Source organism: Festucalex cinctus, chromosome 2 (genome assembly GCF_051991245.1).
Source record: "Festucalex cinctus isolate MCC-2025b chromosome 2, RoL_Fcin_1.0, whole genome shotgun sequence".
NCBI lineage: Eukaryota > Metazoa > Chordata > Actinopteri > Syngnathiformes > Syngnathidae > Festucalex > Festucalex cinctus.
The window spans coordinates 13,727,591-13,788,538 of NC_135412.1; the positions used below are offsets into that span (position 1 = coordinate 13,727,591).

Genomic DNA, 60,948 nt, shown 5'->3' on the forward strand with positions numbered 1-60,948 from the left:
TCAGGTAGATGAATGTGAAGTGACGAGCGTCTCGATCACAACACCAAAATGCAAACCACTGCAGTCTCTACACAGTCAGTGTCTTCTTGTGTCTTTTTACATGGTCCCCATCTGAGAGGCCAGCAGATGAGAGGAAGTGAAGGAGTCAAAGGCCACATCGAGGGGCAGCTCATAACGGGATGCCTGAAAGAGCGGGTGACCCTGATGGCCCCCAGGTAGGCCAGAAGTTGCGGACGTGGAGTAATGGTGGGATGCCAGGTAATGGTGGCTCGTGTAGCTCCTGTCGGATTCTTGGGGCGAAAGCTCCTGCTTGAGGGCAAAGTTGATGCTGAGGGGGGGCGTGAGGGGCCCGTCGTACGGCGGCGTGCCGCCGCTGCGCTCGTTAGGGGAGTTGTCGAACGCCTGCCCCTTGAATCCCTTCATGTGGAGGAGGTGGGACGCCTCCAGGGAGCCATAAGGGGGGCTGGGGAGCCCCGGGGATGGGTAGCTGAGGGGATGGCCGGCCTGACCTCCCGCACTGGCGCCGCATTTCTCCTCCAGCTTGTTGATGAGCAGCGGCGTGGGTCCCAGCTGCAGGCAGCCGGCCACGAGGTTGCTGGTGGGCTGCGACAGGCCTTTGCACAGCATCTCCATGAAGCCGTGGCTCTCCGGCGACTGCCCGTTCTCCAACACCTCAGACAGCGCCCAGATGTAGTTTCGGGCCAGCCGTAACGTTTCGATCTTTGAGAGCTTCTGTGTTTTGGAGTAGCAGGGCATCACTCTGCGCAAATTGTCCAGCGCGTCGTTCAGTCCGTGCATGCGTGAGCGCTCCCTGGCGTTGGCCTTCATGCGGCGGGCGCGGAACCTCTCCTGGCGAGCTTTGGTCATCTTCTTCTTCTTGGGGCCCCTCCTTTTGGGAGCCGTTTCTCCATTCGGTCCGGTCACCACCTCCTCATCATCCTCCTCTTCCTCTTCCATGTCCTCACTGCCCAGCTCAGAGCCGGAGTGCCTGCCTCCTTCGATCAGGACGTGGTGACCCCTCATCTCGGGGCTTTCCTCGCTGTCCTGAGAGCTGCCGTCTTCATCCAGCCAGGCGAGGGAGCCCACTAGATCACTCACGTCGCCGCTCTTTCTAAATGGCTTGGTCATCATTTTTGGTCTGAGGGAACACAGGACAGTACAGAGAATCAATCCATAAATCCTAAACAACTGCAGAGACCCAATTTCAGCACCGCAATGTGAACAGCTCACTCATCCCAATCAGGTGGTGTCTGAGAATCAGTCCTATTTTGGGTGTTTTGCATTGTAATGTGGTGAGTTGTGCTTTAAAATAATAAGTTGATGGATTGTCCCCTTCTGTTGTGCTGTAGTCGGCGTAGGGACGCTGTCAATCTAGGACACGACAGGATTTACCCAGCAAATAAAGCCCAAAGATTAAACGGGACAACATGAAAATCAACAAACATATAAACATCAACCACTCTCTGAAAAAAGCTTTCATATAAAAGTACATTTTTGTTTTGTTAGCAATCTAGATTATATATGGCAATTATTTTTTTTAATTATTATTAAATGAGAATCTTACAGAAATATTTAGGTGTGAAGTAATTGTACACCAAATTATACAAAAGGGACAGAATAATGGCATTTATGAATTTAATAAATACTGCAGATATTTTAAAATGGCCTTTTGCATTTACTGATGTCCTATTTTTTAATTGTGTGCAAAATTTATTTGCACCAGCGTACAGTCTAGCTGTCTTTAAAATCAAACTTGGAGGTAAAGCAAATCGAGTGGAACTCACCTGTTCACGCTTGTTCAAGTAAAAACAAAAAGAATATGGATAACTAAAAAAGAAAGTCCAGAATCTGGGCGTTTGTCTCGTATATGCCACTGTCCCAAACTCAGTTGGCCGTTGGAGCGCATGGAGACTTCATCCCAAAATGACTCGAGCGGGCTGGGATTTTTTGCCTTAAAGCCCGTAAGCCCCTCCCCCCCACGCCACACCCTCAGCCCATTCAAACACGCGTGGCAGTCTCGTGGCCAGAAGTTTTACAACATTCGTGAGGGATGAGGGAGAGCACGCCCCGGTGCATGCGTAATGACTGTTTTATATGGGGGCTCCACAAAGCCAGACACTTGAGAGAGAGAGAGAGAATGGCGCTTTGAGATGGAGAATTATGCACGGGACAGCGACTCACAAAATGCCGAACGTGACCATTGGAAAAATATAAACTTGTATCACGTATGGAAAGTCAGTATAGTTCGAATGTTTCAACCTGTTATAAATAATACAACTGAAATGCACATTTTACATTACGTTCAAGGTTTTTTTGGACGTATACGTTCTCCATTATTTGCATATGAAATTAATTATTTAAAAAAAAAAAAGAAAAGAAAAAGTCATTCACATACACGCTTATACATTGTTTGAGGTAAACTATTAATTAAAGACTTGGACTCTCTGTTTTAATCCTAATTTGTGATATAGTACACATATGCGGACGTTTTAATGCCGTGGTACTTGCGTTAACCATTTTAATCGATTGTGTCTATGTCATCATTAGTCGGTTGGATTAGGAATTTTCCACTTAATTAGGCACACAGTGTACGGCTGCTTGTGGCTGACCGAGGAGACGCTCCTCCATGCGCGCGTAATTTAAGTGCTTCTGACAGCTTGGTTCGCAGAGAGCAGGTGTGTGCGCAATGTGCTCGGTCGTTTGATTGTTTTCTTCCACGTTAGTTGGCGTCATATTCCGCTTCTCATTAGAGATTCGGTTGGCGCGACACTGAACAGTCGCGGTATAAATAGACAAACAAGAGCTGTGTGTATGAACTTTTCCTTTTTTTTAAATTTGACGAATGCACTTTTCGAGTTTGCGCTTGAGAAACATTTTGCCCCAATAAAAACCACTATAAGGCTATGCATGACAGTAAAAGCCCATGTTTTTTTTACACTCTCCATATTGAAGAGTTTTCACAGTTTGTGGTGGCATAATAAAGGCCCAGCGGCCCCGTGCGTGGCGAGCCTCAGCCCAGTGGGGGTTCACATTGTCCTCTCGGGGGTCTCGCGCCTCGCACGTGCCCCCACATTGATCCCTTTGTGCACGAGACCAAAGGGGGGTGGAGGGTCTCAACTTTGCCAAGTGCACGCATGCGAGAAGTTTGCATGCATGCACAACTTGTGGAAGGATCACGTGACACGTTCGCAACGTCGCGCGGGAGCGGGTCACCCAACGATTTATAGGAACAGAGGCTGACAGATGGCTGCATTTCGGAGGCGTCGGGGTGTGTTGGGCTGGGGCTGGGGGCTGGGGGCATCTGTTGCTTGGATGCTCACGCGTCACTCGCTTGTCCGTGGATCATGTCTCGTGCTGAAACAGCATTTTATACATCCACTAACGGCCCTAATCACTCTGGCAATGAAGGCAAGTGGACAAAGGAGGACACCATTTGTGTGTGTGTGCGTGTACAGGCAATTTAGATATAGTCTTTGAAATATGAGTTAAATTTGATCCGCCATCATGCACATAACTCAAAACATGCATTTAATCACGTTTCAAATCATATTCTCCCATTGAAATGAATGGGAATGACCATAAACTGGTCCTTCCCTTACAAAACAATAATTGTGCAGGCGAACGTGTATTTCAATTAGGAAAAATAGCACTCCGTAATATTGTACTTTATATGTGATTATAACCTTGCTCTCGCAAGATGAATTCTTGCGGTTTTTGTGAGTTCACAAACTCCAGAGAATGGGGTATATGCCACGGAAGAGGCGGGACGTGATTTTGCACATCAGTTTATTTCCGGTCCGGGTTGCGAACGCGCAACCCAGGGGCACAAAGTCAGAAGCACAAGTATTTTTGACGCAGCCCACACGTCGCAAACCGAACCGGAAACAAACTGTTGTGCAAAAAACAGTCTCGCCTCTTCCGTGGCTTATATCCCATACCATCTTGTGCCGCTCCCGCTGATACCCGCCGTTCCCGAACCACTGGTGGTTCTGACCAATCACAGAGCGACATTGTGTTTGGGGGCGGGATATGCAACTGTGACGAAACCATTAAGCCAGCGCCGACGCCAGAGCTAACAAACAAACCTAACATGGACGAATGGACGCTGCAATTAATCCTGTTCTCGCAGAATTACTCACCGTTTCCTTGTTGATGTTGAACAGCGAGGGGCGCTTCGTGCATTTCTAGCTGGTAAGATGTTCGTGCTTTTCCCCCCTTCGACATAAACGGAGATGACATTTTGAAATTTTCACCAATGGCCATGATTGGTTAAAACAAACGTGTAGAATGTCGCATCGTCCAATCAGCTCGAATTATTGTACAGATTGTCCTTTTCCTGACGAAATTACTGTGGAGCGGTACATTGGTCACAGAGTATGAAAATACCCAGATTGTGAATTGCATTTTTCTTGAAATCAGAAAAACATATAGTTAGATTTCTTAAATCTCTTTGGAGTTTAAGAAGCGTTGGTTTTAACCATAAGTGCTCCAGAGGCCAATATGAAGAACTGACATAGATATATGCCAGTGCTAAAAACTCAGCTGGCAAAAGCCCATGAATACTGACAGGAATAGGAAGTCATACAGGCACACTTGAAGCAACTACTCCAAAAACACCATAAGCAATCACTGCTTTGTACACAGCAAATTCTGTGGAGTAAATTTGACTCTATTTAGATTGGGCGCAAATAAACTCCGTTTTAGAGTAGGCTAATATTTACACTTGGAAGAGAGTAAAATAAAGAATTGGAAAAAAAAAAAAAAGTCACTTGAGGAACAAACTTACGACTTTCAGCTTGGGAGACTGCCACACTACCGCCTGAGCTCCCCACCTACTGTTTGCTTATCCCCAAGAGGAGACAAAAAACAATGTTTTTTGAAGTTTTTTTTTTTCTTTCTTGAAGTTAGGAAGATTCCAGATGGCATGAGCGATATACTAACACACAGCAGGAGCTGTGTGACTCATGGGGTAGATCGGATGTCTCCCAAGCTGAAGGTTGTGAGTTTATTCTTCAACCCTTGAGTGACTTTTATTTTATTTTTTCAATTCTTTATTTTATTCTCTTCCAAGTGTAAATATTACTCCAAAACTGATTCTATTTGATCCCACTCTAAATAGAGTCAAATTTACTCTACAGAATTTACTTTTTATGAAATATCATTCTTATATTACAAAAAAAGAAAGGAAATGCTCACAATCAGATAGGACGTTGCCCCTCTTGCCCCCAGTACAGAGCGAGATTGCATGTGAGGACTGTATGCAATGTGTGCAACCACTCCCCAGGTACATGCGCCCCTCTTTCCCTATATAGTACAGTACCCTCCCATATGTCCCATGGGTGAGCATTGCCTCCATCACACCTGCAGCCTACACAGGGAATTGGAATCTCGTCATCTCCCACAATCCCCACTGTTCTCCCAAGTGAATGTCAGTCTAACGGAAAGGGAATTGCATACTGCTCCCATTTGCACTAACACAGAAAGCCAACCTTCTGGAAGAGGTCACGCCGGGTGCAAGCATCTGATCTGAAAAAGAAAAAAAAGTCAATTATCTTATCTTTAAATATTTTTAATCATTTGCAGAGCATTTTAATACAATACAGGCACTTATCTGCATCAAAGCCCTTTCGCAAATCACCTTTCAACATTGAAATGGATGGAAATGCCATGAATTCGTTCCATCTACCAAAAAAATGTAGAATGCACAGCACAATATTGTACATGATAGAAAATTGTGTCAATAACAATTAAGTTTGTGCATTATGATTTATTCATTGTGATTGTTGGGGCCTTTTTGTTGTGCATGCCAGCTGTGGGCAGTATAATACAGATAACGCAATGGAGAAGATGGTCACAACAACTAAGTAATCTGCAATAAAATTAGTCGTTCTTCTCAGAGGATAAAGAATATATTATTTTGTCTGTCCACATGTGGTATCCAAATATCTGTTGCTTAAAGGGATACTTGACTCATTGAGCCGTTTTCATCTGTAAAAAGTTAACATTTTGTCTATAATGAATGTGGTAACTTAATTATTTTTCATGTACATTAATTCCTTTAAAAGTAATTTTTTTCTACTTGCTGTCGCCTCATGATGACATCACCTGTGCTGAAGAAGTCAGTAACAACCAATCATGGCTCAGTTTGCTGACCAACCCCAGAAAACAGGTGAGCCATGATTGGTCGTTACCTACTTTCTCAGTACAGGTGACGTCATCATCAGTCGACAGCAAGAGGAAAAAAATAGTTTTTAAAGGTATTAATTGTACATGAAAAATTATGACATTATCAAATGATTTCTGGACAATATATGACTTTTCACTGCTGAAAAATGTTCAATGTGTCAAATATCCCTTTAAAGGGTTATAATAACACCACAACACTAATGCTATTTGTTAGCCCGTCTATGGAGTTCAGTAAGCTAAGCAAACTTGCCAAAGGTAAAGCTATGTGGTTGTTTGGAATGCTCAACTTGTAATTGCTTTTGTTTTACATTTAGTTTGACAGTAAAATTCAACTGCAAGTGTCAACAATTTTAAAGCCTCTTTTTGGAATAACAGTCGACTCTCGGCCAAGCCGCTGTTTGTTGTGCAGTGGGTTGATTTCACTGCCACCATACTGAGCTCTTATCTTCTTTTTTTTTTTTTTTTTTCTTTATTGAACATATAAACAGATGAACAGCAGAGATAAGAAAAAAAACAATCAAAAGAAAAGAAAATCCCAATAAAATAATCATTCAATCAATCATGACTTACATGTTCAAAAGGGAGTAGGAAGAGGTTAGAAACTTATCTAGTCCTACCCCTTTTACTAAATATATTTAAACTTATTTCATTATTAATACAATTCTAATTTACTATTATTAAAATGAAATATATAAACCAAGTTATATATATACACAAGTGCACTTAAACATATTCACATTTGCCAAAAACATATATACATAAATTTCCTAAACATATACCATAATAACTATCTAAATCATTTACACATACTCACATGTACAATTTTCATATTCTGGTCTGACATAGGTAATTTTTTTTAACTTTACTTTTAAACATTTTTTTAAACTCCAGCAGTGAGTCACAATTTTTCAGTTCAATTCCCAAATGATTCCACAAATTAACACCTTTTACAGATACACACCTTTGCTTAATATTTGTTCTTGTTTTGGGTTTTTTGTACACACTTGTACCCCTTATATCATAAGGACTGTGTCTAATTTCAAATAACTTCTGAGTAGTGGCAGAGTAAATTGTTATAAACTTTATACATTATTTGTGCTATTTTAAAATCCACCAAGTCACAAAATTTCATTGCATTTAATTTAATAAATATCTCAAATTTTTCCTCTCATGACATAAAATAAAATAACCCAAATAACAAGTCATATCTTGTAACATTTCTCAGTCGGTAAGTGGTTTTCAGAAATTCTATCTATTTTTATTATCATTCTACTCTTGATTTGTTGTTTTTAAAGATAGTCAAAACAGGGGGAGTCTTGTACCAGCTATTTAGGTTCTGGTGTTGCTAATAATGAGGATAACCCCCTTCCTTACAAAAAAAAAAAAAAAGAATCACTGCCACAAGTGAGTTGTCTCTCACTCATGTCCCGGGGGCTCGGAGTGAAATGGGAGGGATCCTTACTCTGTACTGACAGATGGGTCCTTGTTCCTGTCTTTTTCTTCATCTCCCTCTTTTGCTAAAACACAGTCACACTCGCACACACCAAGACTGCACGAATACAATGGGAATTAAAGCTCTCCACACACATGCACCCTGCACTACTGCTGAAAGCTGAACCCCTTGTAGACATCATAAAAGATGGAGTGAGCGGGGTGGGCCCTGCTAAGGGGTGGGCTGCGTGGCGCAGTGTGAGGAAGTCTGAGCGATGCAAGTGCACTGTTTTGCAGTGAGTATGAAAGATTTGTAAACAGTGATGGAAAAAAAAAGTTGCACATTGTAATTTGGGAATAGTAGTCACTGGGTACAGTTTTCTCAATTTGCTGTTTAGTGAGGCTGAATATGGCGATATATACGCTTAAAAAAAGAATTGTTGAACCAACTAAAAACAAATCGCTTGAAGTAGTAACACACGATTGAATTAAGTTAGTCCAAAGTGAATATATTAAGGTTAAGTGATTATGAGTTGCCCTGCGATTGGCTGGCAACCAATTCAGGGTGTGCCACGCCTACTGCCCGAAGCCAGCTGGGATAGGCTCCAGCACCCCCGCGAGCTTTGTGAGGAGTCAGCGGTTAAGAAGATGGATGGATGGATGATTAGGAATTCATTGATTGGAGTCACTTTGGATTAACTTAATTCAGGTGAATATATTACGTTTAATGAATGCATCCATCCATCCATCCATCCATCCATCCATCCATCCATTTTCTTGACCGCTTATTCCTCACGAGGTTCGTGGGGGGTGCTGGAGCCTATCTCAGCTGGCTTTGGGCAGTAGGCGGGGTACACCCTGAACTGGTTGCCAGCCAAATGCAGTTAATGAACTCATAATCACTTAAAAATAATATATTCACTTTGGAGTTGGACTAACTTAATTCAATCGTGTGTTACCACTTAAAGCGATTTTTTTTTAAGTTGGTCAACAATTCAATTTATAATCTTAAATTGGTTCAACAATTGAAGTTGAAGTTTATTGAACATATGCATATATTCATATATAATTATAAACACATAAACAAATAAAGAAAGTTAAAAGTAAAAGAAACATCCCCCACCCCTCTTTAATGTTCAACAATTCTCTTTTTAGAGTGTAGACTTCCCTGAAGTTGAGGTTGGTGGATACAGACACATTCACACAACCACCAAGTTTAAAAACACACTAGCCCAAAACTTTTTTTTCTTTTCTTTTTTTTTTTGCATGAATGCCACCAAAGAAAGTTACACCAAAACACAGTCTGCAGTCTGTCAATTGATCTACCGGCAGCAAAGTTTATCTCCCGAAGATATCAATTGTATATACAACATATGTGGTATGCAACTCTAGCACTTTAATAAGATCCTTCAAAGTGTGTTTTGGTAAGATCCTGCATGATTCAGAGCAATATGAGCAGATTGTTTGCAGCTTATTCCATCTTTCTTTGAGCTAATGGATTTGGAAAACATTCCAGTCGCGCAGATAGCAACAGAATGGGAATCTAGCTTGAGGGCAATTCTCACTAAGTGGGGAGAGAGCCATTAAACAAAGGTGCCTGTGGTTTCATATTCAGGATACTTTACAACCTCCGTCCCAGGACATCAACAGTGTTTTTGGGTGTGCTGTTGGCGGGGGCAAAAGAGGGGGAGGAGGATCCATCTGCCACGCTACCGGTCCTGAGGGAGACGGGCATATCCCAGGGGTGTTTTGGAGAGAGAGGGGCTGAAAGGATTACACCCAACCACTAATCAACGGCGATAATCTGCGGGCCCCCATACAAAATCCCATCCAAACAACAATTTGGGACAAAACATAATAGCTGGGTGAATGTGTGCTGTACGATCGAACAAATATATAGGTATACATACTGTATATAAAGGTGATATTAAATTTGGAGACTCGGCCCACTGTGGAGGTGTGGCTGGCAAAGAGCCATAGTGCGTCTGTGATCAGGTGCGAGTATCCCACAAGTGGCCTCGCCTGATTCCCAGTGTGACCATTATGCAAATACAACACAACAAGCCTGCAACATAAATTAGACTAACTGACAAAAGCACTTGACTAATCAATCCACATTGTCTTGCAGTATACTTTAAAGTTGCCGTGCCAATATCCAAAAATGCTTAATAAACATTCTGATGAGCAATTTAAGTCGTCCTGTTCAGCAGTAGATTTCATGCTAAGGGACTAGCAAAACCTTTTTAACGGACTTTGTCACAGCAGGAGGCCACTAAGGTGCATATGCTTCGCTTTTGTCTTGGCACAAAGCGGGATATCACTTTGCAACTTGTTTCATGCTCCCTTGGCAGGATGGTTTTGATGTCTGGGCCTCGTGGATGGGGTCCGAGACTGTTTGCGGTGGCTTTAAAGCTCTACTGGCCTATCCAAGAAGATGCTTAATAAGGATGCCAGTCCTCCGGGGCATAGGGAACTGGAGCGCCCTGGCTTGCAACTCCTCTACCTCCTGCAGTATGCCCATTGGCTAGCCTGCCACTAAGCTCCCGATCCTATTGCCTCATTGTTTAGCAGGCCCCGCACTGCCAATATTAAGCCCGGCTAATGTGATCTAGAGGCAGCTGGAGCAGCCCCGATTATTACCATGACACAGCCAACTGAGGGGTGTAATATCATTAAAAATAAATCAGGTGGTTTGGAGATTTGCTTGAGCGGGGGAGGGGGAGGGGGGCTTTGAATGGCATTAGATGGGAGAACTGCCATAATTTCATTAGCCACTGGGAATATCTCAGAGGATCTGTTGAAACGTTTCCTTCAAGTTACAGTAATTTAATTTCTCCTTGCACTCAACACGGAATGAATAAAGAGGAATTTGTGATGGTGCCTTTGAAAATGAACTGTAAAAGTATATGTCCATCTAATGCTGACATTTATGTAGACAGGCACCTAAATATCATAACGGGATTAAAATTCAATTTGACAATTAAAACCGGGTGGCAATCTATCTAAAAGCATGCATACTGTAGCGTTATTGATGGTGATATTAGCTTCTTGTGCTGGATTATTGAGATGATAGAAAAACCGTGAGGCTGCTCTGTTAATCTTCTTTAAGTGCTTGACACTGAGCTGTCTGCTCGGCAGAGTCGTCACAATCAGATGGCCAATGAATAGACATTAACTCATTCACTCCCAACCATTTTCACTTGTGGTTTCCTGGATTTTGACTGATTTTTCAAGGCCCGCGAAATATTATGTTCTATTGCTATAAAAATATGGAACATACCAAAAGAGAGATTAAAGTCTCTTCTTTTATCAGGGAAAAAAAAAAGTATATTCCTGTTTCCGCTGTGCAGCAATTAGCAATAGAACAAGGCTAAGTTTGAATGTTTTTCACAATTCTGCTTAGAACTGTGGGGAAATCAGCTTGTTTTAACATGGCCTGGTTGATCTCTTATACTCTGCTGCCACTCAACCATTTTCTGCAGTAGAGAGACTGCATCAAAGACTTCTCTATGCTCTGGCATTAAAAACAAAACAAAAACAACAACAACGTATAAGTACGTCTTTGGGACACTTAAAACATTTAAAATGACGTATTTATACGTTTTTGGGAGCTAATGAGTTAATACAGCTGATCTACACCCTGATCAACTTGTCGATAATTTTGTTATTTTAAATTGGGGTGATCCATGCTGGTTTTCTCTGTGTGAACTTTTTTTTTTTTTACTATTGCTGTTATTTATTTTGCACAGTCCACTATTATAAGGTCACAAGTGACATTAATCTCACAGAAAATGTCACTTGTGACCTTATAATAGTGGACTGTGCAAAATAAATAACAGCAATAGTAAATAAATAAGGTGATTTCAAGGCCTTTTGAGTGTGCGATGGATTGTGCCCCAAAGTGACACATTAGATAGATAGATAGATAGATAGTTAGATAGATAGATGAGCGAATGCTCAGCTGGAAGTTTGTACCCGCAACAAAACAGTGAACTCTAGTGGTAACTTCTCAAATTGCAATGTTTGCTTGTATAGCTTGTATTGCTTGTACAACAGTATTCTCCTTCCTTTATTTTGTCAAGGCACACATTTTATGTTCGAAAAAGTCACAGGCACATCACCAAACAGAAACGTATTAAATAACATACCTTCTGCCATCAAGTGGAATGCCATAAAATTGTTCTAACTGTCACTATATGTCACTGGCATGACTAGTTGAACAAAGATGTCCAAAATAAATATTGTTTCAACCAAATAAGTGAAACAGGATAATGTCCTACTGGATGCCTGCTGATTTCTAACCAGAGATGTACTGGTCCCGTAATTCGGCCTGAGAATTTGAGATGGAGAGGTTGTTTCTAAAGTGCTCTATAAATGAAGTTGCGGTGAGTTAATTGAAAAGTGTTAGCAAAATATTTGCATAAGAAATGCATGGCCTGCTAAGTCTTAATATTTCGTAATTTTTTCACTGTGATGAACTGTTGTGTTGCTGGATCCTACCTAAGCAGCATCTTAGACCTTGCACCATCTCCCTCCACTGAAAAGCTCTGTCTGCTCTGCGCCATTAATTTATTCTCACCTGTCTAGCTTAAAAGTGATTTTAATTGCCTATATTAAATGGTAAATGGAGTGCACTTAGTACTTTATCTACACCATCACAGCGTCCAAAGGCACGTTCCCCCACCCATTCACACACATTCATAAACCAATCAGCAGCTGCTGCCATGCAAGGCGCTGCCAGGCCCACTGGGAGCATATCAGGGTTCAAAGTATTGCCTAAGGTCTCGTCGATAGTGGCCAGTCAGAGCCAGGATTCAACAGTAATAGCTTAAACTACTTGAATCCAAAAACAATTAAAGAGCACTAAACACTTATCTTGAAATATTACTGTAACATTAAAAATCAAGTAGGCCCTACTGTACATTAAAAATATTACAGTTACATCGGGAACCAGCGAGGCAGGTGTACTCAAGTACATGAAAGAATCAAACAACAAAAAATGAACAAAATCCTAACGAGACAGATATAGAAAGCTTCCATTGCTATCTAAACCTACGCTTTACCTCACTCCCTCTCTCACTTTCACATGTGCCAATGTATCCACCCCTGCAGTCCCTGAGCATCATATGCATCATCATCCGTTCTTTCCCTCAACCCTTTTCTCCATTGCACTGACACACTTTAGTCAGTCGCTGCCATCATACAGTCCAGAACCGATAAAGAATGGCTCCCAAAAGAGAACCCACCGTTAAGAACTCAACTTTGCCAGTGGCCCAGCCTCAGCCTCTACTGGGTCCCCCTTTTCCTTGCTTGTCTGCAGCTCCTGCAGCACCAAAAGTAATACCAGAGCAGAAACCTAGGATGCTGCAGCCGTCAGATTCACCATTTGACCCCAGTATTTTGGAGGTGAGTGACCTTAATCATATGCCTATCCTCTATGTCATGATTCTGTATAGTAGGCGCTGCACAGCAAGAATTAGCATTTTGTTGTCAGATGATGCTGAAACATACTAAGGTGGTTATTTGCAATGTAGCACATGATGGATAAAAATGGCAGCTAAGCTAAAAATAAGAAATAGGCCACCAAGAGTGATGCCATCAGTTTCTTATGAGGCTGTTTCTGTCACAGCACATGCATTATCACTTTTACCAGACAAGCAAGTGTACTATTATTTCTTTATTTTACCATTACATACAATAATGTAAGAGTTAACATTCACCATTACTGCCTTAGAAATATTAATTTGATTATTCCAAACGTGCAGCATACTCCATTCTATACAATGTTCCCTCTGAATGGGCCTATAAAGAGATTTTTATTTTTTTTTTTTTTTTATTTTTTATCAAATTAGATTAAATGTCTAAATATCAAAATATCATGTTGGCGCCATATAGTGCAATTTTTGTGCCAAGGGTAAGTGTGGGGAGAATAAAGCCATAGAGTTGGTAATAGCTTTGCTGCCACCTTCTGGAATCTATAGGTAATTATTAATTAAGTTTACTATCCTGTAGCAGTGCCAGCAGGGGAAACACTGCACTTTCGTTCTTATTCTGTCTGCTGTCTAAGTGGCAAAGGCACAATAGTTTTGTGTCAAGATAATATACTTAAAATTAAATACAACTGAACTGTACTTGGGCAGTGATTCTGTGTATGTGTACCATGCGTAATGTTATGTCCTCAAAATTGCATGGTGGGAGAATACAGCATACAGTATGCAAATTAAGAGGCAAAGACATCCATTTCTGCTCAAGATGCCCCTGATTGGCAATTGTGATATGTTAAACTGTGTCAATATGCCTATCATTTTGCATGGCTATCAACTACATTGCAAATTCCATTCATCCACCCATTCACATATACATTTATCATCATTAGTGCCACAACAACAACAACAACAACCTTCAATGAACCTCACATGCATGTTTTTGGAGCATGGAGTAAACCACAAAACCCACAGAAAGCAAGCAAGCAAGAAAGATAAAATGTGAACGCCACTTGGGAAGAGGCTGGAGCCGAGATTCAAACCATGAACTGATGAATTATGAGGCAGGCATGCTAACCACACATCACCAAGCTGCTCAATACAAAATTCATTTATGGAAATACAAATACTCAATATATCCCAACCATCACACCACAGCACATTAATGGACTTGAGAGAAGTGTTCCAATTATCCATTTTAACTAAGTCTGAAAATTGCTACCCATTTACTTTTAATATTGTGTATGAAGTTGTTTTATCTATGCCAGTGATGTGAGCAAGCAGAACAATTCTTCTGCTAGATGTCAGTTTTAGGCCCTACTTATGTATCCACCACCTATTGCCTTTCATACAACAGAATAAGTGATGACACAAGAGATTACAGCTCTTTTTCACACTGTGACTTTTCTAATGAATATGTATGTACCTTGAGTTGGAGAAACACTATCTCCCACTTCGCCTTGGCCTCACTGAAACTCCCCGTTACTCTCAATTATTCAAAGTGAATATTATTAAGTCTCAGTCATACATAGTTGTCCGTCTTTGCACAGTTTGCACATCAAGCCACACACACGGTCTCCCAGGCGTAGAGTTGATCCACCCCAACCCCATATATGGCTCCTCTGCAACGTCATGTGGTGATGTCATGACGTAAGCCTTTTTTTTTCTTTTTATCTTCACCCCGCCCACTAGCCCAGCCGTCAAGCCTGAGTCGGACTAGTGCTAGTAGTCAGTGTCACATTCTTTTCGCTGCCTACTCGGACACACCTCAGTCGTCTCCAACATGGTGAGTTTTGTCTCCATTCGACGTAAATAACATAACCCCATTTAGCAATTATTTATTCAGATAGCATTTAATGATCGATGCTATCTATCGTTTTAGAAAAGTGGTTTCGCTTCAAAACGTCGTTGTGCTGGCTGGTTGCTAGCGGAAGTGCAACTTTTTCGAAGCTAATGTTAGCTTGTAGTATCTGATCGTAGGGATCACGCTATAATCTCACAAAAATGCCACACAATAAACGTATATATGTTTCATGCTAAACATGTTTGTAACAGTACGTCTTAGTCAAGTATAGGGCACCAATATGTTTTCGCACGGTAATAAATCTGAGCTAACTTTGCTAACGTCGTTCCAAATCCCATATCATTTTCATCTCTCTGTTTTCATCGTCTCTTAACAGTCTGACTTCTCGGACGATCAAATTCAGGGTGAGTACTCATCTGTTTTTTGTTTGTTTGTTTTTTTGTTTTTTTTTGTTTTTTAACACCACGCTTCCATGTGCATGCTGTCATTGTAGCTTCTTTCAGGGGGCACTTTGCCCCTTTCGTCACTATCACCCTGCTTTTTTTCTTCCTCCTGTCACAGCAGACTCGCTTTTAATTTCCTACTCGTTTCCTTCGCACAGTTTCACCCCTTTCCACTTGCAACTGCTTGTTTTTCCACAGATTGAGTTTAACCCGGAACAGATTCATGGTAAGTCGGTAGAGGGCCGTTTTAGGACGAAAGTGTTGGCTAATAATTTAGGCTTGTGTCGGTCGGGTTTGTTTTGCATGTTTAACATATGGCGGTTTTTATTGTCGATATGAATGAGATCCTTTGAGCTGTTTGCTACGTTCAAGTTGTTCACATGTTCCATTAAACATTTCTGAAGTTGCTAGCTGTGTATTGTAATCAGTCTTGCAGTTGCAGTGTTGTAATGCCAAACATAGTCATGTGCAGTCTTTTGTCATTCCTGTTTGTGTCAGGTTAGGTTACCATAAACTTTGGCTCATCAATTCCAAGACAGCCATTCTCCAGTCTAGAGCTTCCCCTTTTTTGGTGCTCTCATACAGTAATGTACTGTATGTTTAATCACCATTGACATAATAGGCCGTGTTCCTTCTTGCACTCTCCTCCTCCTTTCCTCCACTCCTCCATTACCAAATATGGTGCTGGGGAAAAGTTGTCTAATGCCAGAAGGGAAGAGGCGCATTCCTTCGAACAGGAAAACAAAAAAGCTCACAACACTGCCTAACTGACTTGGGCTTGGTTTTGCAGGCACGTCTCACCAGTTTGTTTTTCACGTATCATACTGTGATAGACTAGTATAACATTAAATCCTTTTACTAAAACATTTAACTTATTTTTAGATGAATTGGAATGCAATAGCAACAATAAATTAGTTAGGCTATGTAGCTTATCTGATCCATGGCTAAACCAAAACTGAATACATTGGACTCAGCTTCCTGTTACTCCACACTCAATATTAAATACTCAACTAAATATTGATGATAAACAATTCTGCCAGGAGTTTTGCTAAGTCAAGTAAAGTAAAGCACTTAACAATACAAGTGTTCTGTACTCAATGATTAAATCTTCTTTGCTACAATTGTATTCATATCAGTTGAACAGATAAGAGCTGATGTACAATATTGGCCTGTTTGCCAGGTGGGTTAGTGTTTAATACCTCTTGTTAGTAATAAATGATGATAAAGTTAATTTATTTAAACTGATGCTGTTAGACTTGTACAGTTGTACACAAACTCAAATGTTTGTTGGACGATAATTTCTACACTTTTAAGGGATGTGTGCATTCTGTTTGTGTTCTTGTGAAGTCATTTTCATATGTCGACAAAATGGTTGGTATCCACTGTTATTGAGAGAAAACCCTACAAATTTCTGCTCTCTCTTGGTCAGATTGGGGGTAAAAAAAAAAAAGTATTTTTACATTGCTAAGCTTTTTACCTAATTAAATAAGTACAGTGCTTTAAAAAAAAAAAGAAAGAAAGAAAGATCACTTGAAACTGGCAAAAGTAATGATGGTAAAAATTAGGGGTGTTAAAAAAAATCGATTCGGCGATATATCGCGATACTACATCGCGCGATTCTCGAATCGATTCAATAATCGGCAGAATCGATTTTTTTTTTTTTTTTTTTTTAAGGATTCACACCTTGAGCATGGAAGAATGTTATATGAACGGCACATTAAGCCTTAATATTTTTAATTTAATGCTGTTCAAACATGAAACAGATTACAACCTCTATAAGACTGAAATTTCAGTTAAATAATACATTTTCATATAAATCTTACACTCTACAAGCTTACTGATTAGTATTTTCTAAATATGAATGAAAAAAAATCGCAACAATCGACTTATAAATTCGTATCGGGATTAATCGGTATCGAATCGAATCGTGACCTGTGAATCGTGATACGAATCGAATCGTCAGGTACTAGGCAATTCACACCCCTAGTAAAAATTTACTGGAAAATAACCAATGAAAATCAGCAATTGTTTTTGAAACAGGCCTCGACTAAAATGGTGGTACCATTAGAAAAGACTGAAAATAATTTCACTATAAGGTGTGTCTTCTAAGTAGCAACACAGGTATTCTCAAACTTGTAATCTCTTACTCTGCCTATTTAAAAGATGACAAAAGGTGTCTGTCTGCAAGATGCTTAACACAATAACTCGTATTTCTGCTTATATACGTTTTTTTTTTTTTTTTGGTTTTTTTTTTTTAATTGTTCTAATTTTACCCCCTCAAGAAGAAATTCAATTCAGAGCCAGCTTTGTGTGTTTTCACATGTTTTACAATTTATAGCTGCTTCGATAATGTGGAAGTGTTCCACTGCCCCGTGGAGCGGTGTTGAAAGCTTGTCTCATACAACAGAGCTGATAAAAGTATTGTCTGTTATTTTGCTGCTCTTTAACATGTGCACTCCTGTGACATTTCATTTTTATATGTTTACAATTATCAGTCTGCTTGATATCTTCAGTCTGCATGCTAACAATGTCATAACAATCTAATTTTCCTTCACCATTCTTTTTCCAATCCTTTTTCGGCTGATCATCTCTTCCAACCCATGCATGTCTCCCTTTTTTATTTGAATTTCTTCTTCCTTTAATGTGTTTTGTGTTTTATTTTACAGAGTTTAAGGAGGCGTTCCTGCTGTTCGACAGAACAGGAGAAGGAATGATCTCTTACACCCAGTGTGGGGATGTCATGCGCGCCCTGGGACAAAACCCTGCCAGTGCGGATGTCCTCAAGGTCCTGGGAAACCCCAAAGCTGAGGGTGAGGCTTGTATACAGCTCTTTTCTAAGTCACCTTGGAATAGTCCTAATTTACATTGTGAGTTCTCCTTGTGTTGTCAGAGATGAACACAAAGATGCTGGACTTTGAGAAGTTCTTGCCCATGCTCCAGACCATCGCAAAAAATAAAGATCAGGGCTGCATGGAGGACTTTGTGGAGGGACTTCGCGTCTTTGACAAGGAAGGCAACGGCACAGTAATGGGTGCAGAGCTGCGTCATGTCCTCGTCTCACTAGGTAAGGCTTGGATTTACGAGCGTTGCTTAGATGCCTCTGTTACACTCACAAGCTGCCAGAATATAATTTTAAAAATGTATTTCTTGCAATTGTTCTGCGTAACATAATTTTTATGCAGATCTACTATGTACAGTATTGCCTTGAAATATGAGTTCATTTTGTTCTGTGACCACACTTGTATCTCAAATCTTTCCCCATTAAAATGAATGGAAATGCTATTCTATTTGCCCTCAAAAGAACAAAATAATACAACAAAAATGTTTCAATGTGTTTAAAATTAATATTGCGCACACGACATAATTAAAAAAAAAACAAAAAACGAACATTTTGCTTAAATGTGTTGGACATTGGGGCTGCTCCTTCTGGGCTGTGCACATTGGCCACCTGGGAGCACTCTAATTCAGACATGGATGCACACAGAGCAGGTCAGTTGCTCTTTGCAGAGGATAAAGAATATGTGTTTGTGAGTATTATGTTTGTATTGTTCCACTGTGCAAAAGTTTCTGTGTAGGTATGTAATATATCAATTTATCTATTTATATTCACCACAAATGTGTGATGTAAAATTGCCCTGTTTTAAGGCACCAGTGAAATACATTTCTTTTGACTTTCAGGTGAGAAAATGACAGAGGAAGAAGTGGAAACTCTTCTGGCAGGACACGAAGACGCAAATGGCTGCATCAATTACGAAGGTGAGATTGGGGAGTGAAAATGGACACACAATTTACTTTAGGAAGGAAGACATTTGTAGAAGAAAATGTGGTAAATGCTTAGTGTATATACTGTAATGAAATCCTAGATGACACATTTCATGCTGGGTTGTCACATAGGATGGTTTGAAATTGCCAAAAGTTGGTATTTGGTAATGTGATTGAAAACACTTGTAAACCTTTCCATTCAGGGGATTGCAAATATTTGGTGATTTGACTGCATTTGTAGGGCCTTGTTATGATGCAGACCTCTCAAAGTGTGTACCTGTTCTTCCTCCACAGCGTTTGTGCGCCACATCATGTCAGGCTGAGGGCCGGTACGGGCACTCTGGGTATACCACGAGGTGGCATGACCAAGCTTTGCTGCTTCCTAGCTTTTAATAATAATAATATTAATAATCCACTCACAATAGGCCTCCCTAACACTCAAGAGTGTAGATGGTGTAAGTTCAAAGTAGATTGAACCTGTCGGTGTCAGATGAAAGCCTTGTGGTCCTTCTCTGTTAGTTCTAACGTTCTGGCCCAATTTGTAGCACCCTTGCTGTTCTGTTCCTCCGGCAGGCGTCTGCATGTGTCCGGTCCAGGCCCCCCTTCAGCTGTCTGAGGGGGTGTGGTGGAAGTGGCTTGTTATTCATGGAAAGCTTGTCCACTGTCAGCTCATCGCCGTTGGTGGCTGTGGAGATCACACGGCAGCTCCTCATTTGCATGCTAGCGGCCGCGGCGCTCCTAAACGGCTTTTCTTCTCTGTTGGTGTTTGAAACTCTAGGTGTTGCTCTTTCGACAGAAACACTCAACTCGGCAGTTAGCTTCCCTTAAACGGGTCGGCCGTTGGATTATTTCTTTGGGATAATGGACCAGTTACCCCTTTTTCTACTAACCAGACAACTGCAAAGAGTCACACTCGAGCTAATTGTTTTCTCCCCTGTGCTGTCGAAAACTGACATTTGTAGCTGGCCGCTCCCTTGATCATCTCCCTTCTTTGCATCTCGGCTGGAGGAAAGCGCTCAGTGCAGACAGCTTCTCTAACCAGCTGTTGTTGGATCGTAGACACGGCCAAATGCTTTGGCTGGTTAAGAAATAGAAGATTATCTCACCCCTTTTCTCCTTCAGTGTCCTCTTGAATCTTTCCTTTTTTGTTGTGGGCTCAATATGGGTGAGCACCCATGTACACTTCTGATATGTTTTCTCTCTCGTCTCTCCTCACAGAATTGGTCCGGATGGTCATGAACGGCTGAAGATGAAAAGAATCACTTGTTTGTTTTTCTTTTCGTTTATCCTGTCACGGTTCCTCTTTTTGCAGTTATCTTTCTACAGCCCACAAGCTCTTTGCCATGGATTTGATTTGTCTCAAGACGAGATCTCGGCTATTGCTGCCAAGTCTAACAACATACTGTACATGACCAATATGAATGCATTCATTAAGGAGTCTTAAAGCTTGCTTTGACACATTCCAAGATGCATCACCTGAAATGTTTTTTTTTTTTTTCCTTTTTACCATTGTCAACGCCCAATATTATAATAACTACTGCTATGATTGTCAGTTTGTGATGGGAATTTAGTATTTATACATACACGATAATAGTTTGATCTACTGTAATATTGGTGAATAATTTGGCTCAAAACCAGGCTTGATTTGTCATTGTAGCAATAAGTCATTAAAAACGAAAGTCATAGTAGTCAAACCTACACATTTGACATGTTTCTCATGCTTTTAATTCTACCATCTTTTGCATTTGAATAAAGGCTCCTCAAATATCTGGATTTGACTGCGTTTGTTTCAGCATTTAGTATGCAATGAAATGACACGTCTGTAGTGTTGGATGAATGACACAAGAGGGCAGTGTTGCTGTTTGTAGTGTGCATTACAGTTGGGTGCGTTTTGTGGTAAATGGTAATCGACAGGTGCTCAAACATTACATTTGAAGTGAATAACAGTGAATAAGTTGTTTGTAATTAACAGGCTGAAAAAGTAATTTTGCGAACAATTAAGGGCAGTTCGTCTGAAATGAATATAAATTCAAACAGTAGGTGCCGTGCCGTGTATTTCCAGAAAAAAACAGCCTTGTGTGGTCGTGTTGTGAACATCTTGGGTGATTAAGCAGTAAACCAGAAAGAACCATACAGTTCTTTTTTTCTTTTTCTTTTTCTTTTTTTTTTTGTGGCTTCGTGACCTTGTTTTTGTGCACAAGCAGCTGCAACTATTTTCATCATACAGCAAACGGTTGTTTGAGAGAATGCGCGTGACGTGTGTATGTTGGCCACTAATTGCTAAGGTGCGTGTGTTCATGCACGCGCGCGTCCGGTCGATGGAAGTCGGGCCTATTGATTATTTTAATCCTCCTATTTGCGAGTGTGTGATCTACACGGCGGTGCGCCGGACAGGTGAAACACTAATGGGCCGCGCTGCCCGTCTCAAAACATTTCTCGGACCTCTGCTGAACTTTGAACCCGACTTTAGCAGAGATTGAGCGTTCCCGCCGAGACGTCCAATTTGATCTCCGTGATCAACGGCAAAATCCTGATCGCGTAGCCTACTTACAAGTCCAAGATGCCATCAGCCTATATAATTACAAGTGTTCCCCTCACTTCATCAATAATCTGAGCTGTCAGCACAAATCAGCCATTATTGATTACGTGGACGGCCTCTAAATGTGGCCCTTTCATTATAAGCAGGATATTCAGATTCAGAAAAAAAGAAATACTGCAGCCGGGCAATTATGTAAACCTGAAAGAATGAAGATACATGTTGACAGGAATTTAATTAAATTAGATTAAAAAAATGTAATTCAATTATAAGAGTTTCTATTCACAAAATGATCCAAAAGTAAACAAATTCTGTGATGTTTACTCACCGTCACCCCACTAGTAGGCTACAAAAGGGCAATCCTGGGACTCAATAGCACTAAGTGTTTTTGGTGTCCTCATCAAAATCTGTCGGTTATGAAAATAAGGCAGAATAATGGAAGTCATCAACATCTTGGCCAAAAATGTGCACACAACCTACCACCAGTAAAATTCCAAGTCATTTCATTTCAAACGTATTCACTAACATTTATTATTATTATTATTATTATTATTTTGGCATGTCTTCTTCACTAATGCGTGTATGTAATGAGAGAGATTATAAGACACAAGCATGCATAAAAAGATAAAATAAAATAAAAATTATGGGGCAACTGGCCTGTTAAGAAACTTTTCGATATTTTTAGTGACATTATGACTTATTTTAGTCTTTCTTCAATGGAGGCTGAAATAGCAGCAGAATAAAAGGTTTTTGTAATTTTTGTCCAATTATATGCACTTGCAAGTTTTCCACTCTGACATAGTGAACTGCTCAATCTGTAACAGCTGCTTAAGACAATGAATATGAACTTGACTGAGAAATTTAAAAAAAATGCCATCTGCTTTTTTGTTTGATATTTTAAAACAGCATGTTTATTCTTGTGGTTATAGTTATTCTTTATTTGTTTACAAGATGGCTTACATATCTAAAAATATGTTTTCTATGTCAATCAGAAAATGTGCATTTTTAGCTTTGTAATGGCAGATTTTTTTTTTTTTTAAGATATAGATACAGGGTGTCATCAAATTCTGCTGGTGTACTTAATGTTTAGGCCAGTAAGTGCATGTACATATACCGCAGTTACTTTATACAAAGGCAAATTGATTGATTTGTTCATTTTTCCTTTCAGCATTGTGACAATCAAACATTTCATTATACAATTTCAACATGTAATAACCGAAAAGAAAAAAGGCTGGCAGGAAGAAGCATGAAGCTTGTAATTTCCCGCCCCATACTATACTAGGACGCAGAAAATCAAACAACTAATAGTTAAGAGTCAGCAGGGATAATAAATGATCACTCAGTTCATCATTTCCATGATATTAGTTATCCAGTTGATTGCGTTCGGAGTCTTTTAGTTCAGGCAAATATATTATTAAAAGTTCAATCTGCTCATCTTCACCAATGATGATTGATTAGTGTGCAGAAAATTGTGAATTCAAGAAAATGATCATATTGATAGTACTGATGAAAATCTTACTAATTTGTTCTGCCAAAGTTCTTGTTACTGGCAGAGTTTGCAACAACTGATCTGAGTTTAATCCCTTGACACGCGTCCACTCATTTATCAGACCTAATTTAGCTTTTGCACAATTGATTGTGATAGTGTTCCACCTAAAAAGGCATACGCTGGCTGGATTTTGCCGATCCCGGGGATATTATATATTGAGATCAATATAGTGGTGTTTGTATTTGTGTCTTGAACAGTGTCTTAAGACATATTGGAAATCCATGTTGAAGCATGCAGGCAGTGGCTCTGGTCTCAACTTGTTAAGCCCACCGGGGCAGGCTGTATGTTCAATGCTGCATTCAGATGGAGTCGTGGTGCAGAGTGGATATGTATGACAATTGCATGTACATATTCAACAGGAACACAGAACACCAAATGATGTAGGCATAGATTATTTAATAGTAATTGTTTACCAGGCCTCTTTCGTCATACTGCATGTAGAAGACAGATGATGAGAGTCCAATATAATCCTTAAAAATTGATTGTGAAAAAATAACAAAGATATGACAGTATGATGTACTTTACATTTAATTTGGGTAAACTGTTTTTGTCCCTTTTGCATGTCCTTATTTATCAACTGCATCCATTCATACACATATGAACAATATTGGCAATAACACACTAAATTGTCACCACACACAATTGCAATTGTAAAAGGTGATTTTTTTTTTTACCCCTTACTTTTGAAAATATAAAATAAATTCAGTCCGTTTTGGCTTGTCAAACGCAACAGGGGCTTACTTTTCTGAAAATGGTTCTAATTTCCCTGAAACATAACAACACATACTGTAAGCACATCTACGGCTGCATAAGGTGCACCTGGACAATGCAATCAATACAATAGTTTGTGATTACAAATATAATAATGTTTGATTGACTGTGTGAAACATGCTTTTGCCTTCATGATTCACAAGAGAGAAATACATCGACAATAATAAGCATATTGTTGAATTAATGCATTTTTGATTGCGTCAATCACAACTGAGCACTGCATTATAATACTTGTTTGGACATAATTGTGATACACTTATTGTATTGGATCTTGTTCAGGTGTGTATTTTGCACCGATATTAATAGAGAGAAAGAAATGTTGAATTAAATACTTCGCAGGTCAGTACAAAGAACATGATTTTCTTTATGAACACAATTATTGCATAACAAACAATCTTAGCAATGGTGTTGTTTTGATATGCATTTCAAGTTCAAATGGATCACATTAGAATATTTTGTATGTTTTAGAGCCACAAAGGAGGTTGTTAAATGTCCCCCATATAAATCAACTTAATTGTAATTTTCCCTTTTCTATCCCCCAACCACTCATTTATTATGATTCTATTGATGTGTGTGTGTGTGCGTGCGTGTTGGGGTGTGTGCATAGGTCTCCATGCATGTGTGTTGCGTTGTGTTTCTCCTGTATGAGGTTTGTACGATATTGTGTATACAACAAGTCTACTCTTCTGCTCCTGTGATTATTGTCAGTCCGGGTAGATGAGGAATCCGGAGAAGGTGCTGTACTTGTTTGTGTTGCCCCCGTGGACCTTTCCGCCATCCAGCTGCACACACACCTCGTCGCCCACGTCCAAGTGCAAGATCACACTGTTGGACGCGTAGTCGTAATTCTGATCGGCGTCCTGAGCGATGGCGCTGGCTCGTACCTGTCACCCGGCAAAGGACACGCGCATTAAACGGTTAGTTTTCGGCTAGAACTGAGCACACGTTCAAATGAATTCATCACTTTTTCAACAGCTCTGCGCGCTCAGCGGCTTCTTAAAATGAACCGTACGTCAATCTTCCGTCACCTTTTTGGTCACATTCAATTATTAAGCACTCTTGAACGACACGCTCATACTTAAGTATGACATTGTCGCCTTTTGAGATCAACGGTCATGGCGTATAAACAGATGGAAAGCTCGGTGACCTGTGACCCCCAGAGATGGACTGAGAACACAGATGTTCTTTTTTTTATTGATCTGCTATGGTAGGGGCTTGGGGGCGGAGATCTGATTGGGATTTGGAGATAAGCGACATCGCCGGGGACAACAAGAGCGGAGGAGAGCAGCAGCATCACTAGCGCAGCGGCTATTGACCCGTCGCTTACAGTGTGATCCTATAGTCCCGCTCGATAGGCATGATATTGAGTGGTCGCTACCAAAGCCAGACAGCTTTTCCATTTGCATGCCGTGCGCGAGCTGGGGCTTATTGACCCAGAGGCAGTGGATCTTTACTTGTTTGCTAACACATTTAATTGGGTTTACTCTTTCTTGATGTTTAAGTACACATGCCTCGATTGAGGGGGAAACTGGATTTCTGTTAGTGTGCTATAAGGGTAACAACAAACATGCTGTTGCATTCAAGGCATTCCGTGTGGAAAAAATTGTGAGAATAGGCCAGCACTAGTACACAATTTGAAGAGTTCTGGCCTTTTGCGACAAAATCTCTTTTGGAACATTTCCCACACTGCCGAAATGAAATGAAGTGAGAGAGAGTAATAATTGGGGCAGGAGATTTTAAACCATTCTTTCTTTGATGTGTTCTTTATTTCTATTCTACTTCAGCTCCTGCAGCTAGCACAAGTGACATCATGTGACGGCTTGATTACAATTTCAGTGTCCCGGCTCCCCCATATTGGTCAGTGGACTGGTGATTTAAATCTTGTTTCTCTCTCTCATCGACAAACACAGCATGTAGCCTGTGCAAGAGGGAGTAAGCTAGTTACATTTATTGTATTTTACGTTTGATCTTATCTGCAACACTTTGTTACAACTGCAGTTTTGTTTTGTTTTTTGTTTTTTGTTTTTTAAGTAAATAGTTGAGTCTGGGCGGCACGGTAGTTGAGTGGTTAGCACATCCGCCTCCCAATGCTGAGGACTCAAGATCAAGTCCAGGCTTTGGCCTTCCTGGGTGGAGTTTGCATGTTCTCCCCGAGCCCGTGTTGGTCTTCTCCGAGTACTTCTGTCTCCTCCCACATTCCAAAGACATGCATGGCAGGTTAATTGGGTGCGCTGAAGTGTCCCTAGGTGTGCGTGAGTGTGAGTGGTTGTTTGTCTCTGTGTGCCCTGCAATTGGCTGTAAACCAGTTCAGGCTGTACCCTGCCTACTGCCCAAAGCCGGCTGGGATAGGCTCCAGCACCTCCCTGAGACTCTTGTGAGGAGTGAACGGTTAAAAGGATGGATGGATGGATGGATGAATTGAGTCTATATGTCTGAACGTGAGTGCTTGTGTCTCTACATGCACACTGTGATTGGCTGGCTACCAATGCAGAGTAGACCCCTTCTCTCACCCAAACTCAGTTGCGATCTTAATGAGTAGTGCAGATGGAAAGTATCTTACACACCGATGACAAGAAAATGAAGAGCGATACAAATGAAATTAAGACTTTGAAATTTGCAAGTGCCTCTGGGAAGCCGCGCATAGCATTTATAAGTGCAAGACACCATAAGTAGCACATTCTCTAATATCAGAATGTAACGGCGAGAGATGAAAGTAAGAGTTTCACCGAAATATCATTCAGTCTGCACAGAAAAGTGTGGATCAGGAAAGTGTTTTAAAACAATAAAGCGGCTAAATGTTGAGTGGAGCAAATGAAAGCTTGCCTGACCACAATGCTGCATTGGTAGGCCCATGCAAATATGAGTCAAGATACAGGATATCAAATTGGATGTTATTTGGAGTGTGAAAGAGGATGAGCTCAGGGCACAGTGTGTTGGTTAGCTTGGTTGTTTTAGTTAATGAAAACGAATGAAATGTCTATAATTAAAATTGAAAAAAAAAACGAAAAACTTTTTTTAACAAACGGTTCATCAATGGATGGATGGATGAATGGACAGATGGAAAATAAAAATGAAAGTGCTTAAGAAAAACAAAAACGAAATTAAATTTCAATTCAACATTTAGAAAACTAAAGCCAACTATATAGCAAAAGTGTCCTTTGTTGTCATTTAATTTAAAATATGAGCTTTCGGGGTTTATTTTATTTGTATGTTTTGTGATACTTTATGGCTGTATAAGAGTACAGAAGAAGAAAGGTCAAACAATGGTTTGGGAATTGTAGTTTACTTCATTACGCAATGCTAATTGTGACTTTTTTTTCTTTTTTTTTTTATTTTGGGGGGAGAAAAAAAATGATGAAAATAAACAAACCTGCTTTAAAAACAAAAAAAAAACAAAAAACTAGAGCTGCGAGCAGCTATAAAGGGCCCTCGCAGCCCGGGCCACGTTGGGGTACTTGCACATTGGAAGCAGAATTTCTTTGACAATGCCATGATAAACCTTTACATTTGGATTTTTTTTTTTTTTTTTTTTTTTTTTTTTTGCCAGGTGTGATGAGTGTGTCAAGCTCAATGGGTTTTGGTGATTGTTAAGATCTGCAAAAATCAGCGTCTTTTTTTTTATTTTTAGGCAATGAATTGCCCTGATTGGTATTTTTTGCAAAAGTACATTTACACATCATCGCTCGTACTCATTGCACAATGTTGCTTTTGTTGTCCATAGAGGCGATAAAAAAAAAATGAAACTAAATAAAATAGTACATATGTTTGGATCGGTCTGATGCCAGTGAACATATTTAGTGGTGGAAAGTAAAAGAATATTCATAAATGACTTAGTTATCACACTTACAATGAGTTTAAAATTTTTGTAAAAATACCGTAAGTGAGGCATTTTTTTTATGACTCAAGGACTAGGTGGCGCTGTATTTACAACTGAATTTTGTCATAGAGATACCTTCAGGCCTTGACTATAAATATACATTTCAAGTATGGGATTTTTTGGAGCATGTACCTGGGAATTATTAAGCATATCCTTCATTCACGACATTGCTTTTAATGTCCATAGAGGCTATCAAAAATCAATAAAACTAAATAACAAAAATATGTATGTTTGGTTAGGTCTGATGCCAGTGAGCATTTTGAGTGGTGGAAAGTACAAGAATATTCATAAATGACTTAGTTATCACACTGAGAATGAGTTTACATTTTTTGTACAAAATACCGTAAGTGAGGTATTTTTTTTTTCATTCCTCAAGGGCTAGGTGGCGCTGCATATATAACTGAATGTTGTCATAGAGATAGCTTCAGGCCTTAAATATTAACATACATGTCAAGTTTGGGATTTTTTGGAGCATGTACCGGGGAGTTATTAAGCATATCCTTTTTCATTGCGAAACACAAAATTTGATGCTCCGTCCTCATCATATAGTATTCCGAAAGTCAAGATTTTTCCCACTGTCGTTGGCTCAGGTCTTGACATGGTCCAAGTCAAGTCTGAAGTCAGTCGGATGAAACGTGTAGGAGAAGTGGGCAAAAGTATGCCCCCTGTAAATGTGCTAAAATCGTAAAAAATGGGACATTCAAAAATCCGTAGCTCGCTTCCTGTTCATTTTAGCACATGGGTCCAAGAGACTTTTTTGTAGGTCTTGGGCTCCCTCATACACCTAAAAATTTCCAAAGATCTTGCTTCAACGTACAAGCGGGGCTGCTTAGTTAAAAATTTCTAGGGGGCGCTATTGAGTCATTTTTGTAAAAATAGCACAATACATGATAAAATATTACTCATTTTACCAGGCCAGATGTGTGTGCCAAGTTTCATGACTTTCTGTGCATGTTTAGACCCTCAAAATCGGCGTTGTTTTCTTGGCGAACAGTGCTTTGCCACGCCCACAGCGTTTCGCGAAAACTCACAAACTTCGTGTTGTGACATCATGAAGGCCGAAACCCTCTTCTGAACAAATATGAGGTAGGTCCAGTTAACGTGTTTGGAGAAAAACGTTGAAGAAAATTCATAAGAAAAAAAAATTCCACTAGGTGGCGCTATAAGTAAGATGAAATATAAGTTCGTAGATGTCTTAAGGCCTGGACTCTCATCAATTGTGTGAAATTTTGAGAAGATAGGATCATCTGGGTCAAGTTAAAGCAACTTTTATTGTCACGAAAAGTTTTCAGATTTTGCGGCACCGTAACGGCCACGCCCTTTGGCGAAAAGTTACAATATTCGGTGTGGGGCATGATCAACATCTTAAGGCTTTTCTGACCAATTCTCAACTGGATCCCTTCAACGAGCTCGGCACAGTAGCTAAAAACGTAAAGTATGACATTTATTGTCACCACTAGGTGGTGCTAAATGTATAACTGAATTTTATTATATAGATGTTTTCAGGCCGTGACTATTAAGTTGCATGAGAAGTTTGAGATTTTTTGGAGCTTGTACATGGGAGTTATTAAGCATTTTGTCTTTCTGGACAAATGAAATTTGAAAGGCAATTTTTGATGCCCCGCCCCCGTCACATAGTATTTCAAATAGTCAAGATATTTTGCCCAGTTGTTGTCTCAGGTCTTGAGATGATACATGCCAAGTTTGAAGTCAATTGGATGAAAAATGTTTGCAAAGGGGGGAAAAGCATGACCACAGTGAATGTGCCAATATGGGCCAAAATTGGACATTCAAAAATTCATAGCTCACTTCCTGTACATTTTAGGAAATGGCTTCCACTGACTTTTTTGTGCGTCTCAGGGTGCTACACGTGCCTGCCAATTTTCGTAGCTCTACGTCAAACGGGCCGGGATTGGTTTTTATTTTTCTACGCTAGGTGGCGCTATAGAGTCGCGTTGTTATGACAACTTCATAATATCAAATTTTTCGCCGGACCCGAAGAGATTGCAAAGTTTGGTGAGTTTTCGTAAATGTTTAGGCCCTCAAAAATACGATCGTTTGCGGAGAATAAAGAAGAAGAAGAAACGGAACTAGAGCTGCGAGCAGCTATAAAGGGCCCTCGCAGCCCGGGCCACGTTGGGGTCCTTGCACGTTGGGGTACTTGCACGTTGGGGTACTGGCACGTTGGGGTACTGGCATATTGGAAGCAAAATTTCTTTGAAAATGGCATAATAAACGTTTACATGTAGAATATTTTTTTTTCCAGTGTCTGTCAAGCTCAACGGATTTTGGTGATTGTTAAGACCTGCAAAAATCAGCGTCCTTATTTATTTTTAGGCAATGAGTTGCCCTGATTGGTATTTTTTTGTAAAAGTGTATATACACATCATCGCTCGTTGTACTCATTGCACAATGTTTACTTTTATTGTCCAAAGGGGCAATCAAAAATGAATAAAACAAAATGGAAACGTACATACGTTTGGATCGGTGTGAAGCCAGTGAACAATTTGAGTGGTGGAAACTAAAAGAATATTCATAAATGACTTAGTTATCACACTTAGAATGAGTGTACATTTTTTGTACAAAATACCGTATGTGGGGTATTTTTTTAATTTTTTTTATATAAGCCTCAACGGCTAGGTGGCGCTGTATTTATAACTGAATGTTGTCATAGAGATACCTTCAGGCCTTGATTATAAGCATACATGTCAAGTGTGGGATTTTTTGGAGCATGTATCGGGGAGTTATTAAGCATATCCTTTTTCAGTGCGAAACACAAATTTTGATGCCCCGCCCTCATCATATAGTATTTCCAAAAGTCAAGATTTTTCCGTCTGTTGTTGGCTCAGGTCTTGGCATGGTCCAGGTCAAGTCATAAGTCAGTCGGATAAAACGTGTAGGAGAAGTGGGCAAAAGTATGCCCTCTGAAAATGTGCAAAAATCGTAAAAAATGGGACATTCAAAAATTCGTAGCTCACTTCCTGTTCATTTTAGCATATGGGTCCAAGAGACTTTTTTGTAGGTCTTTGGCTCCCTCATACACGTAAAAATTTTCGTAGATCTTGCTTAAACGTACAATCGGGGCTGCTTCGTTAAAAATTTCTAGGGGGCGCTATTGAGTCATTTTTGTAAAAATAGCACAATCAACAATAAAATATTGTTCATTTTACCAGGCCAGATGTGTGTGCCAAGTTTCATGAGTTTCTGCGCATGTTTAGACCCTCAAAACTGGCGTTGTTTTCTTGGCGAACAGTGCTTAGCCACGCCCACAGCGATTCGCGAAAACTCACAAACTTCGTGTTGTGACATCATGAAGGCCGAAACCCTCATCTGAGCAAATATGAGGTTGGTCCAGTTAACGTGTTTGGAGAAAAACGTAGAAGAAAATTCGTAAGAAAAAAAATTGCCACTAGGTGGCGCTATCAGTAAGATGAAATATAAGTTCATAGATGTCTTTTGGGCTGGACTCTCATCAAATGTGTGAAATTTTGAGAAGATAGGATCATCTCGGTCAAGTTAATGCAGCTTTTATTTTCACGAAAAATCTTCAGATTTTGCGTCACCGTAGCGGCCACACCCTTTGGCGAAAAGTTACAATATTCGGTGTGGGGCATGATCAACATCTTTAGGCTTTTCTGACCAACTTTCAAATGGATCCCTTCAACAAGCTCAGCACAGTAGCTAAAAACGTAAAGTATGACATTTATTGTAACCACTAGGTGGCGCTATATGTATAACTGAATTTTATCATATAGATGTTTTCAGGCCGTGACTATTACGTTGCCTGAGAAGTTTGAGATTTTTTGGAGCTTGAACATGGGAGTTATTAAGCATTTGCTCTTTCTGGACAAATGAAATTTTAAAGGCAATATTTGATGCCCCGCCCCCGTCATATAGTATTTCAAAAAGGCAAGATGTTTTGCCCAGTTGTTCTCTCAGGTCTTGAGATGATAAATGCCAAGTTTGAAGTCAATTGGATGAAAAATGTTTGCAAAGGGGGAAAAAGCATGACCACAGTGAATGTGCCAAAATAGGCCAAAATTGGACATTAAAAAATTCATAGCTCACTTCCTGTACATTTTAGCTACATGGTCCCAATAGACTTTTTTGTGCGTCTCGGGGTGCTACACGTGCCTGCCAATTTTTGTGGCTCTAGCTCAAACGTGCCGGGCTTGGTTTTTATTTTTCTACGCTAGGGGGCGCTATCGAGTCGCATTGTTATGACGACTTAATAATATCAAATTTTTCGCCGGGCCTGAGGAGTGTACAAAGTTCGGTGAGTTTTCGTGAATGTTTAGGTACCCAAAATCGCGATCGTTTGCGGAGAATAAAGAAGAAGAAGAAGAAGAATAATAATAACTAGAGCTGCGAGCAGCTATAAAGGGCCCTCGCAGCCCGGGCCACGTTGGAGTCCTTGCACGTTGGGGTACTTGCACGTTAGGGTACTGGCACGTTGGGGTACTGGCATATTGGAAGCAAAATTTCTTTGAAAATGGCATAATAAACGTTTACATGTAGAATATTTTTTTTGCCAGTGTGTGTCAAGCTCAATGGGTTTTGGTGATTGTTAAGACCTGCAAAAATCAGCGTCCTTTTTTATTTTTAGGCAATGAGTTGCCCTGATTGGTATTTTTTGTAAAAGTGTATATATACATCATCGCTCGTTGTACTCATTGCACAATGTTACTTTTATTGTCCAAAGGGGCAATCAAAAATGAATAAAACAAAATGGAAACGTACATACGTTTGGATCGGTGTGAAGCCAGTGAACAATTTGAGTGGTGGAAACTAAAAGAATATTCAGAAATGACTTAGTCATCACACTTAGAATGAGTTTACATTTTTTTGTACAAAATACCGTATGTGGGTTTTTTTTTTTATATAAGCCTCAAGGGCTAGGTGGCGCTGTATTTATAACTGAATGTTGTCATCGAGATACCTTCAGGCCTTGATTATAAGCATACATGTCAAGTGTGGGATTTTTTTTGGAGCATGTACCGTGGAGTTATTAAGCATATCCTTCATTCACGATATTGCTTTTAATGTCCACAGAGGCTATCAAAAATAAATAAAAATATATATATGTTTGGATAAGTCTGATGCCAGTGAACATTTTGAGTGGTGGAAACTAAAAGAATATTCATAAATGACTTAGTTATCACACTTAGAATGAGTTTACATTTTTTGTACAAAATACCGTATGTGGGGTATTTTTTTTTTATGCCTCAAGGGCTAGGTGGCGCTGCATATATAACTGAATGTTGTCATAGAGATAGCTTCAGGCCTTGACGATAAACATACATGTCAAGTTTGGGATTTTTTGGAGCATGTACCGGGGAGTTATTAAGCATATCCTATTTCAGTGCGAAACACAAATTTTGATGCCCCGCCTTCATCATATAGTATTTCGAAAGGTCAAGATTTTTCCCCCTGTCGTTGGCTCAGGTCTTGACATGGTCCAGGTCAAGTCTTAACTCAGTCAGATGAAACGTGTAGGAGAAGTGGGCAAAAGTCTGCGCCCTGTGAATGTGCAAAAATTGTCAAAAATGGGACATTTAAAAATTCGTAGCTCACTTCCTGTTCATTTTAGCATATGGGTCCAAGAGACTTTTTTGTAGGTCTTGTGCTCCCTCATACACCTAAAAATATTCGTTGTTCTTGCTTAAACGTACAACCGGGGCTGCTTCGTTAAAAACTTCTAGGGGGCGCTATTGAGTCATTTTTGTAAAAATAGCACAATCAACAATAAAATATTGCTCATTTTATCAGGCCAGATGTGTGTGCCAAGTTTCATGAGTTTCTGCGCATGTTTAGACCATCAAAACTGGCGTTGTTTTCTTGGCGAACAGTGCTTAGCCACGCCCACAGTGATTCGCGAAAACTCACAAACTTTGTGTTGTGACATCATGAAGGCCGAAACCCTCATCTGAGCAAATATGAGGTTGGTCCAGTTCACGTGTTTGGAGAAAAATGTACAAGAACATTCGTAAGAAAAAAAATTGCCACTAGGTGGCGCTATCAGTAAGATGAAATATAAGTACGTAGATGTCTTTAGGGCTGGACTCTCATCAAATGTGTGAAATTTTGAGAAGATTGGATCATCTCGGTCAAGTTCATGCAGCTTTTTTTGTCACGAAAAATCTTCAGACTTTGCGGCACCGTAGCGGCCACGCCCTTTGGCGAAAAGTTAAAATATTCGGTGTGGGGCATGATCAACATCTTAAGGATTTTCTGACCAACTTTCAACTGGATCCCTTCAACGAGCTCAGCGCAGTAGCTAAAAACGTAAAGTATGACATTTATTGTTACCACTAGGTGGTGCTATATGTATAACTGAATTTTATCATATAGATGTTTTCAGGCCGTGACTATTACGTTGCCTGAGAAGTTTGAGATTTTTTGGAGCTTGAACATGGGAGTTATTAAGCATTTGCTCTTTCTGGACAAATGAAATTTTAAAGACAATATTTGATGCCCCGCCCCCATCATATAGTATTTCTAAAAGGCAAGACTTTTTGCCCAGTTGTTCTCTCAGGTCTTGAGATGATAAATGCCAAGTTTGATGTGAATTGGATGAAAAATGTTTGCAGAGGGGGAAAAAGCATGACCACAGTGAATGTGCCAAAATAGGCCAAAATTGGACATAAAAAAATTCATAGCTCATTTCCTGTACATTTTAGCTACATGGTCCCAATAGACTTTTTTGTGCGTCTCGGGGTGCTACACGTGCCTGCCAATTTTCGTTGCTCTAGCTCAAACGTGCCAGGCTTGGTTTTTATATTTCTACGCTAGGGGGCGCTATAGAGTCGCGTTGTTATGACGACTTCATAATATAAAATTTTTCGCCGGGCCTGAGGAGTGTGCAAAGTTTGGTGAGTTTTCGTGAATGTTTAGGTCCTCAAAAATGCGATCGTTTACGGAGAAGAAGAAGAAGAAGAAGAAGAAGAAGAATAATAATAACTAGAGCTGCGAGCAGCTATAAAGGGCCCTCGCAGCCCGGGCCACGTTGGGGTACTTGCACGTTGGGGTACTTGCACGTTGGGGTACTGGCACGTTGGGGTACTGGCAAGTTTAGGTACGGCACATTGGAAGCAGAATTTCTTTGAAAATGGCATGATAAACCTTGACATGTGGATTTTTTTTTTTTTTGTAAAAATACCGTTTAGTTGGTGTATTTTTTTTATGCCTCTAGGGCTAGGTGGCGCTGTATATATAATGGAATGTTGTCATAGGGATACCTTCAAGCCTTGACTCTAAACATATATGTCAAGTGTGGGATTTTTTTGGAGCATGTACCGTGGAGTTATTAAGCATATCCTTCATTCACGATATTGCTTTTAATGTCCATTAGAGGCTATCAAAAATAAATAAAAAAGTACATGTTTGGATAAGTCTAATGCCAGTGAACATTTTGAGTGGTGGAAAGTAAAAGAATATTCATAAATGACTTAGTTATCACACTTAGAATGAGTTTACATTTTTTGTACAAAATACCGTATGTGGGGTATTTTTTTGTTTTGCCTCAAGGGCGAGGTGGCGCTGCATATATAACTGAATGTTGTCATAGAGATACCTTCAGGCTTTGACTATAAACATACATGTCAAGTTTGGGATTTTTTGGAGCATGTACCGGGGAGTTATTAAGCATATCCTTTTTCAGTGCGAAACACAAATTTTGATGCCCCGCGCTCATCATATAGTATTTCCAAAAGTCAAGATTTTTCCGTCTGTTGTTGGCTCAGGTCTTGGCATGGTCCAGGTCAAGTCATAAGTCAGTCGGATAAAACATGTAGGAGAAGTGGGCAAAAGTATGCCCCCTGAAAATGTGCAAAAATCGTCAAAAATGGGACATTCAAAAATTCGTACCTCACTTCCTGTTCATTTTAGCATATGGGTCCAAGAGACTTTTTTGTAGGTCTTTGGCTCCCTCATACACGTAAAAATTTTCGTAGATCTTGCTTAAACGTAGAATCGGGGCTGCTTTGTTAAACATTTCTAGGGGGCGCTATTGAGTCATTTTTGTAAAAATAGTACAATCAACAATAAAATATTGTTCATTTTACCAGGCCAGATGTGTGTGCCAAGTTTCATGAGTTTCTGCGCATGTTTAGACCCTCAAAACTGGCGTTGTTTTCTTGGCGAACAGTGCTTAGCCACGCCCACAGCGATTCGCGAAAACTCACAAACTTCGTGTTGTGACATCATGAAGGCCGAAACCCTCATCTGAGCAAATATGAGGTTGGTCCAGTTAACGTGTTTGGAGAAAAATGTACAACAAAATTCGTAAGAAAAAAAATTGCCACTAGGTGGCGCTATCAGTAAGATGAAATATAAGTTCGTAGATGTCTTAAGGGCTGGACTCTCATCAAATGTGTGAAATTTTGAGAAGATAGGATCATCTCGGTCAAGTTCATGCAGCTTTTATTGTCACGAAAAATTTTCGGACTTTGCGTCACCGTAGCGGCCACGCCCTTTGGCGAAAAGTTACAATATTCGGTGTGGGGCATGATCAACATCTTAAGGCTTTTCTGACCAATTTTCAACTGGATCCCTTCAACGAGCTCGGCACAGTAGCTAAAAACGTAAAGTATGACATTTATTGTTACCACTAGGTGGCGCTATATGTATAACTGAATTTTATCATATAGATGCTTTCAGGCCGTGACTATTACGTTGCCTGAGAAGTTTGAGATTTTTTGGAGCTTGAACATGGGAGTTATCACACTTAGAATGAGTTGACATTTTTTGTACAAAATACCGTATGTGGGGTATTTTTTTTTCACGCCTGAAGGGCTAGGTGGCGCTGCATATATAACTGAATTTTGTCATAGAGATACCTTCAGGCTTTGACTATAAACATACATGTCAAGTTTGGGATTTTTTGGAGCATGTACCGGGGAGTTATTAAGCATATCCTTTTTCAGTGCGAAACACAAAATTTGATGCCCCGCCCTCATCATATAGTATTTCCAAAAGTCAAGATTTTTCTGCCTGTAGTTGGCTCAGGTCTTGACATGGTCCAGGTCAAGTCTAAAGTCAGTCGGATGAAATGTGTAGGAGGTGGGCAAAAGTATGCCCCCTGAAAATGTGCAAAAATCGTCAAAAATGGGACATTCAAAAATTCATAGCTCACTTCCTGTTCCTTTTAGCACATGGGTCCAAGAGACTTTTTTGTAGGTCTTGGACTCCCTCATACACCTAAAAATTTTCGTAGATCTTGCTTAAACGTACAATCGGGGCTGCTTCGTTAAAAATTTCTAGGGGGCGCTATTGAGTCATTTTTGTAAAAATAGGACAATACATGATAAAATATTGCTCATTTTGCCAGGCCAGATGTGTGTGCCAAGTTTCACGAGTTTCTGCGCATGTTTAGACCATCAAAACTAGCGTTGTTTTCTTGGCGAACAGTGCTTAGCCACGCCCACAGCGATTCGCGAAAACTCACAAACTTCGTGTTGTGACATCATGAAGGCCGAAACCCCCATCTGAGCAAATATGAGGTTGGTCCAGTTAACGTGTTTGGAGAAAAATGTACAAGAAAATTCGTAAGAAAAAAAATTGCCACTAGGTGGCGCTATCAGTTAGATGAAATATAAGTTCGTAGATGTCTTTAGGGCTGGACTCTCATCAAATGTGTGAAATTTTGAGAAGATAGGATCATCTCGGTCAAGTTCATGCAGCTTTTATTGTCACGAAAAATCTTCAGACTTTGCGTCACCGTAGCGGCCACACCCTTTGGCGAAAAGTTACAATATTCGGTGTGGGGCATCATCAACATCTTAAGGCTTTTCTGACCAATTTTCAACTGGATCCCTTCAACGAGCTCAGCACAGTAGCTAAAAACGTAAAGTATGACATTTATTGTAACCACTAGGTGGCGCTATATGTATAACTGAATTTTTTCATATAGGTGTTTTCAGGCCGTGACTATTACGTTGCCTGAGAAGTTTGAGATTTTTTGGAGCTTGTACATGGGAGTTATTCAGCATTTGCTCTTTCTGGACAAATGAAATTTTAAAGGCAATATTTGATGCCCCGCCCCCGTCATATAGTATTTCGAAAACGCAAGATTTTTTGCCTAGTTTTTCTCTTAAGTCTTGAGATGATAAATGCCAAGTTTAAAGTCAATGGGATGAAAAATGTTTGCATAGGGGGAAAAAGTATGACCACAGTGAATGTGCCAAAATAGGCCAAAATTGGACATTAAAAAATTCATAGCTCACTTCCTGTACATTTTAGGAAATGGCTTCCACTGACTTTTTTGTGCGTCTCGTAGTGCTACACGTGCCTGCCAATTTTCGTAGCTCTAGCTCAAACGGGCCGGGATTGGTTTTTATTTTTCTACGCTAGGTGGCGCTATAGAGTCGCGTTGTTATGACAACTACATAATATCAAATTTTTCGCCGGGCCCGAAGAGACTGCAAAGTTTGGTGAGTTTTCGTAAATGTTTAGGCCCTCAAAAATGCGATCGTTTACGGAGAAGAAGAAGAAGAATAATAATAATAATTCTTACAAAAACAAGAGGGACCTCGCGGCGGTCGCTGCTCGGGCCCTAACTAGAGCTGCGAGCAGCTATAAAGGGCCCTCGCAGCCCGGGCCACGTTGGGGTCCTTGCACGTTGTGGTACTTGCATGTTGGGGTACTGGCACATTGGGGTACTGGCATATTGGAAGCAAAATTTCTTTGAAAATGGCATAATAAACGTTTACATGTAGAATATTTTTTTGCCAGTGTGTGTGTCAAGCTCAACGGGTTTTGGTGATTGTTAAGACCTGCAAAAATCAGCGTCCTTTTTTATTTTTAGGCAATGAGTTGCCCTGATTGGTATTTTTTTGTAAAAGTGTATATACACATCATCGCTCGTTGTACTCATTGCACAATGTTACTTTTATTGTCCAAAGGGGCAATCAAAAATGAATAAAACAAAATGGAAACGTACATACGTTTGGATCGGTGTCAAGACAGTGAACAATTTGAGTGGTGGAAACTAAAAGAATATTCATAAATGACTTAGTTATCACACTTAGAATGAGTGTACATTTTTTGTACAAAATACCGTATGTGGGGTATTTTTATATTTTTTTATATAAGCCTCAAGGGCTAGGTGGCACTGTATTTATAACTGAATGTTGTCATAGAGATACCTTCAGGCCTTGATTATAAGCATACATGTCAAGTGTGGGATTTTTTTTGGAGCATGTACCGTGGAGTTATTAAGCATATCCTTCATTCACGATATTGCTTTTAATGTCCATAGAGGCTATCAAAAATAAATAAAAATATATATATGTTTGGATAAGTCTGATGCCAGTGAACATTTTGAGTGGTGGAAACTAAAAGAATATTCAGAAATGACTTCGTTATCACACTTAGAATGAGTGTACATTTTTTGTACAAAATACCGTATGTGGGGTATTTTTTTTTTAATCCTCAAGGGCTAGGTGGCGCTGCATATATAACTGAATGTTGTCACAGAGATAACTTCAGGCCTTGACGATAAACATACATGTCAAGTTTGGGATTTTTTGGAGCATGTACCGGGGAGTTATCAAGCATATCCTTTTTCATTGCGAAACACTAAATTTGATGCCCCGCCCTCATCATATAGTATTTAGAATAGTCAAAATTTTTCCCCCTGTCGTTGGCTCAGGTCTTGACATGGTCCAGGCCAAGTCTTAACTCAGTCGGATGAAACGTGTAGGAGAAGTGGGCAAAAGTCTGCCCCCTGTGAATGTGCAAAAATCGTAAAAAATGGGACATTCAAAAATTCATAGCTCACTTCCTGTTCATTTTAGCATATGGGTCCAAGAGACTTTTTTGTAGGACTTGGGCTCCCTCATACACCTAAAAATATTCGTCGTTCTTGCTTAAACGTACAACCGGGACTGCTTTGTTAAAAACTTCTAGGGGGCGCTATTGAGTCATTTTTGTAAAAAATAGCACAATCAACAATAAAATATGGCTCATTTTACCAGGCCAGATGTGTGTGCCAAGTTTCATGAGTTTCTGTGCATGTTTAGACCCTCAAAACTGGCGTTGTTTTCTTGGAGAACAGCGCTTAGCCACACCCACAGCAATTCGCGAAAACTCACAAACTTCGTGTTGTGACATCATGAAGGCCGAAACCCTCATCTGAGCAAATATGAGGTAGGTCCAGTTAACGTGTTTGGAGAAAAACGTAGAAGAAAATTCGTAAGAAAAAAAATTGCCACTAGGTGGCGCTATCAGTTAGATGAAATATAAGTCAGTAGATGTCTTTAGGGCTGGACTCTCATCAAATGTGTGAAATTTTGAGAAGATAGGATCATCTCGGTCAAGTTAATGCAGCTTTTATTTTCACGAAAAATCTTCAGACTTTGCGTCACCGTAGAGGCCACGCCCTTTGGCGAAAAGTTACAATATTCGGTGTGGGGCATGATCAACATCTTAAGGCTTTTCTGACCAATTTTCAAATGGATCCCTTCAACAAGCTCAGCACAGTAGCTAAAAACGTAAAGTATGACATTTATTGTAACCACTAGGTGGCGCTATATGTATAACTGAATTTTATCATATAGATGTTTTCAGGCCGTGACTATTACGTTGCCTGAGAAGTTTGAGATTTTTTGGAGCTTGAACATGGGAGTTATTAAACATTTGCTCTTTCTCGACAAATGAAATTTTAAAGGCAATATTTGATGCCCCGCCCCCGTCATATAGTATTTCAAAAAGGCAAGATGTTTTGCCCAGTTGTTCTCTCAGGTCTTGAGATGATAAATGCCAAGTTTGAAGTCAATTGGATGAAAAATGTTTGCAAAGGGGGAAAAAGCATGACCACAGTGAATGTGCCAAAATAGGCCAAAATTGGACATTAAAAAATTCATAGCTCACTTCCTGTACATTTTAGGAAATGGCTTCCACTGACTTTTTTGTGTGTCTCGGAGTGCTACACGTGCCTGCCAATTTTCGTAGCTCTAGCTCAAACGGGCCGGGATTGGTTTTTATTTTTCTACGCTAGGTGGCGCTATAGAGTCGCGTTGTTATGACAACTACATAATATCAAATTTTTCGCCGGGCCCGAAGAGACTGCAAAGTTTGGTGAGTTTTCGTAAATGTTTAGGCCCTCAAAAATGCGATCGTTTACGGAGAAGAAGAAGAAGAAGAATAATAATAATTCCTACAAAAACAAGAGGGACCTCGCAGCGGTCGCTGCTCGGGCCCTAACTAGAGCTGCGAGCAGCTATAAAGGGCCCTCGCAGCCCGGGCCACGTTGGAGTCCTTGCACGTTGGGGTACTTGCACGTTAGGGTACTGGCACGTTGGGGTACTGGCATATTGGAAGCAAAATTTCTTTGAAAATAGCAGAATAAACGTTTACATGTAGAATATTTTTTTTGCCAGTGTGTGTCAAGCTCAACGGGTTTTGGGGATTGTTAAGACCTGCAAAAATCAGCGCCCTTTTTTATTTTTAGGCAATGAGTTGCCCTGATTGGTATTTTTTGTAAAAGTGTATATATACATCATCGCTCGTTGTACTCATTGCACAATGTTACTTTTATTGTCCAAAGGGGCAATCAAAAATGAATAAAACAAAATGGAAACGTACGTACGTTTGGATCGGTGTGAAGCCAGTGAACAATTTGAGTGGTGGAAACTAAAAGAATATTCATAAATGACTTAGTCATCACACTTAGAATGAGTTTACATTTTTTGTACAAAACACCGTATGTGGGTTTTTTTTTTTTTATGCCTCAAGGGCGAGGTGGCGCTGAATTTATAACTGAATGTTGTCATCGAGATACCTTCAGGCCTTGATTATAAGCATACATGTCAAGTGTGGGATTTTTTTTGGAGCATGTACCGTGGAGTTATTAAGCATATCCTTCATTCACGATATTGCTTTTAATGTCCATAGAGGCTATCAAAAATAAATAAAAATAAATATATGTTTGGATAAGTCTGATGCCAGTGAACATTTTGAGTGGTGGAAACTAACAGAATATTCATAAATGACTTCGTTATCACACTTAGAATGAGTTTACATTTTTTGTACAAAATACCGTACGTGGGGTTTTTTTTTTTTATGCCTCAAGGGCTAGGTGGCGCTGCATATATAACTGATTGTTGTCATAGAGATAACTTCAGGCCTTGACGATAAACATACATGTCAAGTTTGGGATTTTTTGGAGCATGTCCCGGGGAGTTATCAAGCATATCCTTTTACATTGCGAAACACAAATTTTGATGCCCCGCCCTCATCATACAGTATTTCGAAAAGTCAAAAATTTTCCCCCTGTCGTTGGCTCAGGTCTTGACATGGTCCAGGCCAAGTCTTAACTCAGTCGGATGAAACGTGTAGGAGAAGTGGGCAAAAGTCTGCCCCCTGTGAATGTGCAAAAATCGTCAAAAATGGGACATTCAAAAATTCGTAGCTCATTTCCTGTTCATTTTAGCATATGGGTACAAGAGACTTTTTTGTAGGTCTTGGGCTCCCTCATACACCTAAAAATATTCGTCGTTCTTGCTTAAACGTACAACCGGGGCTGCTTCGTTAAAAATTTTGAGGGGGCGCTATTGAGTCATTTTTGTAAAAATAGCACAATCAACAATAAAATATTGCTCATTTTACCAGGCCAGATGTGTGTGCCAAGTTTCAGGAGTTTTTGTGCCAGTTTAGGCCCTCAAAATTGGTGTTGTTTTCTTGGCGAACAGCGCTTATTCACGCCCACAGCGATTCGCGAAAACTCACAAACTTCGTATTGTGACATCATGAAGACCGAAACCCTCATCTGAGCAAATATGAGGTAGGTGCAGTTAATGGGGTTGGAGAAAAACATTGAAGAAAAATCGTAAGAAAACAAATTGCCAGTAGGTGGCGCTATCAGTAAGATGAAATATAAGTACATAGATGTCTTAAGGGCTGGACTCTCATCAAATGTGTGAAATTTTGAGAAGATAGGATCATCTGGGTCAAGTTAAAGCAGCTTTTATTGCCACGAAAAATTACCAGACTTTGCGGCACCGTAGCGGCCACGCCCTTTGGCGAAAAGTTACAATATTCGGTGTAGGGCATGATCAACATCTTAAGGCTTGTCTGACCAATTTTCAACTGGATCCCTTCAAAGAGCTTGGCACAGTAGCTAAAAACGTAAAGTATGACATTTATTGTCACCACTAGGTGGTGCTATATATATAACAGAATTTTATCATATAGATGTCTTCAGGCCGTGACTATTAAGTTGCATGAGAAGTTTGAGATTTTTTGGAGCTTGTACATGGGAGTTATTCAGCATTTTGTCTTTCTGGACAAATGAAATTTTAAAGGCAATATTTGATGCCCCTCCCCCGTCATATAGTATTTCAAAAAGTCAAGATATTTTGCCCAGTTGTTGTCTCAGGTCTTGAGATGATACATGGCAAGTTTGAAGTCAAATGGCTGAAAAATATTTGCAAAGGGGGAAAAAGTATGACCACAGTGAATGTGCCAAAATGGGCCAAAATTGGACATTCAAAAATTCATAGCTCACTTCCTGTACATTTTAGGAAATGGCTTCCACTGACTTTTTTGTGCGTCTCGGGGTGCTACACGTGCCTGCCAATTTTCGTAGCTCTAGCTCAAACGGGCCGCGATTGGTTTTTATTTTTCTACGCTAGGTGGCGCTATAGAGTTGCGTTGTTATGACAACTACATAATATCAAATTTTTCTCCGGGCACGAAGAGACTGCAAAGTTTGGTGAGTTTTCGTAAATGTTTAGGCCCTCAAAAATGAGATCGTTTACGGAGAAGAAGAAGAAGAAGAAGAAGAATTCTTACAAAAACAAGAGGGACCTCGCAGCGGTCGCTGCTCGGGCCCTAACTAGAGCTGCGAGCAGCTATAAAGGGCCCTCGCAGCCCGGGCCACGTTGGGGTACTTGCACGTTGGGGTACTTGCACGTTGGGGTACTGGCACGTTGGGGTACTGGCAAGTTTAGGTAAGGCACATTGGAAGCAGAATTTCTTTGAAAATGGCATGATAAACCTTGACATGTGGATTTTTTTTTTTTTTGTAAAAATACCGTTAAGTTGGTGTATTTTTTTTTATGCCTCTAGGGCTAGGTGGCGCTGTATATATAATGGAATGTTGTCATAGGGATATCTTCAAGCCTTGACTCTAAACATACATGTCAAGTGTGGGATTTTTTTGGAGCATGTACCGTGGAGTTATTAAGCATATCCTTCATTCACGATATTGCTTTTAATGTCCATTAGAGGCTATCAAAAATAAATAAAAAAGTACATGTTTGGATAAGTCTAATGCCAGTGAACATTTTGAGTGGTGGAAAGTAAAAGAATATTCATAAATGACTTAGTTATCACACTTAGAATGAGTTTACATTTTTTGTACAAAATACCGTATGTGGGGTATTTTTTTGTTTTGCCTCAAGGGCGAGGTGGCGCTGCATATATAACTGAATGTTGTCATAGAGATACCTTCAGGCCTTGACGATAAACATACATGTCAAGTTTGGGATTTTTTGGAGCATGTATCGGGGTGTTATTAAGCATATCCTTTTTCAGTGCGAAACACAAATTTCGATGCCCCGCGCTCATCATATAGTATTTCCAAAAGTCAAGATTTTTCTGCCTGTAGTTGGCTCAGGTCTTGACATGGTCCAGGTCAAGTCTAAAGTCAGTCGGATGAAATGTGTAGGAGAAGTGGGCAAAAGTATGCCCCCTGAAAATGTGCAAAAATCGTCAAAAATGGGACATTCAAAAATTCATAGCTCACTTCCTGTTCATTTTAGCACATGGGTCCAAGAGACTTTTTTGTAGGTCATGGACTCCCTCATACACCTAAAAATTTTCGTAGATCTTGCTTAAACGTACAATCGGGGCTGCTTCGTTAAAAATTTCTAGGGGGCGCTATTGAGTCATTTTTGTAAAAATAGGACAATACATGATAAAATATTGCTCATTTTGCCAGGCCAGATGTGTGTGCCAAGTTTCATGAGTTTCTGCGCATGTTTAGACCATCAAAACTAGCGTTGTTTTCTTGGTGAACAGTGCTTAGCCACGCCCACAGCGATTCGCGAAAACTCACAAACTTCGTGTTGTGACATCATGAAGGCCGAAACCCCCATCTGAGCAAATATGAGGTTGGTCCAGTTAACGTGTTTGGAGAAAAATGTACAAGAAAATTCGTAAGAAAAAAAATTGCCACTAGGTGGCGCTATCAGTTAGATGAAATATAAGTTCGTAGATGTCTTTAGGGCTGGACTCTCATCAAATGTGTGAAATTTTGAGAAGATAGGATCATCTCGGTCAAGTTCATGCAGCTTTTATTGTCACGAAAAATCTTCAGACTTTGCGTCACCGTAGCGGCCACGCCCTTTGGCGAAAAGTTACAATATTCGGTGTGGGGCATCATCAACATCTTAAGGCTTTTCTGACCAATTTTCAACTGGATCCCTTCAACGAGCTCAGCACAGTAGCTAAAAACGTAAAGTATGACATTTATTGTAACCACTAGGTGGCGCTATATGTATAACTGAATTTTTTCATATAGGTGTTTTCAGGCCGTGACTATTACGTTGCCTGAGAAGTTTGAGATTTTTTGGAGCTTGTACATGGGAGTTATTCAGCATTTGCTCTTTCTGGACAAATGAAATTTTAAAGGCAATATTTGATGCCCCGCCCCCGTCATATAGTATTTCGAAAACGCAAGATTTTTTGCCTAGTTTTTCTCTTAAGTCTTGAGATGATAAATGCCAAGTTTAAAGTCAATGGGATGAAAAATGTTTGCATAGGGGGAAAAAGCATGACCACAGTGAATGTGCCAAAATAGGCCAAAATTGGACATTAAAAAATTCATAGCTCACTTCCTGTACATTTTAGGAAATGGCTTCCACTGACTTTTTTGTGCGTCTCGTAGTGCTACACGTGCCTGCCATTTTTCGTAGCTCTAGCTCAAACGGACCGGGATTGGTTTTTATTTTTCTACGCTAGGTGGCGCTATAGAGTCGCGTTGTTATGACAACTACATAATATCAAATTTTTCGCCGGGCCCGAAGAGACTGCAAAGTTTGGTGAGTTTTCGTAAATGTTTAGGCCCTCAAAAATGCGATCGTTTACGGAGAAGAAGAAGAAGAATAATAATAATAATTCTTACAAAAACAAGAGGGACCTCGCAGCGGTCGCTGCTCGGGCCCTAATAATAATAATAATAATAATAATAATAATAATAATAATTTTTACAAAAACAATAGGGACCTCGCAGCGGTCGCTGCTCGGGCCCTAATAATAATAATTCTTACAAAAACAAGAGGGACCTCGCAGCGGTCGCTGCTCGGGCCCTAATAAGAGCAACTCCCAAAGGGAAATAACTAACTGCAATGCAAAATCCCAATCTATTATATTCATGGTTGTTGGATGACAAAATTCTTGAATTCATGAAACCATTGCATCTCAAACGTCTCCTCAGTAATTCTGGTGTAGCAGCCGCAGTTACTGGACATATGTCAGCCATCAGCGGTTTTGTGTCCAGCTGAGTGTCCGTCTGCGTAGGGAGCATTCAATCTCTGTCACCACGCAGACGAGCCGTACACATCTCCATGACAGCTGTGGAGTATAATCGTCAACTAAACTACCGCCACGTCATAATTCTCATTTGTCGCCGTTCTCCCGAATGAACGTGCATCAATTTGAAAGCGATCAAGGTTTCAACAAACAAATATCCTCCCCGTCACATGGTGTCAAATTTATTTTGTTTTCATTCAAATGTATTGTTCACCATCTATCATCCAGAGCGTGACATTCCAATACTCGGACAGGAATTGCAGACCAAACAAGATGCTTCATCCCACATACAACATATGGGAGACCAGCAGCTATACATGCTCCTGTTTCTTCTAAGCCACATTGATTTGAATAGAAGTGAAGTCGGCCTCCCCAGGGCCTGAACAGCTCTGCAAACTTTTCGCTATCATCGACTTCTCTTACTGCACTTTTCTGCTTGCTCTCTTGTTGGTTCCCATTGCAATAGTGGTATGATAAGGCAAGAAATGCACAATGACAAAATATACGGTAGTTTGTGCATTCAGTTGAAGTAATGTTACATTTTGGAGATTCTGTTTGTGCATTGCTGATTCAGTATTCCTGTATTTTCCAATTGCAGTGTGATGCACTCAAGAAAATAGACGTAATATACACTTAATGAATTGGCACTACAATTTTTCAAAGGGGGATTTTCAATTTTGCTTTTATTTTTTTTAAATCCCATTTTGAAATATTTGTTAAAACAGTAAGTGCTATCTAATAGTAGTACATGAGTAAAATGATATGTGCAAAAAAGTGTTTTGTACCATTAATTTGATTTTGAAGAAAGCAAGCCACCAAACCACCTATGCAACCAACCAATCTTAGGCATAAGGTGTGGACTGATGAGGAGTCAATCATTGGCTGTACACTCGTTCAAAGTCATCTTGGGTTTATGGAGCTTTCCTGAAACTATGGTTGGAAATCGAAAAAAAATATGCCCATCCCTTGTTTACCAACATGTAGGCATAAGCATAGCAAACAAAGACAGATCAAATGGACCTCAGGCATCTGGGGGAATTCAGATTCCACGTGGCATTAATAACGTTTATGCTCAACAGATACGCCTAGTAACACTTTTTGATTTTCAATTGATTGTGCATTAAAAAAAATCAAGCTGATAATATTTAGCTTTCAAGAATGGTAGAAAACCAGTCATCATTATCAAGTGCTCACTATCACAGATTTAGACTGTTGTGAACAATTTGAGAGAAATTGTGCTATTGTGTATGTGGAAGAAGTTTATTTCTATTTTTTATTATTATTATTTTTTTATTTCGAACATGCTTTAAAAAAAAACGATTAAAAATAATGAAAATAAAAATTGTGAAGCCGAAACTTGTGAGCAGCAAAAAATAATAAGAAAAAAAAAACAATTGAAGCAAACAAGAAGCAAAATTAAGCAACAAAAGATATAAAGTAAGACAGTCATCAAGTCTTTGGTAATAAGTTAGACATACATGTTTGAAAAAGAGTAGGAAGAAGTATAAACTTTCATGCTTTTAGATCTTTGAGTTCATAAAAAAATGTGAGCATTTGTTGACTACAAATAAATATTATTAGAGAAATTACATGGGGGGTTTTTTCATCCTAGCAGCTTGATGGATTGCTTTAATTGTTTAGTGGCCATTTAAAGGCGAGGTCTTCCGTTTTCTCTCAGGAAAAATGCACTATATAAATACAGGATTTATACCCGTGAACTCCTTTTCAATCTACACCTCTGGGCTTCTGTTAATGTGTGGTGGTGATTTTATTCCTAACCCCCAGAGAGTCGGGGGTGGCGGGGGGCATGTCACTCACTGGGGCCGGCTGCATGACGTCACTCCCGCGGCAACTTGACAGCATGCACGGACTTTTTTTGATTTTTATTTTTTAACAGAAGCCCAGAGGTGTAGATTGAGAAGGAGCTCATGGGTATCCTGTATTTATATAGTGTATTTATATAGTGCATTTTCCTGAGTGAAAACAAGACCCCGCCTTTAAGGCATAGCTTGTTTCTTTTTGCTTCTATTATATTGTAGGACATTGTACCTAAAAAATACCAAAACGAGCCAATACAGATTGAGTATGTATTTAAATAGCCACTATAATCCTCAGGAATTCCTGCAGCAATCCATTTACACAGCCACCAATAAAGGTTAGATTGTTGTTGTGCTTGACGTGTTTCGTGACAGCCAATATCACATTTGCATCTTTGGCTGTGGCTGACAGTGATGCTGTGGTGGTGACATTCTATCAATGTCAGGCATATGTCATCCTGCTCATTATTTTGGCCAAGCGGCGGAAGACAGGGACACACTTTCACCCCATTAGGCTGCGGCAGATTCTTATTGCTTACTGTGTGAATTCTTTACAGAAAAAAAACTAAAGGGAAAAAAGGATTTTCACCAGTATGCAAGAAATGAATTAATTCTTCCGCTGGAATTGTTGCGCGTGTAGCAATAACACGAGTCATCGATTAATACATCACACATCAGAGAGGCATGGGGATTAAGACAGGAAGTCAACAAAGGTGTTTGATATGAAAGGAGGACACAGACATGATCTAACACACTGTGTTGATCACCAAGCAAGGTGTGGGCTACAAACCAAGCGGCAAGGACCCCGAGGGCTTACCAGTGGCAGTCTCTGCCTAGCCCTTTCGTTATAAGGTTTCCACTAAACCCATCTGGGAGCACTCGGAAACCACAGGGGAGGAGGAGGCATCGGCATTTTGTATAGCTAGCAGAGCCTCTTGAGTTGAAAGAAAGCAAAGTGTAGAAAAAGAACAAGGGTCTGGGGGAAGAGGAGGGGGTGTCCAGCGTCACAGACTGATCAAGCAAGGCTATTTTGTGAGACCAGAGAGATGCGGGGCTATATGAAGTCTTGTTTTCATCTGTGGCGCTGCGCTCCACGGGTAATAAAACTGACAGGATTCATTCACTGTGATATACTGACCTCTTAGAGCGAAGACAATAGAAAAGTAGCTGTTAAACTTACCTAAGGGACCACAGTACATAGGAAGACGGTTAAGGAAAGGCTGGAGAGTGGGCTTCACTTTACTTTGTGTGTGCACAAATTGATTATTTATTGAACAGATTGTCCTTCTCCTTTGGGAACCGAAGGATTATGGCAAGTATCTATAGCATGAACCATATCCCAGATTGCTATTACCTGCCACTCAGTGTTATGCTTCATAATGGACAGCAGGATTGTCTTGGCCAAAGATGCCCAGGAAGAGAGTACGTGCAACTCGGCTGGTGTTTCCACTCATATGAAGAGATCTTGGATCTTACTTTTAAAGGCTAATTAGATTTCACCTGAAAGTTCCTATAGGTAACAACACTTGACTTTTGAGGAGGCTATTAAAAGAGACCATGACAGGTGAGAAAACTGCAAAAGAGTGAATAGAAGATTGGGTCTATTCATCTACAATGCTCATTGGTGTCATTGTTATATATTCTCTGTAGGTCATTCTGTGACTATACATTTGTCAGCAACATGGTTAGGGACCACTCACAATCTAATTAGGTCGATTATAAAACTTGTATCATAATGATTTAAATAATCTGCCTTCTCTAGTAATCTGTGGCCATATTTGGTTAAGGTTTTTCTGGATAGATGTCCTACCTGGCTCCAACTCTCCCTGCTCATCCAAGTTTGGCCCTTCAAGAGGTTAGTTTAACGAATGTCACCGTTGGTCACCCATTCTAAGTAATAACCAGGTCTGATACTGCTAAATTTCCAAGATCAGGCATTATTGGGATCCTTACAGAGTAGTATGGCCATTTCTCAACAGACTAATTGTTATTTTTAAATAATGTTTTTTTTTATTGTTTCTCCGAGCAGCACGGTAGACTAGTGGTTAGATAATTTCTCACCACTAACCGTTCTACTGTTAGAACATGCCAGTTTTCCCCAGGTCCTTCTTCTCGCATAACAAAATCATGAATGTTAGGTTCATGAAAAGTCAAAAACCTTTAACAAAAAGTTTATCACATAATTTATTATTATGTCTTTTAATCACTGTACTAGAGTGAATAGGATTGGGTGCTATTAGGGAATATCAATGACTGGGAAAAAAAAGAGGGACCAAACATCATCATTGTAACAACATAACCAATAGAGATACACAAACATTATTAGTTATGTCATCAAAATAGGTTGTCGATTTACCATCATTTCTTGTTGGGTTAGGGGGGTGAGGGTAACCCTTCTTGTTTTTGTTTTGTTTTTTTCCACCCTATCTTTGGTAAAGGACACCTAGAGGAATTAAATTCTACTTTGTGGGTTTTGTATCGTTCACATAAACAACTTAGACACCATGGTAATGAAATGGAGCGCACCTTCGCTAAGAACGGCATAACGTGCTTTCTTATTCCTTTCTTGTCAATAGCCTGCAATGGCAGGCTTTTGTGAATGTCTTTGTAAATAAAAAATAAGTCAGACTGCATTACTGGATCTCTGTCCATTGTCTTAAAATCCCCCGCCTCAAATTTTATCCTCAGGTTGTCTGCCCAACTGTCTCATATGGAGCTAAAGCTACTATGTGTATTTTGTGTGCACGTACATAATTCAGTGCCACGAATGACTTCCTGGCCTCAAATTAGCATTTTTGTTTGCGCATGGTTGGCCACAATTGAATGTCCCACCCATGTCAGGTGTGGGGCTTCATAGTGAAGAAAGATGCTTGGGTTAAAATAATAATAATAATAATAATAATAATAATAATAATTTTATTTCAATTGGGCAGATGAGTCTGTGTTGGTTACTTCTTTGCTCTAGAAATTAGCCTCTCCCAGATTCAGGAAACCCCGAAGCCACATTCTGTCCTACAATATTATTTTTCTGGACAAAAGGAGAGAACCTTTTCCTGAACTGACTGCTGTCCACTTGGGAATACCTTGTGTTTTCCCCTCTCTCTTTTTTTCCCCAGGCAGAATTCATATTAAAATCCTTAAATGTCATAAACATGTCATTTAGGACAGTCTTCACAGCTTATGATGCGCTGACATCAACATTATCATTACATTGCCTGGCAGGTTGATTGTGTCATGTCACCGACATGCTAGCTACTGAAGCAAGACCCATGCTCTTCAATCACAAATCCCCAGACCCTCAATCCCTGTCAGGCTGCAATGATTTGTGAACGTTAAGATTGAGGTGTGAGCACGTCGGTCTCACAGAGTGGGGATATAGGGAATGTAATAGGTATTGGATCTTTGGGAATCCCATGGAAGCCCCGCCGCAGTCAGCACATCCTCCTAAGATCTTGGCATCACATTACCAACCTCTTGCAACACACACACACTGTCGTCATGAGACCTAAGTAGCATTTTGTTCAGACTAGTGCTCTGTAATTAAAAATAACTAAACAAATACTTAATTTTCTTCACTGTTCTCTGAGTGATTTTATTGAATAATTGTATGGCGATGGCATACCAGGACCAAATTATGGTAAAGTACAATATAGCATATTACATTTGGGTTTCTAAGGTCTCACAATGCAGTCTGTTCTGGATATTCTTCCTAAATAATAAATGGAAATAGAAATAATCCATTCCAGCACCAAAGTGTCATCATCATAAAAAGAAAAAGTTGCAGGTCTGGTGTCACAGAAAATGTATTTCGTCCAACTTCAAGTTTCCCCTTGGAAGCAATCATCCCGCAGTTTAACAACCTACTCCAGCCTTCTGTGCCACGTTCAGCCTTCACGCACTCTTGGAAGCATTCTTCAAGGATCCTCCGTAGCTTCCTCGTCATGGCCATCTTGATGTTGTCCATGTATTCCCTTGATGACCCCCTTAAACTAGTGAAAAAGGGGGGGGGGGGGGGGAACGTACATAGAACCAAGTTGGGGGAGTAGTCTTCTCATGTCACCTCTTCTCATGTTAAACGATGCAAAGTGCACATGATCTCTTTAGTAGATATACTACCTGATCGTTTGAACTCACAGTAGACAGACGATGCCCCTCACATACGATCAACGTGACTTTGATTTTGGACTTCAACTGCTTTCTTCGGTCTTGGCGGTGTCAAACTCTTCAGCTGAAAACTTTGGTATTTGGTCTGCGGGTCGCACTGGAAGATCCATGACCCATTAAGGATGATGACTCTCCCTAGCAAGTCTGGTCTCATCATCACTCACTCGGCTGATTGATTACATGACACAAAAGCATGTGAAAAATAGTTTAATGGCTGCAGAGAGCTAAAATCACAGTTAGATACGCAAGAGCGATTAAATTGAAGGGTGAAAACTCTGACTTTGTAGTTTGGCTTTTGTGACACTAGTCTGGAACTTTTACAGTATATATATTATTTTCTATAGATTTTGTGCTTACAATTTTGTTGTTCAATGATGGCAGCAGTTTGGACTATGAGAGGAAAATTACTGAAAAAGATTGTGGTTTTCTTTTTGACTACCCAGTAAAAGTGCGAAACGCAAAGCACGTTTTTTTTCTGTGTACCTGTGGCCGACCTTGACGACTTGTCAAGCCGAGACATGCCGAGCGTGTCGATTGGTCATCGTGGCCCGAACTCATCCTGGCCTTCGCTTCCAGCCTCCCCGATGCCTCGTCTAGCGGCCCACTGTCTCCACACCTCCGTGAAGTCATCCATCTTCTTCTGCATCACCCCCCTTATTCCCGTCAACTCACTTTTTTTTTCTTTTCCCCCCTCTCATACACTCCGAGTGGACATCTCAGCGTGTGCTTGTCATGTCGAGGTGCTTGTATTCCATTCATTCTCACTCAATCTGTCTCGTATGTCTGTCATGGTTTGAAGGTTAGGATGCAAACGGAATTGGAGTGGGTGGGGGTGTGAAGAGGATTTTGTGGTGGTCAGGCAACAAATACAATCCAAGCAGATTTGCCGGTGTAAAAAAACAACAACAACAACAACAACACTAACAAACCACAGGGCGTTTGATTCTGCACTCTACAATGCATCCTGCCAAACATGTTTCCCATTTTTTAAACCGTAGCCACCACCCCAGGTACCCAGCAGCCTGTGGGCTTTACTATCTCCAAATATGATCAAGTACTTTGCAGCTTTGACTGCCCCTCATACCCCTCTTTCTTTCCCCACCAGCTGCTCGCTTTCTGTCAAGCCCTGTTAGGCAAGCGCTCTATTAACGGAACTGTTTAAAGAGGCCACGTGACGGGTGTCAGATGGACCTCGGTGCAGTTAAATAATTGAGTTGAAATGAAAATATAATTAATGGAGAATCAATGAACAAGTGGTTGTGGGGGGGGATTTACAGCAGGAAACTATAGTGGAGGATCTAATTTAAAATGGTTCAATTATTTAGCAGGGGAAGATGACTTGAATGACAATATAGGACGTTCGACAGGCCACTTGACGTATATTTGCTCATGTGCTCAAGTGCTTTTCCTTTCAAAAATGATGATGAGGAGAAACGATTTCCAACATTTTCTTTCATCTGCAATGGTCTGACTCACAAGAACGGTTACGAGCCCATCCCAGCGTTTCAGTCATTTCTTGTTTGATTTCAGAGTGAGATTTGAACAAATGTGCTTGTGCAAATGAGTGCTTTCCTGAATTTGGAGTCTTCTAACGACATTGTAGTGATATATCCTGCCTTTTTATTCTCCTCTTTCACACACCCCCTGCGCCCCATCACACACACATCCCTCTCTATCTTTAATTAGTGTCTGGGGAATGCACGAGTGGATGAGTGGACTGTCAATTTTGCATTTATTATTAATTTAGCTGAGATGTCAACTGACTGGACTGCTCAGTGATGGACGTTCCTGCGGTGCTCTTTTGCACTTCTGTTTAGCCGATAATCAAGCTCGATGTGTGATCCTCTCTAATTAGACTGTTCCTTTTGGTGACGGCTGCGTTCTGCCACTTGTCATTTAGCCAAAGCACACTCGCAAATGCAAATATCGGTGGCAGGCAGGCGACTTCAGACTGTATGAATCCACCTTTAATGAGTGGAAAAAGATCGCTCTTTCATTTCTCATCTGTCATATGGCCACCTGCCAAGTGAAGTGCGCTCTGAATGTGAGGAGTTCAATGTTGTTGCCGAACAGGAGTCAGTAATACGTAGCGTTAAACACATCTTCTATTAGGTCACTGATAGTGTACTCGTGCCTTTTGTACCGGCAGCATTGGAATGATTCCAGCTCAGCGGTGGTAGTCACTGTGTCAATTTGAGTCAGTGAGAATGTGAATGTGCCTCTGTCTCTCTATGCCCTCTGAATAGGTGCGTTTCCATTACCCTTTTTCACAAAAATAAAAGCGATATTGTACTATTTCGATAAAGTACAGTTTCGAATTGTCGGTGTTTCCATTGTTTTGCTTGTGGGGCGCAATTCGCGGAATGTCCCGTCTCGCGAGATCTCGCTGTTCTGTAGGAGGTGCTCATGATGTTTACGGTAGACGGACGCCCGGTGTAGTTATATTACTTAAAAACAAACAAACAAACAAAAAAAACACTCACCCCTCATCGGGCGGTTTCGAGCATTAAGTGTTGGTGTTGTTGTGTGTGTCCCTCGGCAGTCGGCAAGTAGTTCTGACACGAAAGCGAGTGGCCCAGTACTTCCTACTTCCTGTAATCCTAAAATGTTCCCATACAGAAGCTGGGTAAAAGGCGGGTTTACAAATTGTTAAAAGTTTCTGATGTTATCTGGCGTCCTCCCTGCTAAATTAACCAGACATGGCAGGACAGGATTTTAAGCTCTCCTCTCCTTCAACTTCTCGAAGGAGTCACGCTCGTTTACACCTCTCTCTCTTTTGCGTTCATGACGTGCAGTAGCCGATACAAATCACTTCAGCATGTAAAACTAAATTACAAAACCGAAATTAATCATTCCCAAAACAAATAGTAATTTCAAGTTTAATAAAAATACACATAAACAACGTGTTACAGTCCTTTCCTCCGTGACCGGGCGGGTGTCACATGACAACTAATGCGCAAAAATTGTTTCCATTACACTTTTGCAAAATACTTCTTTTTCGATACGTCTCAAAACCACCTCATGAGAGCGCAAAAACTTTTTTGCGATATTTGAGAGTTTTTTTTTCCCCCGCAAATCCAGTGTTTCCATTACCAGCTTACTTTTGCTAAACATGCCTTTTGCGCTAAACTGAGGGTAATGCAAACGCACCTATTGACTGGTGTAATTGAACAATTCACGTTTGATTTTCTAGAACTGGCTCTGGTGTATATATTTTTTTTTATCTTCAGTAGTGAATCGCAACTGTTTTGGTTTAATTAGAAGACAAGAAGTGACGACAGCGAAAAGTGGAGGTGTGAAGTTGATTGTGTGCATTTCCACAAGAGGAAGAAAACCCCACCCACCACCGCCATCACCTTGGAAACCTCACTGATAGGCCACATGCTGCTTCTTTCTTTCTTTCTTTCTTTCTTTCTTTCTTTCTTTCTTTCTTTCTTTCTTTCTTTCTTTCTTTCTTTCTTTCTGTGACTACTCGCAACTTTCTGTGACTACTCACTATTTGCGATAAGGTCAAAATTCCGATTTCAAAAACATTTGCGATAACCTGTTCACATGCGTGAGCAGACAGTTACTCCCGTTTACATTGTCATTGTGCTCAGTTGGAAACCCGATTAAAACCGCGACTCATGGACGTCATTACGCAAATAGACATTATTTTGGCATTTATCTTTCTACAGTCAATAAAAGACATTATCATATATTCATTTCACTCACCACGCTAAAGTAGCCGGTTGTTGTATAGATAAACACAGTGGCATTTTCGCCGTAGAGGCAGAAAATGATGTGAAAAAGTTGCGAAGGAATCATTTCATTTAGTAAGTGAGATGGCTCTGCACATTCCAATCATTCCTATACTCCAAAGACCAAGATTCCTTGCGAATAGACCATGTGCGTAAGGCAAACCACAGCCCCATTCAATTAAGGTATTTCAAATGTGTTTATATGAACAAATATTTGGGTTAGAAAAGGGGTAACTAAGGTTCATTTTCAGGTTTTTAAAAACCAGAATATGTATTATATTCACGTTTTTTTTGCACGTGTTTACATGGCCTTTCAAAACCCAAACAGCTCCAATATTTGGGTTTTAAAAGGGTTATTGACTCCATGTAAGCGTACTTAGACTTAGACTTAGACTTGACTTTATTGATCTTCCTGTAGAATGTCTATGGAAAAGTTTAAAAATTCAGCTTTGGCCAGATCTCCAAAATGCTTTCATCTCTTCAGGTTGAATTGTCTGACATATTTCCAAAGACGGAACAAGTAATTTTGTCTTTTAACTATTTGTTTTTAGGTATTCTATATCAGACAAAATATTTTTTTACACAACACTGGCATCCCATCATCTTGCACAAAATCAGCCGAGATAAGCTCTGTTTCCCCCAAAACTCTGAACAGGTGTCAATGAATGGATTGATTGTCCACATGCTTCCACAAAGCCACAAGCACACATTTACTCACCAGTCCGTTTTTCTTCAGGTCCGCCCACATGCTGGTGCCGTCGCCCCCTCTCATGAGCACATGATAGGTGAAGAAATATATGCCAGGCAGCGGGCAGGTGAACTTGCCAGTGCTGGGTTCGTAGTAGTTGCCCACATTGGTGACCACGTCGTCAAACTTCAGCACTTCGCTCCCCTCATGCTGCTTACGGAGCCCTGCATAAAAGGCAATTTTGGGAGTGTAGAGGGAGGGAGAATAGCCGCCAGGGCCCGGACCTGGGGGGCCTTGAGGTCCAGGCTTGCCTGGCTCCCCAGGGGGGCCGCGTGGTCCTGGGGGGCCAGGGATCCCCGGAGGTCCCCGGATGCCAGACCTGATCTTCTTCCCAGAGTAATCCTGGGGTGGCGGAGACACCGCTGCTAATTCCTGGCCTGGCTGAGACGTGGTGTAAGCATCACAGACCATCCTGCAGCTGCCGAGCATTTCATAATGGCTCCCTTCGCTTCCCGCGCTTCCTCCTTTGGTTGTGTGGACCAGCAGGGGGATGGCCACCAGTAGAATTAAAACCATGGCTACTCCTACGGCCGCGCCAATCACACGCTTCCTGCGGCTGAGGCGCGAAGCAGCCAGTGTCAGAAAGTCCTCCTCCCCCTTGACTGGAATGGTGCCCGCCAGGGTGAAGCCTCTCAGGGAACCAGTATGATGTGAAAAGGTGGACAAGGATGTGAGCAAGGGGGAGGGAAGTGTATAAGCGGGACAAGTGTACTGAGAGATGAGAGAGGCCAAATGGCAGACAGCCAGAGGAACACAAGCAGATGAAAAGCTCCAAGAAAAATGATGACGGCGTCCAGGGGCGATTACAAAAAAATAAATAAATAAAAATCTAAAAGTCTGTGATTGGAAAGATAAGAAAGATGAAGCTTTACCAGTGTGGAGTATAAGATTATAAATATTTTGGCCAAACAAAAAATACTACCAAAAACATAGTTTAAAAGGGGATTTTTTTTATTTAGTTTTAAATTCAAACCTTTTCATTTATTTGCATCAAAGATAAATCAGTTGGCACTCGAAAGGAGTTTTGTCGAATTTACCTTAATAGAGAGGGTCTGTGCATATTTAGTTTTTTCCCCTTCTATGTTGTTCACACAGACAGTTTTATTGAAGAAGCCCTTATAAAGAAAAGCGCTTGGCCATGTGACAAAAGTTGAGCAAAAATCTTCTTCTTGACACCATCATCTTGTTTGTGCTGTCCAACAGAGCTTTGGAACACTCCGTCCTCTTGCTTCTACTGGCTATCTGCACTGAAGGAGAAAATGATACAGAATTTAAACTAAACTGTACAAAAATATAAATAAAATGCTTCATTTATTATTAGACGCATTTCTAAACATATTTTGAATCATACAAACACATGATAATGTTTTTGTATGATTTTTGAGTTTTTCATGAGCGGTAACAGAGTGATAGCATGAATATTTCAACAGATTAAATGAAGTGAAATCAATTGAAGGAGTAACTTCATCTGTTTACTTGCACAACTGATTTGGGAGAAAAGTAAAAGGCTACTCACCGTCGTCCTTAGGAATCCCGGAGTGTATTTAATACAACAAATCCTATGAGCTTCAGTCCTCTCTTCGGTGCGAAATGTGGCACGCGCAAAGATTTCAATTAGCACCAAATCTTTGTGTGTGTGTGTCCAGGTAGGCGAGGGACATTGAAAATCAGGAAGATGTCAGACTCAGCGGAGCACTGCATAAAAGCATTTTTCTTTTTCTATTTTGGTTCGTTTGTTTTTAAGTAGCTCCAAAATAGCAAATTTGCTGCTGCAGATGTCCACTGTATCACTGGACTGACGTAATTTTTGGAGACACACCTGTTAGAGCGCGCTCTCTCTCTCTCTCTCTCTCTCTCTCTCTCTCTCTCCTCCCCCCCTCCCTTCTCTCTCTCGCTCTTTTTTTAATTGGCTCACAGAATATTCTAGAAATAAAATTAATTTTACAACTCTTTTTATTAAAAATGAAATATCAGTTCAGAAAATTAATTAATTCTGAATTTGAATGAATAGAAGTAGAATTAATAAGTTCCAGCACCCGAACCATTTTGTTTTCATGGATCTAGTTAAAAATAAATACGGAAATAAATGAAAGCCCTTTTGTTATTAGGTTTGTTTGTTTTTTTGTTTTGTTTTTTGCTAACACCATATTCGTAAAATAGAATTAAAACGTATTAGAACATAACCATGCTGAGGGCTAATTGAAGATCAGTTAATATTAGGGGTGTGAATTGCCTAGTACCTGACGATTCGATTTGTATCACGATTCACAGGTCACGATTCGATTCGATACCGATTAATCCCGATACGAATTTATAAGTCGATTGTTGCGATTTTTTTCATTCAAATTTAGAAAATACTAATCAGTAAGCTTGTAGAGTGTAAGATTTATATGAAAATGTATTATTTATTTATCTGAAATTTCAGTCTTATAGAGGTTGTAATCTGTTTCATGTTTGAACAGCATTAAAATAAAATATTAAGGCTTAATGTTCCGTTCATATAACATTCTTCCATGCTCAAGGTGTGAATCCTTAAAAAAAAAAAAAAAAAAAATCGATTCTGCCGATTATAGAATCGTTTCGAGAATCGCGCGATGTAGTATCGCGATATATCGCCGAATCGATTTTTTTTTAACACCCCTAGTTAATATAGAAAAAAATGTCTCTCAATGTGCTGCAATAATTTTCTGGGGTTCAATTTTTGAATTTTGATCCTATTATAGTCATGCCGAACATTCACAGGTGCTTCATTTTGTAACACCCAAATAGGAGTTTGAATTTCCATCACTTATCTCATCTGCATGCATTTCTGCTTCTCATCCCTGTCGGCTCACGTTAAAAAAACAAATTCTTTGTTTATTTTTCTTAACGTTCTTCACTTTAGCAAAGTGTGTGACAAAGGGTGGTAAAACAAAGGCAGATGTTTTCATCCTGTGTGTACAGGCGAGGACAGAGGCAGCTGACAGTGGATCCTTTGTCGTGATTTGTGAGTAACGGAGGGTAGACTAAATGTTCCCCTGACCGTGCGCGTGTGTATGTCTGCTTGAGGGCGTGTGCGTGTACTGCAAAGCCTCATTAGTGAGACACCCTGTCCAACACATTGTGATGTACCTTTTACTCACACACAAACACATATAATACTTACATTCTAGGTGTACACATGGAATCAGACATACGAAGAGTTTGTGCACCAGTTGCAGTCTTGTATCATAGTACAAGTGAAAGTCCAAGTATCTTAACAGAAAATAACTTTGCCGTATATTAAAGTATCAAAAGTAGTTTTCAGACAATAAATGTCCTTAAAAATTGGAAATATGTATCAATCCATTTTCCAAATCGCTTGTCTATTTTATTTTGTTTTCTTTAATTTAGTTCAGAGGTATACAGTAGTTAAAGATTAGCGTGTAGGCTAATGAGCAAAGTTGGCCTGGAATGATGTTGGCATCTGCTGGCCTCAAGGCAGACTACCTCTGCACCTACACTACTTAAAGCCTTCCTGATTACTTGCATCTGATTTTCATTACAAACCCCCTACCAGTATCAGAACGTTTCATGTTTGTGTGGTAGAGTGTAAAAGACATCCGCGCATGTGCTCACAATCCGTTATCTGGAATAAAACTAAGAGGGTCAAATGGTGGTAGAATTTGTCAAAAAAGATGGAAATGACTATAATCAACATTTTCTTCCAAAACATAATGATGACATACACGAGCAGAATAGAAGCACACAGTTAGACTACATCTTGTGCAAATGATGTAATCTGATGGATATCAGAGACAGGCAGGAGAGTACTTGGGATGTCTTATGGAATTATATGAGAGAAGAAGAATTGGTGATGGATGCAGGAATTAAAGAAAAGCATGCAGGAAAGAGCTTGGCTTAGAAGAAATGGGTCACTGAGAGGACTCAGAAAGCAGACACATGTAGAGATGTGACGTAAGTTGAAGGTAGATGTGGCAAAGGCCAAAAAAAAGGCATATGATGACTTGAATGTGAGGATGGACAGTAAAGCGGTAGACCAAAACAATTCTCCTAATAATCTTTTACCTACTGTATTTTCCGGACTATAAGGTGCACCTTCAATGAATGACATATTTTAAAAC

General features: G+C 40.1%; 3 protein-coding genes across 10 annotated transcripts in view; 1 reads left to right on the forward strand and 2 right to left on the reverse strand.

The window, feature by feature from the left end:
* Nucleotides 1–1,935, reverse strand: part of neurod4 (neuronal differentiation 4) — a 2,373-nt gene extending 438 nt beyond the window's left edge. Inside the window, exons 1-2 of the mRNA XM_077515271.1 lie at nt 1,785–1,935; nt 1–1,138 (exon numbers count right to left, since the gene is read on the reverse strand). The exon at nt 1–1,138 is cut by the window's left edge and continues 438 nt beyond it. Coding sequence (XP_077371397.1) covers nt 97–1,131 — 1,035 coding nt within the window. The 5' untranslated portion in view covers nt 1,132–1,138; nt 1,785–1,935 and the 3' untranslated portion in view covers nt 1–96. The remainder of the gene's footprint in view (nt 1,139–1,784) is intronic.
* Nucleotides 1–20,882, forward strand: part of LOC144013790 (myosin light polypeptide 6) — a 22,004-nt gene extending 1,122 nt beyond the window's left edge. Inside the window, exons 1-7 of one of the 8 annotated variants that reach the window (XM_077512994.1) lie at nt 12,826–13,023; nt 15,546–15,573; nt 18,014–18,157; nt 18,238–18,411; nt 19,026–19,103; nt 19,404–19,465; nt 20,328–20,882. In XM_077512994.1, the coding sequence (XP_077369120.1) occupies nt 12,841–13,023; nt 15,546–15,573; nt 18,014–18,157; nt 18,238–18,411; nt 19,026–19,103; nt 19,404–19,432 (636 nt within the window). In that variant the 5' untranslated portion in view covers nt 12,826–12,840 and the 3' untranslated portion in view covers nt 19,433–19,465; nt 20,328–20,882. Of the gene's footprint in view, nt 1–12,825; nt 13,024–14,786; nt 14,887–15,280; nt 15,309–15,545; nt 15,574–18,013; nt 18,158–18,237; nt 18,412–19,025; nt 19,104–19,403; nt 19,466–20,327 lie in introns of those variants that run through there. The other 7 variants (XM_077512995.1, XM_077512993.1, XM_077512998.1 and 4 more) reach the window with 7 other exon arrangements.
* A 2,782-nt stretch (nt 20,883–23,664) lies between these two features.
* c1ql4a (complement component 1, q subcomponent-like 4) lies at nt 23,665–57,510 on the reverse strand. Its single transcript, XM_077513000.1, has 2 exons — nt 56,816–57,510; nt 23,665–24,849 (listed from the first exon to the last, which is right to left on the reverse strand). Exons 1-2 carry the CDS (start codon nt 57,359–57,361, stop codon nt 24,670–24,672), a joined length of 726 nt encoding a protein of 241 aa, XP_077369126.1. The 5' UTR covers nt 57,362–57,510; the 3' UTR covers nt 23,665–24,669.
* Between the last annotated feature and the right edge of the window lie 3,438 nt (nt 57,511–60,948).

Coding starts and splice junctions, on each gene's coding strand:
- c1ql4a (XM_077513000.1), bottom strand. CDS start 57,361: ATGGTTTTAATTCTACTGGTGGCCATCCCCCTGCTGGTCCACACAACC. Junction 24,850..56,815: donor ACCTGAAGAAAAACGGACTG/GTGAGTAAATGT, acceptor GCCGGGTGACAG/GTACGAGCCAGCGCCATCGC.